The sequence below is a fragment of the Ambystoma mexicanum genome, chromosome 6p (genome assembly GCF_040938575.1).
Source record: "Ambystoma mexicanum isolate Mex_15411 chromosome 6p, UKY_AmexF1_1, whole genome shotgun sequence".
Taxonomy (NCBI): Eukaryota; Metazoa; Chordata; class Amphibia; order Caudata; family Ambystomatidae; genus Ambystoma; species Ambystoma mexicanum.
The window spans coordinates 1,222,225,192-1,222,297,280 of record NC_090935.1 but is presented as its reverse complement, the minus strand read 5'-3'; positions in this window follow the sequence as shown (position 1 = coordinate 1,222,297,280).

The following is a 72,089-nucleotide window of genomic DNA, read 5'->3' as shown; positions in this document are numbered from 1 at the left end:
CCATAGACACCATCGAAGATGCATTAGAAACATATCAAATGCATCAAGCCAAAGAGTCTCCAGCAAGCATATGAGAGAATGGTGTAGACGCATAGTCTTTTCCTCTACTCTTTATGAAATTATTCTGAAGACCCTGGATTCAAAGTGTAGAAATCACATTTCCCACCTCCTTTTTGAAAGTGAACTAGCAACTCTATGTTGTGGAGTTACACACACATTAAAACATGCTCTCATTTTTTCAACATGTCTCCTACCCAACTGTTTCAAAAGATAAAAGACAGAGATGAAGTTTTGCAGTCAAGTATCACAAATCTCTTGCCAAACATTCATGGTCCAAAAGAATACTGGTTCTGGAATCACACTGATGTACATTGCATGCTAAGGACCCTAGCCCCAGCCACATGGTTTATTAATTGAAGGTCTGCAGAATACACATGTGATGACTTACATGACTTCTTAGGCACTGCAAACCAAAATAAATAGGGAATAGATATAAATCTCAGTTCTCTTGACCCTGTCAATGTATTAAGGTACTTTCAACATTGCCTCATTGCCTTGCTGCCCTTCATCTCCAATAAAACTACCCCTCCACTTAGAGAAGTGGAATACTTTTTTGGGAGAAAAGAATATCAACAATCCAGAGCAGCACCACAAATAAACATGTTTGTAAGGATAAAAGATGCTCCCAAATTTGGCCATGACAGTGATGCCAATGTTTTACAGTTTACTGAAAAATACATCCCTTCAGAAACCACACATAGTGACCTACATACACAAAATATTACACTTCCAACACATAAGTGTGGCAAATACTGCTGCTGTAGACATAATAACAAAGATAAATACTATACCAGATGTCGCTTTGTCTTCCCTAGACTGGTTTGCGCAAAATGACAAATTAAATAGATGTATGTCTTCTGTTAGATACAGTATAAAAGACAAATCCCTTAAAAACACATACAACACTAAAAGGGACAAAGCATCCAAGTACATCAATGATTACAATGCAATCAGTCATTGCCCTCTTTGGAATGCAAATATAGACAAACAATACATTATGGACAGTTCCACTGCAGTTGCAAGATATGTCACAGCCTATCCCAACAAGGCTGAGAAAACAGAGCTTACAAAATACTGTCACAAAAATTGTACAGCTTCAGTATATAAATGTTCTCCCATAGAGAATGCGGGTGCTATGAAGCTGAAGACTGTTTACCAGGTGCAGCCATAAACGACAAATCTGAACACATTTTATGGCTAAACCTTGGTCCAGCTTCATCCCGGAAAAGAGTACTAAAATCCTACCAAGAGATAGAAACAACAGCCACAAATGATCCCAACAGCTAGGACATTTTTTAAAAACAATGTTATTCACATATCCTACCCAAACAGAAGTACTTCGCTATCCAGTCATTTGGTCGACAGACAAATGGTCGACGCAATTTGGTCGAAAGACAAATGGTCGAATTTTTTTTTCAATTTATATATATATTTTTCAGGTTTTCGTTTAGGAAAAAAAAGGGTTTTTTTTGCAAAAAAAGGGGTTTGGTGGGGGGACCCCCCCCCCCAAAAAAAAAAGTGAAAATACAAAAAAAAGAATTTGACCATTTGTCTTTCGACCAAATTGTGTCGACCATTTGTACTGTCGACCATTTATTTTCGACCAAATGACCTGTAACCAAGTACTTCCTTGGAAAACATGTGCCTGTACGACAAAGCCCAAAACTACTCCTAAAAAACAATGTCACACCAAATGAGACAACTGGCAAATATTCAGTCTCAGTTTGTGAAGGAAGACTAGTAAAACATATGAAACCCAAGTTATCACACCCAGGTTATCTACGCAACATAGAGAAGTTTATTACATGGGCCGACTACATTGTTTTAAACCTTGGAGAAAAGAAGAAGAATTATTAGGTGACAATGACTCATTTGAAGCTCAATAAAGCACATGAAAGCAGTATAACCCATGTACATTTATTTCAAACAATACAAATAAATGTTGGACAATGAACACCAACAAGAGGAAGAAAATGAAGTTGCACTAGATAAAGGCACTCCTGAGGTCAGTCAACCTTCATTTAAAGGAAGCCAAGAAACACTTGGAGAACCACTCATTCTAAATGAAGCAGAAATAGCCATGACCAAGATAGAAAATACTGTTTATCAATCTAAACAATCTGAAGAAGACTTGTCCGCGCTCAAATCACAGCTAAATGATAAACAACTCACCCTTTATCTAGAAGTCACTGAAGAAATTGAGCATGGATTTAAACATGAAACTAAAACTTGTTGCTTTAAAAATTATAAACCTCTGCTCCTGTTTCTAAGTGGTGAAGCTGGTTCCAGTAAAACATTCTTAATTAAAATATTCAGCAAATGTCTCTAAGATTTAACAAAGAACAACCTTTCAGCATAGGAAGTGTAACTTTACACTGACTACTGCTCCTCCCAGTAGAATACCAAAATAATTTAGAAAAATACAACTTATCAGCAGTAGCTGCTACTGAAGTATGCAGAATTCGAAATAAATGAAAGTGCTCCTGAAAGATGAAGTAAGCATGGTTTCTAACCTCATGTTGGCTTTAATTCAACTCAGAATGCAAGAAGTCCTAAAAACCGACTACCAAGAACTGTTTGGAGGAAACATGTTATTGTTTTCAGAGACCTACTACAGTTAACACCATTAAGAGTCAACCTATTTTCAAAACATTAGGAAACAAACAATGCCATGACATACTCAGCAGCATTGGAAATGTAAATATCTGGCAACATTTTTGCTACAGAGAACTGACTCAAAACATGCATCAGATGGCAGATCTCATCTATGCTAAAATTTTAAAAAGCATTAGAACTGGTCTGCTTACTAAAGATGCAAAATCCATCTTCAATACTAGACTAATCATTGAACTATTGGCAAAGCACTTCTGCGCCTGATGTCATGAAACAATTAACTCAACAAAATATAAAATGCATGTCCTTAATGCCAACCCTTGCCAGCTGTAGTCAATTCAATGATACAATGCTGAAAAAAGAAATGCAACCCATAATGCATATCAGCTCCTTAGACAAACTTTAAGTGCATGGCATGACACTCCCCATGTGTCAACAAGCAATAGCATGACTAAAATAGCTTAGAAATATGTGTCTCAAACACAGCTGGATTAGAAAAAGTATTAACTCTGTGTCTAAACTGCAGAGTAATTCTAAAACGTAACCGTGACATAGATCAAGGTTTAGACAATGGATCAATTGTTACAGTTGGCACAGTTGTTGGCTTCCACATAGGATGCACAATATCATGTTTCCTTCTTTTCAAAGATATGTATGTATGCAGAGAACAATTCTCTCTATCTCATGCATATGCTGTCACTGGTCACAAATAGCAAGGTGTAACCCTACATCACGCATTGATTGACATTGGCAGCACAGTCTTTAAAGCAGGTATCAGTTAAATAGCACTTTCACATCTGTGTACACTCAATGGTCTATTCCTAGTTTCCTTTGATGCAAACAAAGTCAACACCTACATTCTTGCATCCTAGACTACAACATTCTATGGGCACTGTACACCCCATCTAGATATGTACCATGTACATTTAAAAAGAAAACATTTGAAAAGAAAATGAATACAAACAGAACCTATAGCAGATCTACAGAAACAAAGAACAACTGCTGCTCCATCAAATAAGACAACCACAAAACAGCCCAGTCCAGAAACAACTGCACATCCATCAGAAGACAAAGAGACAAATGTCTCTTCTCATAAAACAACTGCAGGCCCATTAAAGGATACAGGGGCACACCTTTCTGGTCCATGCAAATGTAGCAATCAATCTTTTTTTCCAATTGTCAATTGTCCACAAGATTTACTTAAATGGATTGGACTAGTTGTGTTTTCAAATGATCGTCCTTCATAGAAATGCCACAAATGATCCTGGCAGCACCTACAGTGTCTCAGGTATAAGGCAAGAATTGGGCTAATGTACAGGAAAGGTAAAATTCACCATAAACACACCAGAGGATCCACAAAGATAACTTACTGTATTTACTACAAGTATTAAAAAACAAAAGCATCCCGCAGATTTCATACACATGGAAACATACATGCACTCTCTGCAACCATATTTCACAAGAGCACATCCCTATTGAACGATTTGTGTATGTATCCATATCAAATTGTGAATGCATTCCATTGCACCAGCTTCTGCAGAATGCAAATCATAGCATGCTAGGCCCTTTTTGTAATTCAGACAATCGTTCTAGCATACAAATAAACTCACATGACCAATATGTGATACTAATGCTTCTAAGGGACAATGCAGATGGTACTATAAACAAGTCTAAGCATACTAGCTTCACACAGAGCCAAGTATCTCTTGGCAAAGAAACTTTCACAACAGTGGGCATAATCTACCACATTGGTGCCACAACCACTTCAGGCCACTATACTGCATATGTAAAAAAAGAAGTGGTTGGTTTTAATGTAACACCACTTCCATTTCTCCGAAACATAGGTTACCAGCAAAACTAACACATGCCTACTTAATATTCCTTCAACTCAAGTTCAGTCACTAAAGTATACCACAATAAACAGTTAGACAATGCCAAGGGGTATCTAACTACAGCCATAACACTACAATAATACTTCTAAAACATACGTCAGTTAGAATACGCCAACGGGTATCTAACTACTTTAAAAACACCCTTCAGTTCAATACACTTCAAATATGCCATCACAGTTCTTGTTACTGCAATACTTCTTGTAAAATCCAATACAATTACAATATGCCCATGTTACTACCAAACCTAACAAATGCCTATTTCAAATTCCTTCACCCCAAATTTAGTCACTAATGTATAGTACAATAAACAGTTAGACTACACCAACTGGTATCTAACTACATCAGAGATACTATAATAGTACTTTCAAAATCCAAAACACTTAGAATACGCTACATTAAAAACATCATTCACGGTAATACACTACAAATATGCCATCACATTTATTCTTACTGCAAAACTTCTTGTAAAGTCCAATATAGTTAGAATACGCCAACGTGTATTGTAACTGTATTATTCTAAAGTATCTAACTACTTTAAACATTCCCTTAATTGCAACACACTTAAAACGAACATACTATCACACATACACTCAGATAATATACCGTGGATACCACACACACCTATTCTGTTACATGTACATTCTTTAAAACTATGTAAATGCCAAACACTGTATGTAATTACAGTTGTTTTTGTATCCACTACATATTTGTTTTCCCAATGACCCAATTTTTATTTCATGTCAATACAACAACAGTGTTGTACCACATATAGTACATAGAATATACTATTCATGAGAGTCAAAAAGGTAAATCTATATGTACAATTGTATGCAATTAAAGATTTTAATCTATCTGGCTTAACAAATTATACTGTTTTTGTTCACAGAAAAACGAGAGATTCCAGATTTATTACCACGTGTAACTAAGTAACCATAAGAAGTATTATCCTATTTCAAATCTTCACAAAGAAACAAATACATATTCCATAAGCACTATCCTCAATTTCACTACAATCATAAATACCATATACACTTCAATTATATAATTTCACCATATTACAAACACTGTATACTCCCCCTACAGTACCTATAATTACTATACAGGTTTTACTGTAGTGTGTGTGGGCAGTGGCAAAATTCAAATAAAAATACTTGTCCAGAACCGCCCAATCCAAATGATGTCTGCGGACAGTAAAAATGACTACGGACTCGGCTGCACCTACACACCTTTTTTTCACCCATAAAACAGCTCCATATCAACTTTATTCCACTCACCCACACTTTCCAGACCCTCTTAGGTCACTAAATAACCCCAAATGTGTTTTCCAGATTTTTCATCATCGCACTATCCATGGACACTAAAAACAACAGCGGACTCGGCGGCACCTGCACACCTTTTTTTTCACCGATAAAAATAGCTCTAAATCATCTTTAATCCACTCCACCACCTTTTCCAGGTCCTCTTTCAGCCACGAAATCCCCCAAAATGTGTTTTCTAGACTTCTTCCCGACCATGCTGTCCACGGACTATGGGCAGTGTCCACGAACCAATATGACGACTGTATAAAAAATATGATACCCCTCATGCTTTTAATTGACCAATCAGCGGGTATGTACCATGTCCTCAAACATCACGCTGCTCTCTAATTGGTCCAAAGGTGTCTGCGTACTCCAAATCAGGAAAGGATACTGTGCTAAGGACCCAGATATCACTAATTTATTTTGACCTACTTTTTGCCCATTTAAAAAAAACAAATCATGGATGGATTTACACCAAATTTGCAAAAGCACGCTTTCGGGCCCAAGCCACCACTCCCGGAGCAAGTTTGGTGAAAATGCATCCAGCGGTTTGGGCTGTAGGTTCAAGCACAATTCTTTTTGCGTTGTGTCTATGAGGATTTCTAACATTTTGGGACCCCCATATAACTTTGGCCCCACCTGCATGAAAACGCACCAAACCTCCCAAAATCATTCTGAGGGCGCCATATATGTTTTTTGTAATATTTGGTGATGATTCGTCCTGGGGGGAGGGGAAGGTTATAAGCAACCCAAAAATTGCTCTTTCTGTGAGTTGAGCAACTTTACCATAACTACAGGGCCGCTTACGCAGGCCCTGTAATATACAATGCCATGTGTTTACATGTTGTATGAATGTGTGGTTGTTTTAAATTTTGTGGCTAGGGCAAACTGGATGTCTATTTTCTAGTATGCAGGTCCTGCAATGTGGCAAGTAAAGTATGTCATGGCCACTGTTGGTTTATTATCAGTGTTTTGATTCACAAAATGGTGGGCATTATTATCTTCCACCACCAGCAGAAACCAGTGTTTTCCTGAGGTGAAAGTTTAGTATCTGACAGCTGCCCCCGGTCCCCTCTGGGAGTGACATGGTTGGTATGTGCCTGGGAGGTAAAGTGTGCATCATTTGGTGTTCAGGGGAGATCGTGAAGGGAAGAGAGAGGGTTCGGATACCCTGTGAGTGCATACCTGTCAGCACCCGTACAGGCCTGTCCACTGTGTGCAAATTGTTTCCCTCAGAGAGAACAATAGCGGAAATGGTGCAGCGTATGCACATCCAGTGGGGGTAGCAAACCGAGAGCCACAGTGTCTGTGAGTGCTCTGTTATTCCCCCGGTTCAAGGTGTTGCTGCATTAGAACCCGTTCTCCCTCTAAGTTTCTGCAGCGTAAAGGTAGGAGAGGAAGGCTATATCTTGGGACAGCTATTTGGTGAGGTTTGCCTTCAGCCCGACCTGGTGGCCGTATACCAGTACTTCAGAGTTAGGTTATGGTAAGAAGAGAGGAAAAAAAGAAAACCCTGAAGGAGAAGGACACAGTCATTCTGTTCATAGACGGCTCTGGGTTTGATTGGTGTGCAGTTTAGGCAAGGGAAAATGTCATGAGTCTGGACCTGCGCTGCAATGTATGTGGCCACTCTCTTCGGTTCATTTCTGTTTTCACAGGAAACAGAGTACTGCACTGTTTAGGTTTTCTGAGTTCTTAGCACTACTCATTTATGATGTTGGCAAGCTTTTCTCTTTCGTTTTCCCGTGGGCCCTTACTGGTAGTTCGGAGGGTTAATTTGTTTTTTTTGTTTTTTTTACTGTAGGGGTATGGGTGTATGTTTTACATCTGAAATACCTATACACTTCCTTTACTGAACTGGGATACTACGTTTCAATGGTGAGCGTTACACAAGGGACTTGAGGCTGCCTCGCAGTGAACGGATCTCCACCGTTTGCTGTGTATTCCTTGTTGTGTTCTTTCTTCTTCCCTTTCTCATAGTTCGAATGGGTTTCCCAGGTTCCCCTTTACTGGTGCATATCTCTAGGCCCTATTGAGTGAGGGGTTTTATATGTAATTGTTGCCATTGTCTTGTGTGTGATTTATTTGTGTATGTAGTAGACTGCAGCTACCAGTGGGGGAGGTGGGGTTGTTTTGATTCGCAATTAACGATCATTGGGGGCCCGATTCTCATCAAGGTGTTAAGTACCGAAAAGGACATTAAAAGGGTTAACAACCTTTTCGGTACTTAAGACCTATTCTGAAGATGGCGCATTCTTCCGAAGTCGGAAGGAATGCGCCACTTTTGGAATACATGTGGCGGCTGCTAGGATGGGTTGGAAACCAACCTAGCAACCGCCACATTTGTAAACTGGCTTTTTGGAAGTCTATTCTTGTGGCACTCCTCCAGTTTAATATGTGCGCTAAACTAGCGCACATATACGGTACCCTTTTGTTGCAGTTAAACTGGAGGAGTGCCACAAGAAGCCTTGTTTGGTGTAAATGGAAGTGTCCATATACACCCGTGTTGTATATGGACACTTTCATGTACACCAAAGCAAGCAGCTTCAACGTTGCTGCAACATTGAAGCTGCTTGCTTTGGTGTACATGTTATGTTATGTTATGTTATGTTACTTTGAATTTATATAGCGTCTTATGTACCATTGGTATGGTCTCAAGGTGCTGGTAGGTTAAACGCCCTCGGGAACGAAGTTCAAGTCAGTAGAGAGAATAGAGAGAGTTAAAGGTGCTTGTGCGCACCGGATATGTGTGCAGCTGGTGTGGCATTTATGTGATAGCTGCTTCTTAGCAGGAGGTCTGCTGGTTGGCAGATGAAGAGTATTTGTTCGTTCTGGCAGTTTTTTATTCAGACCGATTCTGGCTGTGTTAGGACTGAGGAGAACGCCTAGGCTGGAGGGTGTGTAACCAACATTGTTTAGTTAGGGTGATGGGAAGTATGAGGCAGATGATGGTATGAGAACAGCTATACCGAATGTTGTCATAGTATCGCTGTGTTCTAGTAGAGTAGTGGTGTAAAGAAAAGAGTAAGCGTGGAGATGTGATATGGTGGTTTACCTTAGGTGTTTGAGATCAGGCTCATCCAATAGTTCCATGTACTCCATCCGTTCCAGTGCTCCGACTGTTCCATGCATTATGACCGTTTCAAGCACTCAAAACTGTTCTTTTCCATGCTCTTTCAAATGTTCCATGTAAGTCACGCCGTCCCATGCACTCCAATCCGTTCCATGCACTCCAATCCATTCCATGCACTCCAATCTGTTCCATGCACTCCAACCATTTTATGCAATGCTCCTTTCATTCGTTCTACCCACGTTATCCTTTCTCCATGCATCATCCATCCACATACATCATCTTCACACTTTCCATCCATTTCACACGTTCCACCCACTTCACCGGTTCTAAACACATCACCCGTTCATCCACCTACTTCATCCGTTCTACCATTTCGCCTGTTCTATCCCCCATACTTCACCCATTCCATCCCCCATACTTCACCTGTTCCATCCCATGGTTCACCCGTTCCATCCCATGGTTCATCCATTCCATCCCATCGTTCATCCGTTCCACTCACATACTTCACTCGTCCCAGCCTCATTTTTCACCTGATCGATCCACTTCACCTGTTCCATCCACATACTTCAATCGTTCTATTCAATATATTTGACCCATTTTGTCTACATACTTCACCCGTTCCTTCCTCTCACTTTACCCATCTCATCTATATACATCACCCTTTCTTCCAGATCAATTGTCTGTTCCTACCACCCACTTCACCCATTTCTTCCCCTTACTTCACCCGTTCCTTCCAACCACTTCACCCGTTGTTCCATCCACATACATCACCCGTTTGCTCCACACGACACCCGCTCCGTTCTCTACACTCGCTCCACACTCTACACCCGATCCGCACCATACTCTACATCCGCTCAACACCCTACATTGGCTCAACACCACCGCACCCTACATCCGCTCAACACCCTACATCTGCTCAGCACCATCACGCCCTACATCCACTCAACACCCTAAATCTGCTCAACACCCTACATCCGTTCAACTCTATTATCCACTCACACAACCTACATCTGTACCACAACCTACATCCGCACCATGCTCTTATCTGTTCCACGCTCACATCCGCTCTATGTCTTCATTCATTTTGCGCTCCCATCCGCTCTAAGCACTCAACCGCTCTACACACTCATCCTCTCCACACACTCATCTGCTCCATGCTCTATGTCCTCATTCATTTTGCGCTCTCATCCACTCCACGCACTCACCCGCTCCACGCACTCTCCCGCTCTTACACACTCATCGCTCCTACACACTCATCCACTCCTACACACTCATCCGCTCTGCACACGCATCCGCTCTACACACTCATCCGCTCTACACACTCATCTGCTCTACGCGCTTCATAGGCTCTATGCCCTTCATCCATTCCACGGACTTCATCCGCTCCACTCACTTCGTTTATTCATCCTGCATTATCAGATCAGCCCATGTCACTTGTCGTACGCACTTGATCCATTCCGTGCTCTCCATCTGTCCCATGCACTACACCCGTCTCATGTACTCGAGTCGTCTATTCTGTACTTTCCGTTTATAACATGCACTCATACATTCCATGCCATCTGTCTGAGTACTCATCCGTCTCCTTTATTCATCTTTCCATCTTCTTCACTTTATTCATTTCGTCCATTTTGTTCCTTTCATCCATTGCAATAATTATATCCATTTCATTAATTTCAACCGCTTTACTGCTTTCATACAATGTATTCTTTTTATCTACTTCACTGCTTTGATCTACTTTACTCATTCTATTCTGTTTGTCCTTTTAGTTTACATTAGAGGTTATTAGTTGTTGATTTCTAGCTTGGATCTTGATGTTGTATTGTTATTTGTTTTATTGTTATTTAAGATCTAGTAGTTTGGGTTAATTGAATTGTTGTTATCCACTTTATTCCTCCCGTCCGGAATGATCCTCTTGTCCATTACATTTATTTTGTCCATTTCCTTAATTTCAGCCACTTTACTGCTTTACAAAGTATTCTTTTTATCTACTTTTCAGATTTGATCCCTTTTACTTTCTATTTTGTTTGTCTTGTTTAGCTAACCAATAGAGGTTAATTAGTTTGATTTCTCGCTTGGATCATGATGCTGCAATGCTATTTATGATCTAGTATTTGGTAAAGTCATTGAGATGCTGTTGTCCAGTTTGAGTTAGTTTGAGTTCGGGGTCGGTTTTAGGGGAAGAGCCAAGTTTTTCAGTAATTTGCGGAAAGAAATAAGGTCTTCAGTGAGTCGGATGTGGGGTGGGAGTGCGTTCCACAGCGTGGGGGCCAAGGCTGAGAATGATGATCTGCCTAACCTGACTGAGTTTGTTTTAGGTATGACTAGGAGGCCGGCTGAGCTTGATCTTAGAGTATGTGGAGGGTGATAGGGTTTTAGTTTGTCCTGAAGATATTGAGGTCCGGTTTTATGCAGTGCTCGGTGAGAAATGCATAAGGTTTTGAAGGTCACCCTTCAGGCAACCGGAAGCCAGTGCAGAGTTCTGAGGGCTGGGGAGATGTGGTCTCTCGGGCCAAGCGCTAGTAGCAGTTTGGCTGTTGCGTTCTGTGCTCTTTGTAGTTTAGTCAGTTGGTATGCCTGGACTCCGAGGTAGAGGGGGTTAGCGTAGTCAAAACATGGGTGTATATGAACCCTTTCATTTACACCAAACCGACAGCTTCAATGTTGCACCCTACAACATTGAAGCTGCTGGCTTTGGTGTAAATGAAAGTGTTCATATACACCGCACGGGTGTATATGAACACTTTCATTTACACTAAAGCCAGCAGCTTCAACGTTGCAGGATGCAACGTTGAAGCTGCTTGCTTTAAATGAAAGTGTTCATATACACCACACGGGTGTATGTGAACCCTTTCTTATACACCAAAGTAAGCAGCTTTAACATCCTGCAATGTTGAAGCTGCTCACTTTGGTGTATCGGCAGCATTTTCATTAAATTATGATTCCCTCGTTATTTAACGAAAATGCTGCTGAGATTCTGCAATCCGCCTGTTTCAGTTAGAAACAGGTGGATTACAGCGAAAGCACTGTTGTGCTTCGCAATGACGCCCAGGCCCACTTCAGAATAGCAGTGGTGCCTGGGCATCAAGAAATGGTGCAGTGAATGGTGCTATTTAGCACGTTCACTGCGCAATTTTTGAGAATCAGGCCCTGGGACAGCACAATTTGAAGGTGTGTCAGTAGTTCAAAGTGAAGCCTGGCAGACCACTGCTGCAATAATAGTGTACCAAGTTTTCCTAGCTGGGAAGTGGTTTGCTCTCAAACACTGTGTCTACTCACTGAGAAAGGAAAACTACTAAAAAAGAGGGGATAATAATAATAATAATAATAATAATAATAATAATAATAATAATAATAATAATAATACTAATAATAATAATAATAATAATAATAATAATAAAGGGAATAAAAGAAAAACAAATGTGCATGTCTGCGATAGCCACTGGAAAAAGTGTTGTGTTAGTATAAGTCCTTTGGGGCCACATGAAATGGATGTTATTTAATATAAGTGTACAATAATATGTGCAATCCCCATGTATTGTGGTTATTCATTTATCTTTGAGGGCACGATACTGAAGTGATTTTGTATGTACTGTCTGGTCATATCTATTAAGTTCCAACTTCATGTTAAGGGGGAAAATGTTTTACCCTGAATATCAATTTATTTATTTATTAAATTCCATTGAGACAGAGTGTCACACATTCTTATAGTCACTTAGTCTACCATGCTGGTGTGGGAATTTTACCAAGCAATACTATAAAGACGGGGCACACACACGTGCAGGTATATGCTAATTGTTTTTAAAGTAGTCTTCAAGTAATACAGCAACAAAACCCCCACCCATCAGCCTGCATCCGTATCTCAAACTCAAAGCATAACACCATCACATTCCAACGGAGTTGGTTTCCTTACATTCCACAGCCCTCCTCGGCATTCCAGAATAAGTCACTTCACGACAAATACGATTCCTGCTTATTATTACGGTCATGGAACACATTATATAATAATCTATTTTTTTCATAGTAGGTGGTAAACCGGTTTCTTCCTGTTGGATGTCTTGGGATCTAGCCCATTAATTACACGCATGAAGGCACTAAAGCTTGTAAGCGAATAGACACTGAGTGGGTTTTCCCGGCCTATTAATTGTGTCTTTTCCCTCCCCAGAATCTTTGACAAGCACATGCGTGTGGTCAACTGTATGGGCACATTCTCAGGTTTACCTACAGGTTGCTGTTCAGTCATACAGTCCCAAAGGTGCTTCTCATACATCACTAACTAAGGGTAGATAGACCTTACACTTGCAAGACATGAGAGAAGTAAACATTTATCTGTGCCCTCACCCCTGCTAGACAGGTGATTCATACAAATTCAGAGTATGCCCTCACTCCTGTGAGACAGAAGAGGCATTCAAATTGAGTGTGTTCCCTCACTTCTGTGAGACTGGAGAGATGTAAAAATACAGGTCACCTTGTCACCCGTGCAAGACAATAGTGATGATACCTTCAGACTTGACCCACCCCAACATCCCTCTGCCCTGCAATACATGACATTTGTAAAAATGTCATGTGTGCCCTCACCCCTGCGAGACAAGAGAGTCATACAAATTCAGGGTGTGTCCTCACTCCTGTGAGATGGAGGAGACCTAACAACTCAGGCTGTGCCCTTATCCCTGCGAAACAGAAGAGACATAGAAACAGAGGGCCTCATTACGAGGCTGGCGGTAGCGGTGCCTGCAATACAGGCATGGCTGCTGCCAGTATTCTTTTTTTTCCGGCGCACAGAAATAGGCAATTATTGGGTAATTATGGAAAAAATTCTTCCCCATTCCCATTTGAGCATGATAGGGCTCAATGGGAATGGGGAGGTCGGATGCACCGGCACCATTCAGAATGTTGCCGGTGAATCCGACATGCTCTGCTCGTGGGTGCCATTACAGCCGCCAGGTCAGACCTGCCGGCCGCAATGGCACCCGCGAGCAGAACTCATAGTTTGCCAGTCCGGTAACTACGGTATCAGCATGCTTACCAGTACCACAGTTCCCAGACCAACAAACTTATAATGAGGCCCGGAGTCTTTCCCGAAATGCCTGTTAGACAGGTGAGATGTAAAGGTTCAGCCTGTGCCCCTGTGGTACAGGAGAAATGCAGAAATGCAATGTGTACCCTCACCCATGCCAGACAGGGGAGACATACAAACTGTGCCTGTGCCCTAATGCCTGCAAGATAATGAGATATAAAAGTTCAGCCTGTGCCCTGATCCCTGAGAGAAAGGAGACAAATACAAAGTGGGTGTATGCCCTCACCATGAGGGACAGGAAAGATGTAAACATTCAGGCTGTATCCTCACCCCTGTGAGACAGGAGAGAAATAAAGCTACAGGATGTGGCCTCACTCCTGTAAGACAGGAGAGATGTAAAATATGTGTTTATCCACAAATTGAGTGTGTGCCCTCACTCCTGTCAGATGGAAGAGAACAGGCTGTGCAATCATCCCTTCGAGACAGGTGTGACATACAAACTGAGTATGTTTGGCCACAAAATCAGTAGATTCTTCCAGCCCACCTGCTGACAGCTCCAGCACTTTAAAAATACTTAATTGAATCTACATTTCATCTCCAAGTACTACAGCTGAATCGCTAGTGGGTCGACCTTGCAATCAGTTTTCCCAGCCACATCTGCTGTTGCTAATGTTACATTATCCAGTGCCTTAAGTTGCACCTAATGCATTCTTAGGCATCCTCTACACTGAACATAGGAGCCACAACCTATAGAATTCTGTGTCATAGATAAATGAGTCTAACGTTACTTATCAGGTGATTCTTCCTGCTATGGATTGGTGTATTAAGTAGCAATCATTCAAGGTAGGTACTTCTTCCTGGTCTTCCCTTTGGATAGTACTGACAATTTGTTTAGCTTAGCTATAGTCAGGTTCTGACCTGAGCTTTCCTCACTCCTCTTCAGGGCTACAAACAGTGATTCCACCCTTCCATTTGCTCCATGTTTGGTACCCATCGCCAGACCTTGTGTTTCGGTTTGTAACTTGTGCTGTATCACCTGGGTCTCTGTTAGTGCACATTATGTGAAATGAGTAAGGTAACCCTCTATTGGTCTTTCCACAGTGTCACTTTGTGAGTCCTAATTAGAAGAATCAAACCTTTCTGCACATTTCAGGATCCTGCTTGTATTAATGCTTATTAACAACCTTTTTGAATGGGTTTTGTGGTGAGCCGTGGGACAGCTACACATTTATTCCCAATGCATCAAGTAATGTTTGATCTGCTATCCGAACTTAAGGTCAGGTGAACTGGTAACTAGAAGATAACTCTCAACATTAGCAATTAACAGCCATTTAGCCACATGCTCTGTTTTAGAGAAGGCCTACTCGCCTATTTTATGCAACTAAAGCAGGACAACAGATCTCCCTCAGCCTACCTAACAGGTGGTTTGGCCAGGACAGGTGTGTGTCATTGCGTAATCCTATTAAGCTGTTGTGGGTTTGTGCCCACCACTCCAAACATAAGCTGCTGGGTATCTCTTTGCTCTTGTGACTAAATATATTGTTATCTTACCCCATTTCAGACTCTGTCTCAGGCCATGGCTTCTCTGCCAGGAAACACCCAACCAGTGAGGGAAACCCATGCAGAGTATTCTTCCACATGAGATCACCTTGGCTTGGCCATTTGCCCACAGTTTGTCATAGACCAATATCCACAAAAAATCACAACCAGAACACACCTATTTGAGCTTTTTTAGATGGTGATTGCATGCCTCTGTTCAAGATGGATAGATTGGCAAATATACCCTCTGATTACACTACCATCTGAGGTGTTGGTGTTCTCTAAGTTTTCTTATCAGGCATTATTCCTAGGGCTGGATATTGGGCATCTGCTGTTTCTTCTACTCCTATTAACTCTTCCTTTTGTGTGGTATGTGTACCTCAACTCATCCCGGGCTTGAACCCAGCACCCTTTTCATCAACATGAAATTGGCACTAAACTTCAGTGGCCAGATTGAAAACAGAACATGCCCTGAGAGTCATCCCAAGTTGCAGTGGACCCTTACATCTGGTGAAATATCTGCTAGCAGACATCCTCAGGGTATATTCTAAGCTGTATCCATACATTGACTTACGTCACCATCTTGTCCATGCTGAAAGGTGCAATAGGGTGGTGGTATTTAAGTACTTAATGTGAAATGACAGCAAGTCATACCAGCAATTGCAGCTCATAAAGAAGATCATTCGAGATACTAGGAGGGCCAATATTTAATTAATTTATTGAATTCAAAACAGAACACCTGAAAGAACACCTCTAGAGAGGGCTGCTGCACCTTGGACAATCCAACCACCTTTGGGCATGCGCCCGCAAGCCCTTGGGCAAGGTGTGCAATACAAATAGAATAAATACAAATACAAAGAAATACAACTCCTCCATATTCTTTTACCTCAGATGATTTTATCAGAATGGGGAAAGTAGGGTCACATCTGATTTAAACCTGGTATGTTTGACATGTGTGCAAGATCACACACTAGGGCATTGATATTCAAAAGTCTGTAGACCTTTAAGAATAAGACATGTGGGAGAGCACAAACAGTTTTGAAGTTTCTAAAGCTAGATATTGGAATTAAGTATTAGTAGTACATTTAGTAGGTAGTGCCTGGGGCAGTGGTAAGTGGGGCACCAGTATTACAACATACTTAGTGTGAAGTTGGTGAAGAGAGGGTTTATGCGAGTACTCTTCATTGCTCACTACAGTTGTGTTGATGAATTTCCACACTTAATTTTGAGTAAATGCACTCCATATCATATTGATAATCCTCTTTTTGTTTGCAGTAGCAACGTCTTTAGAGCACTGTGCTTGCACCAAATGAAGCTATGAGTAAACTGAGCAGATCAAGGAGACTGTGCTCTGGGGACGTCTGATAACAACATTACCTGGTAACTGGAGGGTTATGCTATGTTATGGTACTGAATCTGCAGAGCGCACGTTCACCAAAGGCATCTTGAAACTAAGTAACCAAAGGGGCTGAGTGAGGCAGCTAAAAAAGAAGAGTTTTCAATGAACGCCCAAATGCCAAGTGATTCTTCGAAGCCCTGACAGAAAATGGCAATGGGTTCCACAATTTGGAAACAGCCACAGAGAAGGCTCGGACGCCATTTCTAAACAACCTGTAACATGTAATTAGAAATAGTCAACCATTCTTGGAGCAATGAGAGCATCCTGGGATGTACGGCCTAAACTTCACTTGCAGGTATTCAGCACTTTGACTGTAGAAAACCCGATTAATGATACATAATGATTTAAAGTCAATCTGCTTTGCTACGGGAAGCCAGTGCAGATTACGCAAAATATGTGAAATATGCAATCCATATGGGGTGCCAGTGACAGCTCTAGCTGCCAAATTCTACAAAGGTTGTAGCTAAAGGATGAGATACTGAGGCTAGTCAGATAAATATAATTACAATAATCAATATGGCTCAGCACCAGTGAAGCCACAACCAGAACATGAAGTTGCAAAGGAAGTAGCGATAAAACTTTCTGAAGAACCTTCAGATGAAAGTGATCTGATTGACAGGTAACACTTACTTGAGCCTCCATAGAGAGAAACTAGGACATTTTGATGCCAACATCTTTAACAACAGACACTGGAGAACGAAAGGGTCCTAATCTGTGGTCCAGAACAGAGGTGTCCACAGAGAGGTGACAGAAGGAGGGCCAACTACAAGGACCTCCATCTTGTCCCCCTTCAATTTGAGCCAGTTGTCACCCAACCCCCACCCCACAGCCTCAAAGTAACCCCTTAGCTAAGACGAGGTATCAAGTTGCAAGAAATTAAGTCACACTAGAATATGGGTGTCATCAGCATAGTAGTAGCAATGGAGGTCATGGGTGTGGATGAGGCCAACTAAAGGCTGAATGTACACATTGAATAGAACGGTGGACAAGGCGGAGCCCTGGGGGACAACTCAATATGAGACCTAGAGCATGAGCCGAAGGTGAAAAGAGAGGATTGGTCCTTTGTCCATCAGGAATGAGTTGAGCCAACACAGGACCATTAGAGAGACCAGCTAAGTGCAGGTGGTCCAACAGGATGAAGTAGTCAACCATATCAAAGGTGGCCGAAAGGTCTAATAGGATCAGCAGACCCACTGCACCCTGATTGGGCAGCCGCACCAGAACGTCCATAGCTGAAATAAGGGTGCTCTCGGTGCCGCAGACAGGACACAAACCTGCTTGAAAAGGTGTTGTGACATGTGCGGTCTGTGTAGAGAGCCTGGGAACAATGGGAACCCACTGTTCCATGATGCAAATCATCAATCGCGTGTTTACCTTGTCAGAACTGAAAGTCAGAGAAAATAATTCCAAATCATCAGCTACTTGCCAAATGGGTTCATCGCTTCCAGCTTTTACCAACAAAGCTCTCTTACTTGCATGGATAGACCTGGGGCTGCCCAATGCCCAGATCATCGCCAATAATAATAAAATAATAATAATAATATTTAAACACTTGGTATGTGATGTCTGCAGGTCCCAACAGTAACTGCAGTTCTACAAGAAGAACCTTCAAGGCACAGAGAGGCCCATCAACCAATTCCTTTTATGAAGGAAATGAAAGGTACGTGAAAGAACAGGCACGTGATTCCATAGGAAAGTCTGACATTCCCAGGAATGTAGGCCTGAGGTGGGGGTTGAAAAGAAAGGACATGGATGGGGAAACAGAGGGGAATATGAGGGTGGGATAAAATGTGAAGCTAGAGTGTGACAATCTCTGAGAAGCTCAAAACAAGTTGGAATGGAATGAATATTACAGAGATGCAAGAGAGCATAATAGCTACGTGTCGTAAGTAGAAGGAAAGGCTGCACATTTTTTTTTCATTTTTAATTCAAGGAAGTGGTCAATAACATTTATAAGATGCAAAATATCAACTTGAGTATCAATGGGTTGAACTCAAGGTATGAATGTTTATATATGTATGTGTAAATCAAAATGTGACATTGTTTGTTTGCAGAAAACAGACATGGCATGTGCAGAATGGAGGATTTTCAAAGAAATGGGTATAGAAGTAAAGATCTGTACTTTTCAAAAATTCAGAAGAGTTGCGATTCTAATGATGAACCCCTTAATGCCCCTAACGGGAAGACAATTTGACTCATAAGGTCAAAAGTCTGAACAGGACTACAGGAACTCTGGCTGACAACAGTATTTGTGTATATTTTAGACATTCTAGAAGCAATATGCAAGGTCAATGACAAGTTGGTTCAATGCATTAATTTATTTACTTTTATTTAATGTATTTCTAAAGCGCTGGAACATGGCCCTCAGGCACAGACGCCCTAAAACAAGAACAAACTCACATGATAAAAACAAAGACGAACAACGAGCAGTAACCAACAGGGAAAATAAAATAATCTACAGTCTGTGCTTAGAACATTGGTGCCAAAGTGCTGCAACAAACAAAAAACAAAAACATTAATACATGGAAAAGATATTTCGTAGTAGATGGGTCTTTTCATTTTACTCCTTATCCCTTAATGCCCCAGAACTCTTGATATGACAGTGTTTTATGGGCCCCTAACAGCAGCCCATAGTATCAGGTGTGTGGACGGGTGCTGTGTCAAATTGTCAAAAGAGGCAAGTTATGTGAACAGCTGGACCGCATTTTGCATGGGACTCAGCTGTATTCTATGGGTGGTGGTGCTCGGGCAGAGGGCGATGTATGTTTAGGGGACGGTAAAGTCAAATAGTGTGCATGTCAAATATGTGCAGCTAGGCTTCTGTATTCATGCTAGTTTTACTCATTATTTCCTGCTGCTTGGCTGCAGCTACATATTTGGTGCAAATTATTGTCAAAGGGACCTACAACGTCTGGTGGCTCCCTCAGCATTAAGTACATTTTTGGCACTACATTTTTGTAAACGCAGTGCTTTTATTTCTACTACAGTATGGCTTAAAAAAATGGGCAACTTAAATAAGGCCCCTCAATTTCAACCAACAATACACCTAAAAGACAGAAATGTACCCTCCCACACCCAAGGATGACACCTATGACCCTGTAATACAAGCCATTTTAACAGAGATAAAAGCCCTTAAGCCTTTGCAAATGTTAGATGACAATTGGTCCAATTTAAAGTCAAGAATAGATGAAGGTGAAAGAAGGGTCAGCAATGCTGAAGAGGTAACTGGGAGAGAAGCTATGATTGAAAATATAGTTAACTCCCTGTAGAAGCAAAATGAACATTTAGAAAATAGAAACAGGAGGAATAACCTACGGATTGTTGGCCTTTTAAACAATATTGAAAATGATAATCCCATTCTTTAAAAAAAAAAATACTTTTATCAGTTTATAATAAACTTTGAAAAGAACATATATCATCACAGTCATTGATCATCAATGAACAATTCAGTTTGTCTTTTGCATATCACAATTATCATTTCATCCATTATGAGATTCACAATCAACATTGTCCAAGTGTCTTTATCCTATCAAAGGTTCAAGTCCTAATTTGTTATCTTCTGTTTTCAGAAGATTTGTGAGTCGGTCTAGGAAAGTGGTCAGTGCAAAAGTAAAAAAAATATTCTTCCGCTAAATCACAGTGTCCACCACTCCCCCTCTTCGAGTTCCTTCTTCTACAAGCTGCCCAAAAAGTTTAGTTATTAGTGACATTAACCTCTTTAGTTGCCAATAGGTTAAATCAGAATTTCATATACAGATTTCTGTGATGTTTGCTTGGAACTCTCTCCAGGTAGCTTGGCAGCTTGTACAGAGCTTTGATCTCGTTGGCAACATCTTTCATTATTCTATGTTTTTGTCTCTGCTCTATGATCACAGTCCAGTTTTGTAGCCAGAGCTTCTTTCTGACCAGTTCTGGATTCAGTATTAGAGTGCCCATTCAATTTCTGTACTATATGCTTCCTCTACTCTCGTAGCTTCCAGCCTCCGTGCAGTGCAACATTCAAAGGGCACATCAGGTTGGACCCGCGACTGCTATGTGCAACTCTCCCAGAACTCTTATTTTTGTGATACTTGACAACACTCATATCCTACTCATGATGGATAAAGTAAAGGAAAAAAGGCAGCTCTTGTGGGACGGCTCCAAAATATTTATTCCTCAAGATGTTTCTAATGCCACTGCAGCAAGAAGAAAATAACTACTAACTTTCAGACCTGCTCTCAGACAACTAAATGCCAGATATGGAATTATTCACCCAACTATACTAAAGGTCATCCTCAATGGGCATACATATGCTTTCCAAAATCGATCTGACCTGTTCATCTTTATCCAAGGCCACAGAAGAGAGGAAATGGATATATCCAGACTACCTATGTGAATTTACTTATGTTATTTGAAGCCAACATTATCAAGTAACTTTTTCACCAGAGTGGAGCCCAGATGGGCCCCTTCAGGTCTGGCTCCTCACCCCTACTCTTCTTGTTCGATTCGCCAAATGGGTTGGTGTCACTGTGTCCTGTTAGCCATTATTCCGTTCAACGTTATCCAGTTTACATGGAGGTTTAAGGAATCCATGTTGCTTTTAAATGTCAACCCCCTTCCCTTTTATGTCTGTCCCTTTTGTTTTTTATTACATAAATAGGCCTCTTTAGCATTGTTCTTTGTATGGATGCCATTCATTTTTGTCTTCTGTACTATAATGCTTCACACTCCTGTACTAAACACTCTGATATTGTTGGTTGCACGTCTTTGTATTCTACTCCTAGTTTGATATGTGGTGTTTAATATAACGTCATGGAACGTTAAGGGTTTGCATAATCCTATCAAGTGACAGAAAGTGCTGTCCCATCTCAATCAAGCCAAACCATCCATTGCATGTATAAAAGATTCTCATTTTTCCCAAGTCAAAGCGTCTTAACTGAAACAACTTTGGGTGGCCAAGTGTTCTCGAGTGCAGCAAACAGGAAAAAGAATGGGGTCATTACACTGATCAATAAACATGTTCAATGTAAGGTCCTAGATACCCAATCAGTTAATGTGGGAAGATGGGTTCCAGTTAAGTTACTTATTGATTCCATTGAATATTCCATCTTAAATGTATATGGACCTACCAATACTGAACGTTCATTCTGGGTTCAGCAAATAAATGATATCCTAAACACCAATCTCAACAACCTTATTGTATTTGGAGACTGCAATGAGGTTTTAGATCCATACCTTGGTAGGAAATCTAATTTACGGTTTAAGAAAACTAAATCCCACCTGGAATTTATCAATTTTGTTTCTGAATTAGGTCTAATTGATGCATGGCGTTTGTCCCATCCCTCTAATTTAGAATGGATGTTCTACTCTAATCCTCATGGTTGTTTCTCAGGAATTGATGATGTCTTTGATTCCAAATCTATTTCTGATTGCCTGCTATGCGCCAAGATTGAATGTATTATGTAGAGGAGGAGCCAAGTACCTCTACCGGAAGTACCACCTCCATTCTGCCTATATGTTGGCAGCTGGAAATTGTGACATGTGCAAAGCCAATAATGGTACCTATACCAGGAAGCATCCTTGAAACAAGGTATCCATTGAGAAAACCATATATATATCTGCAAAGAAATGACGATCTTCTGAAGGAAGTTCTGGAAGAAGTGTGAGGATGAGTAAAAGAGAAGACTGGTGACGTCACATGAAGCAGAAATGACGTACACAGAAGAGATGCCAATGAAGAAATAATATAGATTTTATAGAATCTGATGACAAAGTAGCGAAGTAAGCAACATTTCGAGAGAAAAATTAAGATTCAACGTGCAGAGAAGCACTGAAGAAAATACAAGAAAATGTACATACGCAGTAAGGCAAGTAGACAAAGTAATCATTAGATTGGCTATGTAGTGAATAGATTGCAGGTGATGCCGCCTATATATATATATATACATATATATATATATTCAGTGAAAAAACTTTGTTAAAGGGACGTTATGGTTAAGTTGCGCTACGAAAAACCTATGAAATTCAGTGAAAAAACTTTGTTAAAGGGGCGTTATGGTTAAGTTGCACTACTAAAAATCTATGAAATTCAGTGAAAAAACTTTGTTAAAGGGACGTTATGGTTCAAAGTAAAACCGAAAAACCCCTGAAATTCGGCAGTTATGGTAAGATAAACAACCATAACTCGCGCCACTGTGCACTGCTAACACTAACACCCAGGACATCAAAGATGACATCACAAATGAACCAAGCGTTCCAAATCAGCCAACAAAGTAGGGGCACTGACGTTGCCCAAATGGAAAGCACCATAGTGCAAAACTACCACATGCGGACTGTTCATCGTGGCCATATCCTCACAAACGTGTACAATTCCCTGTACATTGCAATCAGGCACAGTGCTCCACACCACCTCCACTCCTTTCACATCAAAGTTCTTTTCAACATGCCTGCATTGAGCGTACTGTTGTAAACCATGCACAAACATATCTCCAAGCACCAACACCCTGACTTTCTCGACTTCTGCCATCTTCACCACACACAGTCTCTTTCAACACAAATCCACAACCTCGACATCTGATTGGCTAATCCGTGCAGTCTTCTTTCCATGTTGGATTTGCTGGAAAACCCCGGATGTAGCACGCCCTGTCCACGGACAGCCGTGGTGTCCGCGGACCGCGTAACTCTTCGACACCCCTTCTACCATTTCCACTTTACTCTCTGTGCCATTCCCTCATTGCATACAGCTAAGAAGTCACACAATACGAAGAACGTCCTCAGAACACCCCCATTTTGTTTATTTTCGAACATTTCAGGACAATTATCATTTCATTATTCAACATATTAACATTACAAATATTATACTTTCATCTTGTACGCTGCACACAATGCTATGTTTCTCCATTAGTAGCTCAGTATACTAGATAGTACCCCATAATACAATGCTATTTATATCAATGCATTGTTCAAAGCACTAATTACGGTATGATATTTATTGCAATGATCCTTGACACTTTTTTCGGAACATTATAATAAAAATCCCTAGTACACAAATTTCATGAAAAGTAAATGCACATGTGATGTCATCAGTGATGTCATCAATGACATTTGCGATGTCATCTTTGATGTCCTGGGTGTTAGTCTTAGCAGTGCACGGTGGTGGCGCGAGTTATGGTTGCTTAGCTTACCATAACTGGCGAATTTCAGGGGGTTTTCGGCTTTACTTGGAACCATAACGTCCCTTAAACAAACTTGTTTTATTAGCACACAAACAATATACAAAGATGTAGTGTAAACAGCAAGTTCTCACAGCTGGCTTTACACAGAATGTTGCAAAGTAAGCATTTCTGCTTGTTCACAGTGAAGGTCAGCTGCTTCCATTTTTTTCTCATGGCCCGGAGAGGCCCACGACTCCCAGTATAAGGTTCTATTTTTTTTTTACCTTGACAGAGATTGTGCTGAAAGAAGTGTAGCAAAAACGTAAGACACAATAAAGATGACATTTCTGAAACAAAACCACTTTTGTATATTATATCACTTTGAGAAAGATCTACCGCAAAGGAACAGCGCATGGCTCAAAATAAACTTTTGCTGATCGACAGCAGAGACAATTGCAAATCGCTGAATATTCACTAAGCATTTCATGTGAAATAAATGTACTTTACCAAATGTACAATCCTGCTGTTTACTTTTAAACCACAGTTTCATATTCCAAATTGTGGCGCACTGTGTTCTAAGCTGATCTAACACCCTCTGTACCGCAAAGGAACATTGCGTGGCTCAACATGAAATTCTGCGGATTGACAACAAAGACAAATGCAAATTGCTGAATATTCTCTAAACATTTGGTGTCAAATAAATGTACTTTACAAAATTTGCAATCTTGCTGTTTGCTTTTAAATCACAGTTTCATATTCCGAATTGTGGCGCGTTGTGTTGTGACATAATGTGTGTTGTGTTCAGGGTTCTGTGTAAAGTCGCGTAGGACTGGAGACGACTGGGCGCGTTTGATGACGCACCCTGTAACGTCACGGAGAGAGGCGGGGAATATGAATGCTTTCATAATGTCAGGCTTAGCGGCGGGAGATATGATTTAGTGCCGCAAAAGCAAGTTAGCCAGGTCAATATCGCCAGTCATAGGATTATCACATAATGTCGGCGCACAACAGCCTGATTTATCGTTTCTTTAGTGGACAAAAAGTCGGGTGAGGCCCATAGGAAATTCTACTATCAGCGGACAAAATGAGGGTTCGTAGAACACTTTCAACCTGACAACGAACAATACAAACAATGTTCTCAGAACACCCCCATTTTGTGTAATTGCAACCATTTCGGGACACCGCGAGTGTTCTTAGAACAAATTCAACTTGACAGATTACAATACGGACAGCGTCCTCAGGACACCCCCAGTTTGTGTATTTACGAACATTTAAATACATCGCGAGTGTTTTTAGCTCAATTTTACCTTCCTTGCGAACAAAAAGGACACATACTCCATCCTCTGAACACCCCACCATTTAGTTTATTTACAAAATGTCAGAACAGCCATGTTCTCCGCGGACAAATCGAACACAACAAAAGCGTATAGCACATAAAAAACAAAACATTGAACCTATCTCATACTCCCCCACCCTCCCCAAACACTCTTACACACCAACACACTCCACTAAATACAATTTGTAATCCAAGTTTCACTGCGCTGTCCGCGGTCGTCCGCGAATGCAAGATGGCGGGCGCCACAGAAAATCTGACGCGCTCCATGCCCCACGCCGTCCAATCAGCGAACACGTCGCATGTCCGCGGACATGACGCAAGCCCATGCGCCAATCGGGGTGCTGTCCACGGAACGAACAGGGAAGTTGGTCCGCAAAGCGAACACAGATATCACTAATTTATTTGCCTTACATTTTGGTCATTTCTAAAAAAACTACTGGATGGATTTACACCACACTTGCAAAAGCACGTTTTCGGGACCAAGCCGCCGCCCCTGCCGCAAATTTGGTGTAAATCCGTCCAGCGGTTTGGGCTGTAGCTGTGCGCAAAGTTTTTTCCCATTATGTCTATAGGAAAAAACAAAAGTTTTGGGACCCCCACCATAACTTTGCCCCCCCGGACCAAACCTTTGCAAAGAAATTCAGACTGGGCCATATACTTTTTTCACAAAGTTTGGTGAGGATTCGTCCAGAGGGAGCGAAGTTATAAGCCACCCAAAAAGTGATCTTCCTATGGAAACACCAACTTAACCATAACTACATGGATGCTACCGTGTCCATGTAATATATATAAATATATATATATATATACATATATATAGGAATGTATAGAATCTGGATGTTTCACTACGTATTTTAGCAAACTTGGATCCCGTGAATGAAAGGGCTGGAAGTGTGGCGCAGTTGAATAAAATAGCTGACGACGAAGGAAGATTCAAGAAGTCTTGCCAGGCCTAGTGTCAAGAGTCAGGGCTGCCAAAAGCCTGGTTATCCACTGAAGAAGATACAGTGAACGTGAGATGCGAGCTGAGCTCCTGTTGAGGTGTAACAGAAAATCTCTAGAAGTGCCAAGGTTTCTTCATTTAATAGTATTAAATACAATGAAGGAGCACCAAATGTGGTCTCTAGTCACATGGTCAGATGAAAATAGACTTTGGGGCACGCTACACCAAGACCAGAAGATAAGGCCATGCCTTCACTCCCTTTTATTCTCAGGCACAGTGAGCCTTCACAAGGCCGAGTTCAAACGAAGTAATTGAATGGCAGACCGCAGCAGTGATGATGGATGTTGGGCTAATTGGGTGGGGAGGCATGACCAAAGGCAACCCCCCAGCACCTTGGGTACCAGCTTGCCTGCTGCTAGCGGGTGGAATATTCCAGAAGGGTACTAGCGTGCCAACCAATTGTAGAGGGCCATGTAGCAAGGAGCCCTATAGTTTGAGAAGCCAATAGAACATCGTGTTTTAGTCTGACACAGAAGATGACTTGCACTTGGGATGGGCTTAGTTGCCCACATGACCGAAGAGAACCAATCACAATCCTGCCCCTACAGAAAGTATACTTAGATGTTCCCTTTAAGCTTATCACATCCCCTAATAGATTTTCTTATTTTGCCACGTGGTATGACGTCACTTATGACACATTTTTTATATAAAGTAGTGCTTTTTTATGAAATGTTTGAAAGACTTGAACGAACGTCAGTTGATGGCCATTGTACTTCATGTTAATAAAACAGTTGTGATTTTTGCCAAACGTTGGCTCGATAATTTATGTATAAGTAAGATCTGCATCCCCATCCATCTCACATACTGTTACCTCGTCTTAAAGGACCCTAATGGGTTCACTTACTTTGTCAGACCATACACCTGTCCGCATTCAATCATCTGATCTATGAAATGTACATAAGCCTAACAGATGGAGATTTAATTCTGCCCTCTTGAAAGATTAACAAATTACACAATGTATTCAACAACAGCATTCCCAATTCTTCTCAGAGAATCGGAGCACTCACACCTCCATTGTTAATAATTGGGATTGTTACAAAGCTCAGAGGACACATTACGCCTCATTAAGAGCTTGACGGTCCGGATACAATGGTACCGCATGCTTGCCGGTACCGTTCTCTTCAGACCGGCAAAGTCTGAGTTGTGCTCGTGGGTGCCTTTCATTATGCCAGGTTTTACCTGGCAGAAAGAAAGGCACCTGCAAGCACAGCATTTTGGATGCACAGGCACCCTTGATAACGGTGCCTGTGCATCTGGCTTCCGCATTCCCATTGTGTCCTATAGAAGCCGATGATATTCTTAAAACAATTAAATCCCTGGAATCCAAATATCTACTTACTAATTTTGCATCTATTCTCCAAAAAATTACTAGACTCAGAATTCAGTATAATAATATGGCTACACAATATTCCTCTGCTAATCTGCTAATATACAAATCAAAAATGTATCAATTCTCCAATAAGTCTAGCAAATCTCTAGAAGCATATCTTAAATTTTAAAGGCAAAAGTCCAAAATTGTGGTCAAAAAAAGATCACAATTGTAATGGATTATTTTCTGATAATGATGTTTTAAAAGCATTTTTAAAATTTTACCGAGAATTATAAACTTCTGAAGCTTTGCCTAATAATGCTCTTGCTCAAAGTTTTCTTCAGAATATACACCATAACTCATACTCTAACATGGACTTTTAGGCATGAAATGCCCCCAGATAGTCCAATGACATTTTTAAAGCTATTAAGGACCTTAAAAATGTGAAAGCTCCCAGCCCAGGTGACTTTTCAATTGACTGCTTTGCCCATTTCAAGAATCTATTAATACCTAAATTTAATGAAATTATACTCTGTTCATCACTAATGAAAACGCCATCGAAACCTTCTCTGAAGCAATGTTAATTGTATTCCCTAAACAAAACAAGGACCCGGAACTAACCCACAATTGCAGACCAATTTCTGTAATCAATGCTGATTGTAAAATCTTTGCTAAAGTTCTAGCCAATGGATGTATACTTTTCCATCCAAATCTAATTAAAAATGACGAGGTAGGGTTTGTTAAAGGCAAATTATCATCAGCCAATATTAGACTTTTTTTTAGACATCCGCGACACCATTCAGAAATCCTCTGACCCTAATGCAGCCATAGCACGAGATGCAGAAAAGGCCTTTGATAGGGTTGAATGGAATTACATGTTCAAGTACTTAAAATGGCATGGTATCAATGACCCCTTTATACCCATGGTTGAGGTACTATATTCCAATCCTAAAACATCAGTCTTCATAAATGGGCAAATGTCATCATATTTGTCGTTGCACAGAGGCACGCGTCAAGGGTGTCCCCTTTCCCCAATTCTCTTTATTCTTGTGCTAGAGCCTTTCTTAGAAGCAATATGTCAGGATAATAATATAACTGGTATCTACTGTGGTATTCAGATTAAAACTGCTGCCTATGCTGACGATGTATAGTTACTTCTCAATATATCGGACATGGGTTTGCAAATTTTACTTAACACTATTACACAATTCTCCTTTGCATCAGGATATAAAATCAATACAGATAAGTCAGAAATTCTACCACTGAATTTACACTGTACCAAACATCACACTCAATCAGCTGGTATTTGGGTATACATATTTCATCCTCCATCAAAGATTGTATTAAGCAAAACACTGATTCTATCCTAACTAGAGTCAAGTAACTTACTAATTCATGGCCCCTCCTTTTTTTATCATGGTGGGTTAGGGTGGATTCTGTCAAAATGATGATTTTATACTCTATGTTCAATACATGCTGCCAATCTCATTTCCCCCTTCTTTCTTTAAATCACTGGATTGCTATATTCTCAAATGTCTGTGGGGGGAAAAAGAAGAAAAGAATGTCTTTATGTAAACTCAAAAAGCAACAAGCCAATGGTGGTGTGTGCCTCCCAGATAAAAAAAGAAAATATGGCTTTCGTTTTATGACAAGCACAATTATGGTTTACTCCTATGGATCCTAATGTGGCTAATTGGCTTCTTTTGGAGAGAGCTATGGTTTCCCCCCCCACCCTTGCTGATTGCCTCCATATCAAGAGAAGTAATAGATTGTTTACCAGTACTTGCATAAATATCGCTGTACAATGTCTTTGATCCTATTTATTTCCGTTCATCACTAAATCACCTCAGTTTATCTCACAATACAATTGGATGAATCCCCTGATAAAAGTCAACAAAATAATTATCTGTTTGAAACCCTAGCTCTCTCAAGGTATTAAATATGTGAAACAATTGTTTACTCAAGGCACTACACTTGATTTTGATGAAATTGTAACTAAATTCCATTTACCAATGTCATGTTTACAGCCAGCAATATTTGAGTCTGATTGATGCCATTATGGAAAAAGATGATCTCCTAATTTCTAAAGCTATTACTCCTCAGGTTGTAAGATTACAGCATCTGTCAAACTCTAGTTGTACGTATTCCATGTTTCATAAGGTAATGTCCTTGGTCTCTAAAATTGAAGAAGTATGGAAGTGTATAGTGACATGGAAACTAGAGTGCTCCTTAACTGATTCCCAACATATATGACGTCCTGTATGGAATAACATCTCTAAGGCTATTATCTCAGCTAGCCTTCTCCAAACTTTATACTTCTTCCACCATAGATCCTTTGTTACCTCGCTAATCTTGTTCAAGGGTGGGATTTAAAAAAATGACAATTGCTGGAGTTTTCGTAATACTCAAGGCTCCTTTAAAGATATGATTCCTGAGTGTACGAATGTTAAAATATTTTGGGGAAATGTGTGGAAAATTCTTCAACATATTTTCTCCCTGCAACAAGAGTTCTCCCTCACCTTTCTTTTTCTTGGTAGTGCAGCTACTCAGTCAATGATCGATAAAAACACATTTTATCTGTTTGATCTCCTAATTGCGATAGCAATTCAAGGCATAACCTCTAACTGGAAAGAGCTTAGGTGTGTACATTTTAGGAAATGGTGGAACGCTGTGTACAATATCCATAGAATGGAAACATTTTATGCTACGTACGCATCCCTACAGATAAAGCATGAACTGAAATGGCAACCCTTTGTAGAATTTTTTGAGAATGCAACTTCTACTTAGCAAACATATTATTATTCTGCTAAAGTTGCTCACTTTAGTTTAGACCCTCCCCTCTCTTCCTTTTGTTTCTGTCTGTCCTATATGTCCTATGTGTGCTTAAGGTTTGGTAACTCTTTTTTTACCATAACTATGAGTTTATTTTGAATTGCACATTTGTGCATTTGGAATGTACCATATATTATGTCATATAAGGCTGTATTTTTATGTAACTTTATCTTGCATAGTTATTTGTTTACTATGTGCTTTCTTCGTTGATTCCATTATATGTAATGCGAGCCTTATATGCTTATTGAGTTTATTAAAATATTTAAACAAAAAAAATGCAATCAAATTATTATATCATCAAATAATGGCCAATCTACATCTTCATCTTCATTTACCACTCTAGTACATTTATGTTTTTTTTTTTATCACTTACAGCTTTTCTTTTCTGGGTCATTGAGAATACATCACAGAAGTCCTAAATGCTCTTCCCCTGAATTCATATCTGTATTTCCCTCTTCTCTGTCACATCGCCCCTGTTTTTTGTTCATTTGCTGTCCAAAGTGTTAATGCCCCTCAAGGGTCTTTGGAGGGATAGAGAGACCCTTGAGGGCCATGTAGGTGATCATGGCCTGGCTCCAGCCTGACATCTTGGAGGGCTGGGGACATGAGGGGCAGGAATCATGACAATCAGTGGCAGGAAAAAAAGGAACAACGAGAAAAGTGGCATAGCTGCTGCCATAACAGCGCTGAGGACTTGTAAAATGATACATTTCTTTGGCAGGCGTTTTGCTAGGCAAAATCAGAGTATTGCAGGGACTGCATGCAAGTACAATAATTCCTTGCTCAAGCAGTAATTCAATGTCAGGATTCATACCCTCTTCCACTTCATTTGAAATGAGCTATTGTGGGATGAACACGAGTGGTATGGCTGGGTTCAGAGTAATGTGTACTGGTTCCACATTCAATATGTGCCCCACCTAATTTGTAAGCATGGACCACAGTTGAGAAAGAACTTGGCCTAATAGTCCCTGTTGCAATGAGTGAGTGCCCTTCCAAAGCTACATTTATGAATTTGGAGACACTGCGCAGCCAACAATGCCAACTCTATCTACTAGGAGAACCAGCTCAATCCCATCAGGTTATTAATAGATAGTGCAAACCATTTTTCATAACATATCTAATGCTAATAGATTCTCTGGTGGTGAAGGGTCCAAAAGGAAAGCATGGTCCTCAGAGAATTTACAGTGACAGAAAAATATCATGTAACTGGATATATTGGTCAATCCCGAATATGTACAGCATTTACCACTTGTCCCGGGAGGATAGCTCAGTGGTAATGTGCTCACCTTGGAAACAAGACGACACAAAGCAACACAGGTTCGATCCCCGGTCCACGCTTGGAAACCTCTGGTTAATAAGCACGTTATAAATACGTAACTACGACAAACATTTCTGTAACAACGCCTCGATGCCCCCGGGCTGTTTGAGCGATTTAAAAATGCAAATAAAGATCTCAACAGGGAACATGTGGAAGCTTTGAGGCTCTCAAAATGGAGTGTGGCTCTTCAGTATCAACTCTCTCCACTAATGACACAATTAACATGAGGAAGAGAATCAACAATCGGTATCAGTGGTGAAATAATATTATAATATCGTTGAGCCCTGGCTGTCCTAATTTGTATTAAACGTAGTAGGTGGTGTAAGAGGTGGAAACAACTGTGAGAATTGCAGCTGGAGTTGCGTTCTTCATGCTGATTGATGAGCTGGTTGATTAGGGCACTCAGACTTCCATTGCCCAAATGCTTTACAATAGTTACATTGCTCATTATGCACATTCATTGTCTGTCTTTCCTGGACGCTTCCTTCACACATATTACAAGTGACCCCTGCTCTCCATGGTCCTGAACTCTTCCTCTGAAAATAGTCTGTGCTCTATGGCCCACGCTGCCCTCTAATGGTTTAAGCTGCTGGATTTGTGACGCCATTACTCCAGCCTCAACAATCTCTTTATGCTTTTCCATAAACATGCTGTGCACCTAACAACACTTCAGTGAAATGACTGCCTTCCCAGCCACTCAGCACTCCCTAAATTTCATCAACACGCATGGGCTGCAGCCCCATTGCAAATGCAAAAACCATGGCTTACAATGCAGGAGCTACTGAATTTGGGATCTCAATTCCTCTAGAACATTTTCTGTATTATCTTCCTTGTTCTGCTGGTATTCGGTGCTCTTCATCAAGTTTGTCTTCTTGGGAGAAAAAAAAAACTCTAGGGTGTTGCCAAGAAGTCTGTCAATTCAATCTTTCAATGCATTCCTAGATGGTCCAAGGGACAAATGCTTTTCTGCTTTCATAGAGTGAAGGTGTCAGGAGTAAGTGGTGCTCTCTATACCCGAGTTTGGAGCAGTTGAGATTATAGTAGTCAGTGATAACATGTAATTCCTTTTGAAAGAAAAAAAAAAGGCCTTCACATATTTTAGGAAAGCTTTGCACAGTATTAAAAAGATCTGTGTAGCTCCATGGTGCATGCACAATCACTAATACATTACCGGACTCAGGTGGCTTTCTTAAGCAGTATGTTACAGTGTCAGTTTGAGGGAGAGAATTGGCGAAACCTTTGAAAGTCACAGACGCATTAAATGCATAGGTGCCAAAAATATTGGAAATCGGCCATCTATCCCAAAGCACATCTATAACTGAAAGTGATCTCGATGTAGCGCCACCCACTGATCATACAGGTGTAGATGGACTATATGCTGGTGGTTCACGTAATGATGAATCTGGGCTCTGAAATTGACTCTGATTGCCTGCTGATGGTAGCATGGCAGATGCAGATGCTTGGGGTTGTTTGGGTGCCTGATCAGGTGCACGGTTCAAAATAGCAGAATAAATCTATGCTAAATTAACCTCAGGAGTTTATTTTTAGGTGATAGACACCAAGGCGGTGGGCCAACCCTGTTGTAACTTCCCACCGCCCCCAATTTAAGGGCCTGAGGGAAGACGGTGGCCATTGTGTTTAGTTTAGTTTTCGTTTAAAAATAACTTACCTTCCTGTGTAGCCTGGCGCCACGACATGGTTTCCCAAGTCTGTTTTCAATGTTGATTACCATGACGTCATCAATAATGAAACAGTCTTTGGAAACTACACTGCAGTGCTGGGCTGCGCGGCAAGGTCCATTTGTAGTTTTACTATTTATTATTACACACTCTTAGCACCCACGTAGGAAAACACACAGATGCTAATAGATGAGGGGTGGCGGGGAGGAGAAGGGGAATCATGGAAGGAGGCACTGGATATCAGCAGCGCAGGCTAGTATGAGACAATACAGTCTGTGTTCCGAGCTTCGTGATTGGCCAATGTATTGATGGTGGGGATACCCCTTGGAGTGCTGGATAAAGCATAGTCTAAGCGATTCTGTTCTTGGTTGATAGCTACATTTGCTCAATATTCTTTCAGCTCTTTTAACTGTTCTTTGAGTTTCTATTGGACATCTTTCAAAACCCTGGTATTTGACACTGAACTCCTTTTAGTTATTTCTGCATACCAGTCACACGGATTTAGGAATACCTTTAATTCTCTGGTCTATAACGTCCTGTGCAGATAAATGATTCAAGCAAGAACAAATGTTTTCCTCTGGAAATTGCTCAATGTGGTCACTACATGTAAAACAGTGCCATCTGTCCAGAAATGAGTAAGTCTTGGGTGAATAATTTGTGTACATAAAATTGGCTGGACTTCCCTCGGGGGAAATGGCACTTCAATCTACCTGATGCTCTTCTCACAGAGGTCAGACAACAGGACAACAATGGCTTATGAGGAAATGTGTGCCACTCTTTCATAATGTCCCACTTTATATCACTAAAGGACACCAAACGGCCATGGATCATTGAATGACCGCTCAGTAACATTGCTTTATGCAATAGTGTTGCAATGCCGATCACCCCTCACAATCATACATTTTTCACTTTCTCTATTACTTCTAACCAAGTCACGTGCAGTATTGTCGTGGGAGGAAAGCTCAGGGGCAACACGCTCGTCTTGGAAGCAAGATGTCACAGAGCAACACAGGCCTGATCCCTGGGTCCGTGCTTAGAAACATTTGGGTATTACGCGTGTTTTAAATAAACAATTATAAAAAAAATATATAAATTGAGACACAATTGATTTTGTCCTTTACATTCAACATCGGTATTGGTCCAGAGACAGAGTAGGGGAGGAAATGAGGGTTACACACAGATAGGGGTGTAATTGAAAACCTGTTCACATGTTACTGCTAGAATAGAAAGAGCAGAAATGAAAGTCTTCACCAAAGCCACGCTATTTGAAGCAACGGGTCTATGGTTGCATACATGATTTCCCTTGGGGATGGGTGGATGGGCGTACAGGAATCTCTTGCACACATTCACCTTTTCTGCACCCGTACAGTATTCTATACCACTGGCCCTGGACCAACCCTTTCACGTGGTTGTATGCCTGTTTAGACTTGCAGGAGGAGCGCAGGGCTCAAAAACAAAACATTTAACTTGGGTAACAACTTAAAATGTATAGTATAACAACGATATACATTTTTTATGTAGTGCTTCATATTGGATTCTCTCACTTCTTATTGCTGTAATAATAGCAGTTATTGTTTCACAATTATGCATGGAACTTTTTTAATTTCGCATTAATTCAAGAATCATTCATACTGTCTTTCTGCCCTGATGATTTCCCTGTCTAAAAGGTTTTTTTTAAGACACGCTTTTCTTTTTAGCAGATTAAGAATATATATATATATTATTATATATTATATTATATATATATTAAGAATATATATATACAATAAACAGAACAGAGAACAGTTCAATCTTAATTATTTACCAAACCATCCTCTGAATATAAACAGCTCTCTCTCCACTTGGCAAAAAGTATCCCAGAACCACGCGCGGACCCCTCAGTCTGTGCCCTCTTAAGGCAAAGTGTCTTACTTTCCTCAAAGGGCCCAGAAGCATTGCTGAGAGGGCTTGTATATGGCTCTTACAGGGTGTACCTTCTGCCAAAGAAACCCGGCCCAGGAACCAACTCTGTCGGAAATAATTAGACACGGGAATCTATTTTAGGTTCATTAAACATTTAATAGCAGCACTGCAGCAGGAACACAGGAACAAACAACACATGCAATTCCAACAATCCCGATCCTGCGTTATTCCATCTCACCATCTACAAATTATATAGATTTTGAATGCATCTTAAACGATGTGTCCGTCAAAATAATTCATGACTTCATTTGGGAGAGTTTCACCCCTCCAATTTACACAACATGTCTTTATGTGGAAAGGGTGGAGCCTATCAGGCCGATTCATGTAATTCCTTCCAAAAGTGTCGCACGCGGCTGGCGCAAGCGTGCCCGTGCGAATGTCTGCGCCAGCCGCGTGCGATAAAATCAATTTCCGCGCACAGCGTATTCATGGATTCCCACCTCCAAAAGCAGACGTGGCGCAGAGTGGCGCAGCGACCCTGCAGCAGCGCGAGTTACGCCCCCAAGAATGCCCTCGCGCAAAAAGCCATCAAGATCGCAAAACCATCGCAAAGGGCTGCGCCAACCCTGTACCAGTGCGAGAAGTAACACAAGCGACCTGGCCTGGGGGAGCGTGTGCGTGTATTTCAGGGGTGCGCGAGAAGTTCCACACGCGATTGGCCTGGGCGCGTGTATTTCAGAGGTGCACGAGAAGTTCCACACGCGATTGGCCTGGGCGCGTGTATTTCAGGGGCTCGCGGGTGGTTTCACACGCGATCGGGCCTGGGGGAGCGTGTGCGTGTAATTCAGGGGTGCGTGAGAAGTTCCACACGCGATTGGCCTGGGCGCGTGTATTTCAGGGGCTCGCGGGTGGTTTCACACGCGATTGGGCCTGGGGGAGCGTGTGCCTGTAATACAGGGGTGAGCGAGAAGTTCCACACGTGATTGGCCTGGGCGCGTGTATTTCATGGGCTCGCGGGTGGTTAGACATGCGATCGGGCCTGGGGGAGCGTGTGCGTGTATTTCAGGGGTGCGCGAGAAGTTCCACACGCGATTGGCCTGGGCGCGTGTATTTCAGAGGTGCGCGAGAAGTTCCACACGCGATTGGCCTGGGCGCGTGCATTTCAGGGGCTCGCGGGTGGTTTCACACGCGATGGGGCCTGGGGGAGCGTGCGCGTGTAATTCAGGGGTGCGCGAGAAGTTCCACATGCGATTGGCCTGGGCGCGTGTATTTCAGGGGCTCGCGGGTGGTTTCACACACGATCGGGCCTGGGGGAGCGTGTGCATGTATTTCAGGGGTGCGCGAGAAATTCCACACGCGATTGGCCTGGGCGCGTGTATTTCAGAGGTGCGCGAGAAGTTCCACACACAATTGGCCTGGGCGCGTGTATTTCAGGGGCTCGCGGGTGGTTTCACACGCGATCGGGCATGGGGGAGCGTGTGCGTGTATTTCAGCGGTGCGCAGGAAGTTTCACACGCGATTGGACTGCGTGCGGGCATTTCAGGGGTGCGCGGGAAGTTTCACACGCGATTGGCCTGGGCGTGTGTATTTCAGAGGTGCGCGCGAAGTTCCACACGCAATTGGCCTGGGCGCGTGTATTTCAGGGGCTCGTGGGTGGTTTCACACGCGATCGGGCCTGGGGGAGCGTGTGCGTGTATTTCAGCGGTGCGCAGGAAGTTTCACACGCGATTGGACTGCGTGCGGGCATTTCAGGGGTGCGCGGGAAGTTTCACACGCGATTGGGCTGCGTGCCGGTATTCCAGGGGTGCGCGGGAAGTTTCACACGCGATTGGCCTGGGCGTGTGTATTTCAGAGGTGCGCGCGAAGTTCCACATGCAATTGGCCTGGGCGCGTGTATTTCAGGGGCTCGCGGGTGGTTTCACACGCGATCGGGCCTGGGGGAGCGTGTGCGTGTATTTCAGGGGTGCGCGAGAAGTTCCACACGCGATTGGCCTGGGCGCGTGTATTTCAGAGGTGCGCGAGAAGTTCCACAAGCAATTGGCCTGGGCGCGTGTATTTCAGGGGCTCGCGGGTGGTTTCACACGCGATCGGGCATGGGGGAGCGTGTGTGTGTATTTCAGCGGTGCGCAGGAAGTTTCACACGTGATTGGACTGCGTGCGGGCATTTCAGGGGTGCGCGGGAAGTTTCACACGCGATTGGGCTGCGTGCCGGTATTCCAGGGGTGCGCGGGAAGTTTCACACGCGATTGGCCTGGGCGTGTGTATTTCAGAGGTGCGCGCGAAGTTCCACATGCAATTGGCCTGGGCGCGTGTATTTCAGGGGCTCGCGGGTGGTTTCACACGCGATCGGGCCTGGGGGAGCGTGTGCGTGTATTTCAGGGGTGCGCGAGAAGTTCCACACGCGATTGGCCTGGGCGCGTGTATTTCAGAGGTGCGCGAGAAGTTCCACAAGCAATTGGCCTGGGCGCGTGTATTTCAGGGGCTCGCGGGTGGTTTCACACGCGATCGGGCATGGGGGAGCGTGTGTGTGTATTTCAGCGGTGCGCAGGAAGTTTCACACGTGATTGGACTGCGTGCGGGCATTTCAGGGGTGCGCGGGAAGTTTCACACGCGATTGGGCTGCGTGCCGGTATTCCAAGGGTGCGCGGGAAGTTTCACACGCGATTGGCCTGGGCGTGTGTATTTCAGAGGTGCGCGCGAAGTTCCACACGCGATTGGCCTGGGCGCGTGTATTTCAGGGGCTCACGGGTGGTTTCACACGCGATCAGGCCTGGGGGAGCGTGTGCGTGTAATTCAGGGGTGCGCGAGTAGTTCCACACGCGATTGGCCTGGGCGCGTGTATTTCAGGGGCTCGTGGGTGGTTTCACACGCGATCGGGCCTGGGGGAGCGTGTGCGTGTATTTCAGGGGTGCGCGAGAAGTTCCACACGCGATTGGCCTGGGCGCGTGTATTTCAGAGGTGCGCGAGAAGTTCCACACGCGATTGGCCTGGGCGCGTGTATTTCAGGGGCTCGTGGGTGGTTTCACACGCGATCGGGCCTGGGGGAGCATGTGCGTGTATTTCAGGGGTACGCAGGAAGTTTCACACGCGATTGGACTGCGTGCGGGCATTTCAGGGGTGCGCGGGAACTTTCACACGCGATTGGGCTGCGTGTGTGTATTCCAGGGGTGCGCAGGAAGTTTCACACGCGATTGGGCTGCGTGCGAGTATTTCAGGGGTGCGCGGGAAGTTTCACACGCGATTGGGCTGCGTGCGGGTATTCCAGGGGTGCACGGTAAGTTTCACACGCGATTGGGCTGCGTGCGGGTATTTCAGGGGTGCGCGGGAAGTTTCACACGCGATTGGGCTGCGTGCTGGTATTTCAGTGGTGCGCGCGAAGTTTTACATGCGATCTGGCCTGGGGGAGCGTGTGCATGTATACCAGGGGTGCGCGGAAAGTTTTACACGCGATTTCAGCAGGGTACGTGTATTTCAGGGGTGCCGGGGAGTCCTACATGTGATTTGCCAGTGTGGGTCCTCCCAGGTGTTCCCTGTACACCCTCCACGGCCCCTACAGGCAGCCCACACCACAGGGGACTACCCTGCATCCCTGGTCATGTCCCGCAGGCAGCCCACCCAACATGGGCATGCCCCCCAGCAAAGGCACATGTCTCCTTGCACTAATGATCACCAACTCATGTCCCCTTGCACCCCCACCCCCAGAATTGCGGGGCACCTGCCAGCAGGCCCCCACCCATGTCCAACTCATGTTCCCCACCACCCCCACCCCCCAGCACTGTGGGGCACCTGCCAGCAGGCCCCCACCCATGTCCAACTCATGTTCCCCACCACCCCCACCCCCCAGCACTGTGGGGCACCTGCCAGCAGGCTCCCACCCATGTCCAACTCATGTTCCCCACCCCCCCACCCCCCAGCACTGTGGGGCACCTGCCAGCAGGCCCCCACCCATGTCCAACTCATGTTCCCCATCCCCCTACCCCCCAGCACTGTGGGGCACCTGCCAGCAGGCCCCCACCCATGTCCAACTCATGTTCCCCACCCCCCTACCCCACAGCAGTGCAGGGGCACCCTCCACCAGGCCCTCGCCCATGTCCCATCCATGCCTCCCTACACCTGGGTCCCAACAATCCCCAATCATGTCCGTAATGGCCATCCTCCCCTGCCAAAAGGCCCAACCAACTATCACATCCACCCACATATCAAAGGCAATTACATGTTACACACCCAATGTAAATAATGCAAATGAACACATGTCTGTCACACACAATGGCTGCAAGTGAATGTTAAAACACCCAACATGACATGCATGAAAGCAATGAGATGATACGACACATTGAAGAATGAAAATAAAAATGTATTGAAAATCAACTTGAATGGAAATGAAATGAGAAAAACCACAAAGCAAAACAACCAAAAGAAGATGAATGTCCATGAAAAAAATCCAAAAAATAAAAAAAGCCATTGAAGAACTATTTACAAGATAATCCCGGGTCCATGAGCGCAACCAAATGAAACCTAACTATGACAACTAACTAAAAACTAAACTATATACAAAAATGTGGCGCATTGTCCAATCGCAACCAAATAAAAGAAAGAAATTAAAGGAAACCTAACACTAACTATATATCTATATACAAAGCAAAGCGGGCTAGTCCGACGGCTCACTGGTTGTTGTCATGGGCCAGGGCATCATCGAACTCCTGGTCAATGGCTTGGAGGCGGGCATGTTCCCCGGCCCCGAGGTCCCGCAGGGATAATGCAGTGTCCAGCTCCAACTCCCTGCGAAGACCCTCGAGGCACTCAGCCCGCCTCAGCGCCCTCCACATGGAGTCCTCCGCCCTGACCATTGTGAGCCGTTCCTCCTCTGCCCGCTGCTGCTCCGCACCTATCTGCTGGCACAACCGCTCCCACACGGAAGCCACTCCCATTCCAGGGTTCTCCTGCCCTCCGGCCGGTGCCTCCACCCCTGATGTTGATGGCCCCGAGCCATGATGCCTCCCACGTTGAGCCTGCTGCTGCCTCCGACGCAACTGCCTGTGCCAGCACAACGGCATCCAGGCTGATGGAAACCACCGACGCCGTCGTGCACGTGCCCTGCCCGATGATGCCGTCACATCCTCCATCTGCTGGGGTCCAGTTGCTGTGGTGTCCACCCCTGCTGGACCTCTGACTCCCGACTGTGGCAGGGATGGGATCCCCACCGAGCTGGCTGCATTGGTCAGGGCAGGTCCACAGGGGGCCCTGGTGGCATCTGGGCCAGAAGACGGCAAGGAGAACGACTGGCGTATAGTCTCCACAGAGGAGGAGAGGGCCGCCAGATTGGCCGACACATGCAGGAAACCCCCGAACATGGACGATCCCAATTGGGCCACGTCGGCACGGTGCTCTTCGTGATGACGTGTGTGCTCCTCCTGGGAATCACGAATCACAGCCATGCGCATCGCGACCCCAATCAGGACCTTCTCCATACGGCCAGGGGTCCCCTCGTCCGCAGGTGGAGGGGAGTCAGATGACATGGACATCCCCTCTACCTGCGGACGGGCCTGGGACGGGGCATCCCTGCTGGTGCATGGTGGTGCACCCACAGGGTCAGAGACAGCGACATGCACAGGCCCCTCCACGGTGACCTGTGCTGCCTCCTGCCCCTGCCCCTGGACTGCACCACTTGCACCAGCAGGGATGCCCCCACCAGGCCCCATGTGCGCCTCAGTGGCGGCCTCCTCCTCCTCTGTGGAAACCACCAACCTGGATGGCTCCTCACCGTCTACCGCAGTAGCAGGCCCCTGTGGGGGCTCACCCACCCCTTCTGCTGCCGCCTTGCTCCACAGCGCCGTCTCCGCCCTCTTCTTCACTAGCCGCTGCGTAGAGGGAGACATAGAACACAAGCATCAGGGTACAGTGGTCCCCTAGACAGGAAGCAATAGCAGATGAGTGCCACTGTCAAAGTACACTTCCATCATGTCACTCCACAACACATGTGTCAGTCCAGGCAAAACACACACAGTGACAGTCATGGTGCATGCCATGGACATTTCCATACATGTTCAATGGACTCTCGAATCATACAATGTAATGGTACTCACATGCATCATGGGTCATGCCTATCACATGCACACACTTCACCTCAGTCACATCCATCTGGCCCCGTACACCCCAATCACAGTGCATACAAGGATGACTAGGCTGCATCAGTGAATCTGTAAATTGTCACAGACATATGTCATGCATCCATGGCATTCACAAGTCACAGACACGCAGGTCAGGCACACAGACATGGATACCATATATGTACCTGGCATCAGCACCCATCCCTCACTCCCAACCATGTCCAGGAACAGAGACTGCCATGCTCTCATGTGTGCAATCTGCATAGGGCTCCCCATGTCGCATTTAAACACATGCAACAACCGTGCGGTTCACACATTACTGGTCGCACATGCATTACCATGATGTCCCTGCACACATACATGCGTACATGGCCTATGTCACACATGCAGGCAAGTATCAGACAACCAGCACACTGCAACATGCCCTGTCTCACACAGCAATGCTTGGCCACTTACCGCTCAACTCCAGACGGGTCTCCCTCTCAAGGACCTGGGCGTGGAGCGCTGGGTGTACGCGTTCCAGGACCCTCATCTGGATGGAACTCATGCGGCCCCGGCCCCCCTCCACGAGGCGCCGGGCCTTTATGAGGGTCCTGGACCTCAAGTCCTCCCAGCGCTTCTTGACCTTCTGGATGGTGCGGGTTGCCACCCCCCCACGTTGATGGCAGCCACACAGTCGGCCCAGATCCTCTCCCGTCCTTCCTTGTTGGCGCGGGACGATCCGAAGAGGGCATCATACTGCCCCAGGACTTGCTCCACCAGGTCACCAACTTCAGTGGCAGTGAAGCTGGTGCCCCTCTGCCCCTCTGGCCGGGGGTTGCCACTGGTGTCAGATGTTGATGTGCCCGACATGGCAACCCCAGGGGCAGGAGTGGGTGGGCAACTGGGTCCTGGGGCTGGGCTGTGGAGCGATGTTATCCGAGTCGGGAGTCTTCTGTTCCAGCAGGGGTGGACACAGCAACTGGACCCCTGCAGATGGCTGATGTGCAGGCACCAAATGGCAGGGCACGGTGGCAGCAGGCAGGCAGGCAGCAGCAGATGGCACGTGGGAGGCTGCTCGGGGCACTGGAGGGCAGTGATTCAGCCTTCTGGGCAGGAGCGTGGTCTTCCGTGTGTTTTCGCGTGGCCAGCTTGATACGGAGTGATTTGGCACGTGAAAATCCTGCACGTCAGTGTGAAATTCGAGGAAAGGGCCTTAGCGCGTAAGCACGTCAGCACGCGTACGCGATTTCATTGGACCAAAGGCCCTTACAGCGTAAGCGCGTCTGTGGAGTTTCGCGCACGGGCGTTGCCCTGGCAGGGCTTGGAGATCCCGCGTGCCTTTACACTGCTCTGTACGTGCTTTTCGTGCGGTGCGTGTGTTTTCCATCCGTTGGGGTTCACACGCTATTACTTCACAGCGGGTGTTGGCTACGCGTTCTTCTACACGCAAGGCAGACGGTGAGTGGTACCCCGCTCCCCCCCAGGCCCGATCGCGTGAAAAACTTCATGCGCACCCCTGGAATACACGCACATGCTCCCCCAGGCCCGATCGCGTGTTGAAACACCCGCGAGCCCCTGGAATACACGTACCCCGCTCCCCCAGGCCCGATCGCGTGTAAAAACACCCGCGAGCCCCTGAAATACCTGCACGCAGCCTAATCGCGTGTGGAACTTCACGCGCACCCCTGGAATACACGTACCCCGCTCCCCCAGGCCCGATCGCGTGTAAAAACACCCGCGAGCCCCTGGAATACACATACCCCGCTCCCCCAGGGCCGATCGCGTGTAAAAACACCTGCGAGCCCAAGTAATACACGTACCCCGCTCCCCCAGGCCCGATCGCGTGTAAAAACACCCGCGAGCCCCTGAAATACACGCGCCCAGGCCAATCGCGTGTGGAACTTCAAGCGCACCCCTGAAATACACGCACACGCTCCCCCAGGCCCGATCGCGTGTGTAAACACCCGCGAGCCCCTGAAATACACGTACCCAGCTCCCCCAGGCCCGATCGCGTGTAAAAACACCCACGAGCCCCTGGAATACACGTACCCCGCTCCCCCAGGCCCGATCGCGTGTGATAACACCCGCGAGCCCCTGAAATACACGCGCCCAGGCCAATCGCGTGTGGAACTTCACGCGCACCCCTGGAATACACGCACACGCTCCCCCAGGCCCGATCGCGTGTGGGCCTTCTCGCGCGTGTAGGACTTGGGCGCACATTTTTTTCCTGCGCAGGGACGCTACTGCCTGCTTTCGTGTGGCGGACATGTATGGGCCTGTGCGCATCTTTGGCCGTGTGCTGTTTTTCCCTGTTCGATTCCATGAATACGTGTTGTAGGCGAGCGTGTGGGCGTTCTGCGCACTTGCCTCCTGTACTTCCCCCGTGACGCCCACATTTTCACGAGTTGTTCCCCATTCTGCGTGTGACGCCCCGTGTTACGCCTACTTTTGTTATGTGCGCCGCGCTATGTGCGAATTCGCTGTGGCCTTATCGCACGGCGTTCGTTGACCTGTGCGCCAGCGTGCGCCAGTGTGCGCCAGCGTGCGCCGCGCACTTTCTCAGCGCACATCCCACTTTTCGCGCGTGCAAAGACTTCCATGAATTGATGTGCGATGTTTTCTGTGCGATAATCGCACTTGCACTGCGATTTTCACTGTTTCTCTGCGAATCGCACGTTTTCGCACGCGTGTGCCGTTTTTTCGGCGCACGTTCATTCCATGAATCGGGCTGCTGGTCTCTCCAGGGTTACTCACAGTGGAGTGTCTCGTTTTTGTGTATTTATCCAAACACGATCCACTTCCATTTCAAGTCATGACTCCTTGCACCTGCTGGATTTGCATTAATGATCAGGCATTTAGAACAGTTAGCGTTCACGGGTCAAAATTGATGCCATAAAATGTTCTTATAAGATATATTAATTGAAAGTTTCAGAAATGCCATTAACAGAGAAAAAAACATAAAAAATGCACTGCATGACAGTCAATAACTTTCGCAAATGTCAGTATTGCTTAGATTACTTACCAGTAATCGGCATTACTCCTAGTCCTACTCTTCCTCCTCGCAGTACTCACCAATGAGGCTCTGCCTCCAACAGAGGAACTTTTTTTTTCTTGGAGGTATATGTACTACTTACCCATAAACCCAATTACATTGAAAAGCAAACCACGGGAGGACCCGGAGGGTCAGAAGTACTGTGATGAGGAAGAGCAGAACTTGGAGTAATTAAGATTACCAGTAAGTAATCTGAGCATTACCTCCACATCTCTCTTCCTTATCCCAGTACTCACCAATGAGGCATACCCAAGCCAACAAGAGGTGGATGGGCACAACGATACCCCAAAACCAAGGGGCCAATGCAGCAACCCCACAGAATGAAAAATTGAACCAACAAAAAGGCAGAGGAGTGCCATAGAAGCCCCCGCAACCCACAAGAGCAGTCCAGCCCACCTGGAAGGTGCCAGGAACAAATGACAAGGCAGCCCGAACCACCAAATGAACCACCCAGCAAAGAACGTCCAGAAACCCCCAAGGCTGCCCAGAAGCCAGAAAAAACAGACCCACAGTAAACCAAGGAAAACATAACACCCCAGAAGGCAAACCCATGGACCACAATGGAAGACAAGCAATCAGGAGAGCCCGCACCCAAAAACAACATGGGCAAAAGGAGCAAACTGACCAACAGCAGAAGCGCAAACCAATTGGCAGACCGAAGGAGGGAAACCCACCCCGAGGAAGGCAGGAGAAAACAAAACCCCAACGAAACTGCCTATCCCAGGAGAGCGTGAAGGGGCACCCACAGGGTCACAAATCGGAGATGAGGCAAAGACAGACAGAGCCAGGAAACAACACCATAGGAAAGGTCACAAGAAAACCACCCCTGCTGCTTGCCCCCGACCAGCCACACCCCACCTGTACAAGGCCAGGAATGCTGGGAAACACCCGAGAGGCCCACCAGAAGACAAAGAACCCTCACTACAGTACCAACACTGGCACTGGGTGCATGAAAGACGGGCCATTCAACAGAGAACCTGAAAGACCCAGAAAAGACAGGAATGCCAGGCCAACCTGCACCACCAGACACTGGGGCATGGGGAAGCCGGGAAGACCACAACACAGAAAAGGCAACCTGAACACCCACGTAGACCAATCCAGAAAAAGGGCAGAACTACAGGACCAATGGAAGTACACCACCACAAGAACGACTGCCGAGCAGAAAAGGGAGGCTAAGTGACAAGGTACAAACCCACAGCCCCAGAAGGGAATCAAAGGCTCCCTGCCCCCGGGGAAGACAGCAGAGGGGAGGACTACACTCCCCTCCAACCTCCCCCACCAATGGGAAGCCGATGGAAAAATCCAGAAATCCCTGGCTGCGGAAGACAGATGCCCACCTGAAACCAAGCTCCACAGGAGGACCAACCAAATCCATGGCAGCAGGAGGGCAGGCTGGCGAACACCCAGGGGCAAGGCATGTGGGGGAAACAACCAACAAACACCCAAGGCAAAGGCAGGAATGACCAGAACAGCCAGACAGTAGGGAGGAGAGAAGAGAGGAGGATGCAGGAGAAATAGCCCATCACAGGCACAGAGACCCACAAAGGAAGGACAAGGCGGCAAGGACAGAACCGAAAGGCGGCCTCGCCAAAAGCCAAGCACGGACACTCTGGCCAGAGCCCACAACCAGCAGCAAGATGAGAGGGAAAGGCCAATCAATGGACCAGCAACAGGGCCACGAGAAAAACAGCCCACCCAAATGATGAGCAAGCCCCGCCAGAAGCCTGAGGGGGGTGCACAGCCAGCCTCCCTCAATCCTCAGAGAGAGGGATCAGGAGCCACCTCATGCAACATTCAACAGAAAGGAGGGGAGGGCTGAACCGTACCCAAGAAGAAGCCAGAGGCAAGCACCAGAGCCGCAGGAGGCACCAACAGGACAGCAAACCCCCAAACAGGATAGGGCACCACAGGCTGAGCCCACCAACGGCCCCATAGGAGCAAACCATGGAGACCCGGCAAAGGCAGGCCCAGAAAGCAAAGGGGAGGGCACAAGTCCCTCCCCCCAATTGAGAACAGGCCTGGAGAAAAAAAGGGAGAAAAAGTTGGTCATTCGAAAGGCCCAACAGAAGCCATGCCCCCAGACCGGCACCCTGCAGGGCCAAAACCAGTAGGCACCTGCCGTCACCCAGCCAGTCTGAGAGGCAGACATGCAAGGCCTGACACCTGTAGGGCTGGGGGACGCCCACAACACTGGGACACAAAAGGCTGCATCCCCCAGTGACCATCCCATAGCAATCCCTTGCCCTATGCACAGGGTCACCCGGATCCCACGCAATTCCACAGTAATATCACTGCTGTGAAGAATTTGACCATCCGCACGGTGGATGTGCGCACACATGGACCTACTTGAAATTATACATGAAAGGCAACGATGGATGAACAATCCCCAGAAAATATGTGGGACCAATCCGCACACAGGTCCCAACGCTCACTGCATGACACACACAGACCCGCACACACAGGGTGGGCACATCCCATAGACGTGGACTGCCCATCACACACAGTCGGAATGGGACACCCAAGAGCACAATCAAGGTATCTTAAAAGGGGAGGGCAAACCTTTCACCTTCCCTGGCCAGCCCAACTAAACAACAAAGGCTCCATAGATTCGGCCCATCCTGCAGTGGCCTGGCAGTGGCAGCTACGCACACTGTATAAATTTAAGCAGGCCCATTAGAGGCCGGCCACATGGCCAAAAAAAGACAGGAACACCCCAATACCTTCTGAAATGCTTCAGTGTCAACCCGAAGCCAGCTCCCACCGCTCAGCATCAAGGGCAGTGAAACGTCATGACAGGGACATGCGTCCACAGCAGGCAACCCCCACGGGGGGACCCACAATTGGACATGTGACAAACGGATGGTGAAATGACAATGAGCGCCTTGAGAGCCAGCAGAACCTGCCAAACGCCAAGCCCGACCGAGGGAATGAACTCCCACAACTTCTACAACCGAAACCGGACCAGCCACACAAAGGCGTTGAGATGCGCCAGATCCTAAAACAAGCAAAACGACCTGGGACCTGGAAAACACGAGCATAGAAGCTGAGGCCCGCTTGGTCCGCAGGTACTTGCACAAAGGCAGAGTCAGACTGGGCCATACAATTGTCACGGGCACCAATGAAAAAAGTGGCTAATAGTTGCAAATGGCAGTTCATTCCTTTTGTGAAAGACTGTTGGAATGGTACTCAAGGGGGAGATTTTTCAAAACATTTGATACAAATTGTCCATATTAAAAAATATATATCCGTAACACTGGTCAAAACTACTAGCCACATAGTGAAGTAACTCATCAAACTGGCCCACATTGGCCAAAAAAGCGTCCCACCTTCACCAAAAAACTAGCCCACACCAGCATTTTGCATTATTTGATCTGCCATTGGTCTATTGATCTATAGGCCAGTCCGAGCCTGCACAACGGCCCTCTGGACGAGAAGCTCGGAAATGGCTGATCCTACGGCAGCATGACCGACCAGATCCCTGGGCAGAGGAGGTATGATCCCGACCAGCTGAAGAGGAGGAGACACGAAGGCCATCTAGCAAACATCCCGGACCGACCGGAAAGTCCATGCATCGGAGCACCAGCGTACCCCAACTCCAGATTAGTGAAACAACCAAGTCCTTACCCTCACTGGACAAAAAAGTCCCTTCAGCCCCCCATCAGACCTGACCCCAGGAGGAGCAAACTAAAGCTGAAGAAGGTGTAGCAGAAGAAAAGGAAGATGTGGAAGAGGAAGTGAGAATACCTCACTTGCCCATGCCCTACACTCCCTCATGCCCAGTAATGAAAAACTTTATTTCTCACTGCAACAGGGAGAATACCAGCACCAAAGACATCCTGCATTGATTCCTCGCATGGTGACTCACAGGGCTAGGAGAAGCCGGAGAGAGCATATGGCTTCACTTCACCGAGTGATTGTCAATCGTGACACTCTGCACACAATAGTAGGAAAAAAACAGCAAAGCAGTCTCAAACCAGAAGAATTCCCTGCCATAATCGGGGCAACGCCCCTCCACGGCAAACCCCGGCCAAGTCCCGGGAAACAAACTGCCAGCTTCCCAATGGCTCGGAGAGCCTAGAGAGGGAGAGCCTAGAAGCTCCACCCCCACCACCAGAGGTCAAGTACCACAGGCCGAGGCGGCATCATATTAATTTCCGCACCTGAACCAACTTAGCCTGAAGCACACTCAGCCGAGCCCCATAGGATTTATAGCCATTGCTGTATCCGTCCCTGCTTGACGCTGGAGAGACCAAAAGTCTGCTCACTGCCTAGCGTCTCCCCATCTCGACACTCAGCACAGAACAACAGGCAAAACATCGGACCATATTGAAACTTGAGAACCCCCGCCCGGGCGGTCAGGTCACTAAAGAACGTGAGTCCCGCCAAGCTGAGGGGCCCTGAACCCTCAGGAAACCGCTCTGCTCAGCCTCAGCCCTTCAAGCGGGACCAAGCAGCATGAAGCCAACACCAGGACCCAAAGTCCCCACGGGATCCTGGCCCCAGCATGCTCAACTGGGCTCCAAGCCCCACAGGAGGCACGGGAGCCTTACCTCACCCGCGACACCACCACTGCCCTGCAGGAGACCGCAGCACAGGGGAACCGCAACATCGTCCTCCAGAGCCCTGCACCAGAAGTCACCAGTCCCTGTCAAAGACAGGAGAAGAATAAACTGGGGATTATGGGTAAGTAGGTGGTATCTGTACCTCCAAGAAAAAAAAATCATGTGTTGGAGATGGAGCCTCATTGGTGAGTACTGGGACGAGGACGAGGGACATGGAGGTAATGTGTTTTCCAAATCAGTGCAGTTGTGAATCAAAAATGCATGCAAATGTATTAGGATGTAAGGACATGCAAACTGTTTCAACATTGAAAATTCAATGGCACAACCTTGGAAAAAGGCAACTGCAGGAGAAGTAGGGGAGATGACGATTGGTGCGAATGAATAATTCTCCCTAATTTCATTCAGTTTAAGAACACTATAACTCATTTTTATCCGACACTTAGCAAAAAAGCAGTGCCCATTTAATCTCTGTAATCCTGGTTTTGCTGCAGCTTGATCATTTTCTGAACAAGCGGCAATCACAGAAGCTTTTTTGATTAAATGTTTAACCATAGGCCTCCACTTGAAAGAAATGACAGTTGCACTCTGGCTGCGCGCGAGCAGACGCTGCAAACTTGCAAGCCTTCTCCAGTGCAAATGAGCTCCAAATAACATTACGCTCCGTGAATTACCGGCACCACGGGCCTAATCTGCGGCGGTCTCCAGCGGGAGGCCTGTCTCCCTCTAACTAGCTGCAGTTAAATGAAAAGGGCCAGACGGAGGTTAGAGCTCTCCTGGGTACTTGTGGGAAGTCTAAAGCCACCGAGACCAAGCCTGCGCTTCGGCGCGCGCTGACACCTTATCATTTGGGAAGGCTAGAGGTTTCATTTTGCATCCTTGACAATCCCATTGTAAGCACTCCTCGTGTTAGACCATTTGTTTGAGCGCCATGGTGAGTAATGATTAATCTTCGGTTTCAAAGCAGCAGCTAGGATGTTGAATGTAAAACAGTATGATAATGCATTTTTTTCCCTTTATTCTTTCTTTCAATTGCATATTTTATGCTAACATTCCTACTGGAACCAATGTTCCTAATGCCATTTTTACTGCACAATAAAGCCTCATGACACAGTTAACACATTAAACTGCCGGCGTTTTTGAATAAGATAAAATGAAAAACAAAGCATTGAATTTGCATAACTTCTCAAATAATAGTATAACATAATATCAGGTTTATATCTAGCGGTTCATGACTGAGACTTCCACTTCTGACTGCCGCTATAACAGATGTTATTGTTACACAATGTAATGGCACCACATGCATCAATCTCAAAGATACACTTAAATCTTAGAGGGCGACTATATGATTTTAAAGCAATATGTATTCTATCTAGACCTGAATTACAAGAAACAAGCATAGACTATACAATAAAAATACATTTCTCAATTTACAGGCTATTCCTAGTAGCAGCTGCAATGACTGCCCACAGCAGGGATGAAAGCGACGACATTTATGTAGTTAAATACATAAATCAGATCCCATCCAGGAAAGCACCCGCATTTCTCTTCCTGCCACTTTAAACCACTGGATTGTCCAGCGCCGCCATAAGAAACCACAAGGCCGACCACCTCCTAAAATGGCTGCCTCTTTTACCCAGCATTCCTGCCTCTTTTACCAAAATGTGTGCCCCTGCCTAAGACCACCATCTGCCAGCATCCTGAGTTTGGATTGGCCGATGTGTTTTTTTGCACCTATCACACGCCATCAAGGCGATCGCCGTCCCACAGCACGAAGGCACGAGAACAAAGGCTTGTACCTGTCCCAAACCTGTCCAGAGAGTGCCCAGAGGCCAAAGCCGGAACCCCTGCTCAAATCCCCCTCTGATGATCTGGTAAGCACTACAACCATGTTCCTCAACCCCTTTGATGCATACTCCCCCCTTGCTTCGCTGCAATAATCCCAGGCTAACACTAAGACTAGAAAGCGACGCCTATTGCAACAACTACTGGTGTCAACAGTGGCAGCTACCTATGGCTACCTTATACCCAAGTGCCCCATTCTTAGTGATCTTACAACGTGGAGAAAAAAAAAACTGTATGCTTTCTCCAAATAACTTGTCATGCCTGCTTATGAGCGTTCTGTACCGTTAATGTCCTGCCATTCAGAGTCAATGCCAGAATCCTGCTGCCGCTTGCCTTAACTGCCTGTGATAATGCCCTGCACTCCAGCCCAATAGATTGCCTATTGTGGCTACTGCCTGTTAATTGCCAGCTGTACTGTGCCAATCACTGCCATAGTCTACACCAAGGAAACTGAACCTAGGCTTGATACAAAGTGACCTACCCCACATCTTGGTTTGTAGTCTAAACGGTACCTGGAATCTATACAACCTGTTTTGCACATTGCATCTTTAGCCGTTACTGTGAATTTTGAATCTAGGTGAACTCCTTTTGCCTCCTTGTACCTACTTTACTTGTTCTGCACATTGCCTTTTTAGCCTTTACTGTGAATTTTGAATCTAGGTGAACCCCTATTGCTACAATTGCACCTACATGTTTTGCACATTGCATTTTTAGCCTTTACTGTGAATTTTGAATCTAGGTGAAACCTATTGCCGCTACTGTACTTACCTGTTTTGCACATTGCATCTTTAGCCTTTACTGTGATTTTTTAATCTAGGTGGACCATATTGCCGCTACTGTACTTACCTGTTTTGCACATTGTATCTTTAGCCTTTACTGTGATTTTTTAATCTAGGTGAACCCTATTGCCGCTACTGTACTTACCTGTTTTGCAGATTGCATCTTTAGCCTTTACTGTGATTTTTTAATCTTGGTTATGTTGGGTGTCCTGACCCACGTTTGAGCTATCATGCTGCAACATTTGGTGCTGTGGGCTTAGAAAATCCAAGATGGCCAAAAAGCCCACATGTACGCCAGAATAGGAAAACTGTGCAGTACTGGCATGGAAAACATCATGATGGCCAGAACTTCCCAGAAAATGCACAGGGAAATGCATGAAGAATAGGCTGCCACCCATTTTTGCCTAGGTTGTGAGCACAGGAGGGCACTGCCTAAAACCACCATTGGGCTACCCACACGGTAGCCTGAAACCATTGGGAATGGCAATGCTGATTGCCAAAAGCAACCTAGAACTGTGGGGAATTCATTTTCTTAAATCCCAAAAATGGTTGCATTACCAGTACTCACCACTATCAGAAAGCCGGCGTTTTAAAACAACACCAGACATTTGTGTAAAACTGAATAAATGAACCCAAAGCAGGCCAAAGAAAGACTTACTGAGAGGTGGATACAATGTAAAGTTATATTCTGAAGTGACTTGAAGGTTTATAACAAGACTGGCTGAGCTCTGCAGGTCTGCAGCGGCTTAAACTGAAACTGGATTTAAAATTACCAAAAATCGAAATGTGTAAATAAACTGAGGGACAGACTTGTGACTGCCACATAGTTTGTCTCTGTTAAAATGTCATCGTTTTGAACTTAGAATCAGCATTCTAGCTGCATGTGTAAAAATTGTTAGTTTTATTTGAATGCAGAAAACTGGGTAATTAAAAGTGACATTAGCTGGGGCCTGGCTTAAGGAACTGGATTCTGCCTGACAACTTCCCCCCAATTGGAGTGAAACTGGATCCACAGCAGTTCTCAGGCCTGGCTGCATTCGGAGGGGAGGTTACCCCTCTCTGATAGAATTACCAAGGGACTGCTAGAGACTAAACAAAGGACCCAGGCAGAGGGTTTATTGGTGGGGAGGTCATAAATGGCTTCCTCTTGAACAATGGGCCTTCCAGGGCCCAGGTAGATGGTTTATTGGGGGGGCCGTAAAATAGCTTCCTCTTGGCAGAAGCTGGGAGGGGCAGGGTCTCTGAGCTTGGCAGAAACTGGATAAACTGGTTTCTACACCATGTGACCTGGGAAGGCACACCCCTGTTGGCCAGAATATGATTTTAAGAAAGATGTATAACTCATGGTGCGGACTTGTCAAAATTATCTAAATGATACCATAATTCTTGTGATTTTTCTGCCCACATTTTAAGAGGTTTTAGGACCTGTTGGTATGATCTGGGGGGTTGCTAGCGGAAAATAGGGTTTCACTCCAAATGTATGCATGTTAAAAATCTGACACTTCCTTATATAAATGCATATATGCCTTGCGCACATTTGTATAAATTTTAATGACAAACCAATGTCGCATAGCCCACTAAAATCGAAAATATGTTGCCATTTTTTAATGCAAGCCTCCAGGAAGAGCAGAGTTTGATCAGAGTATACCTCATGTGATATGTGATGGGTGCATGTAATTTTAAACAAATGTGTACCTGTGCAAATATGTATTTGGGTCAAATATAGATTTGTGTGCAATTTGACAGGGGAGTATCCTTTCTGCAGACCATAAAACAGCATCACCATGACACACATTTCCTTCCCCCAATCAAAGCAGTGCGGAAAGCTTGACCAATGGGCAGTTGAGAGAGGGGCTGGCTAGTGATGCTGCACACACACCCACTTTCAAAAGACATAAAAAGAGCCACTGGAAGCTAGAGAGGAGATTCAAATCCAGTTGCTGCAAAGCGCTCTGCCGGACCACACAACATCCAGAAGATACCAGATCCAACACTTAGACTTTAAAACTCCAAAGAACTTGATTCAGAACTCAAAGCAAGGGCCTAAACCCACAAACTGAGAACTCTTCTCAGCAGGCCTCAGCATCCAGCAAACCTAACAGCGGTAGCAGCATCCAGGAGCCGTGCAGATCAGCGCTGTGTCCAGAGAAAGCTGTGCAGAAAGATCCAGGAGCTGTGTACAGACGCTGTACCCAGAGATCCAGGAGCCGGGCCAGGAGCAGTGTCAGACCAGACCAGCAGAGCAGAGACCAGACGCTGTGCGCAGAGACCATCCGGGGCGAAACCAGAACCGAAGCAATCTTGACCCGATCCGTGAGACCTAGACCTTCCAAATACATTGTGAGTACAGCTAGGACGGTGTGAAACCAAATCTCTTCGTTTCCAGTGATATAATTCAATCTATTTAATCTAAGTAGAACTGCCTCCTAACTGTCACTTGTCAATTCTGCAGCCGCATAGCTGTCACCTGTCATTTTTAAAAGCTGTCACCTGTCAATTTGAGTTACTTTAAATTCGAAAAACGACCTTTACAAAATCGTTCATATCTTTGGAACCGTTTGGGCTAGAAAGCTTAGAATCTTAGCCTTTCAACGAACCTAGAACCGACTTGCTATTCTTTATACTTTTGCTGTAATCGTGATTCACGCATTCGCGAATTTTCCCGCGATTCGCGATTTGGTTAAAAATCCAGCCACGTGTGAAAACAGCAGCTTCCTTGCTTTCCTTTGCCAAAAATTCGTTTAACCTGCTAGTTACTCCTAGAGAATTGTTAAAGGGAGCATGAGCTCATCCCAAGTACCCTTCACTCACCCTGAACCTCCTAAAGGGAATTAAGGCATTAGAGAAGGTCCAATCTGACCTGGTCTCTTCTGAGCAGAGGCTGCAGAGGAGCCAGGAGTTAGAAAATGATAGTAGGCAGTATATCATTAAAATAAAAGAGGATATGGACGTCCTGCAACAGGAAAAGGCTGACCAGGATACCAGATTTCTGGCCTTGCAAAAGGAGTACCAAGAAGGTTTGGACTCCCTACTACAGAGCCAGAAAAAGCTGGAGCAACAATAAGATTTCAATAGGGTATGTGCTGAGCAGGTAGTCACCCTGCAAAGCCACCTAGATAGGGAAAAGGCAGAAAGCAATAAATTGATTCTGAAAGACCTGGAAACCCAGGCAGAGTTTGATCAGGAGCACCAGAGAGCTGGTGCCTTCCAAAGGCAAAGGGATGACCTGGCGGCACAGATGCAGGCTCTTAGTCAGGAAAGGGACACCTTAGGCCAGGAAGTCTGCCATTTAAAAAGGAAAATGGAAGAAAATCACCTGGCCCTCCAGGGACTGGGTGACCTCTAAAAAGAACACCAGAACTTGTTAGAGCACACCAGGAGGGTGGAGGAGGCTCTGGCAAGAAAGGAGCAGGCCAGTAGGGAAGGAACTCAGGAGGTAACCCTCCTGCAGCAAAGACTGGCCCAGTACTCCAGGACCAATCAGGAGGCACAGAGAGAAAATGAGGCTCTCTGTCAGCACAATGATAGGCTCCAACAACAGGTAGCGATGCAGGAGAGACTGATAGAGTCGAGTAAGGCCTTAACTGAGGAACTGAAAGCGCAGGCTCTTGCATTGCAACAGGGAGCAGGGGCGGATAGAGACCAGGTTCGCTGGGAGAGGGAGACTCCTGAGCATAACCTCAGGACCCCTAGTACCAGAGGCCTTCATATCTCTCAGTCCCTGGACTCTGCCACCCCCATGTCCCCTCGCGCACATGAGCCCAGGGCCACGGGGTTGGCAGATTACTATCCAACCAGAAGTATGGGGCTCATAGGCCAGTACCTCCCAGGAATGGATGGGCGGGCATCCGGGTATGGGCACCCAAGCACAGTGCAATTTAGTGGGGAACCCCAGGAGAATAGGCCCATTAAGGGCATCCTGAAAACTTCTGCCCAGTTAGGTCAGTGGGGGGGTACCCATCAAATCCTGGCAGCAAGGAGGAATCTGAAGACTCCTCTGAACGGCGCAGGACACAGGAGACCAGGTCCCCACATTCTGCCAGCCATTCCCAGGCTCGCAGAATCCGGGAAAACCTGAAAGAGCAGACAGGAACCTCTGGGAGCAGTGCCTCTGAGTCAGAGGATGAATGAACCAGGGTTACCCGAACCAAAAAGGCCATTAAGGCAAAAAGGGCCTTGCTTAAGGACCCATTGAAGCAAATAAAGGCAATAAGGAATGTCATCATGCCTTATCATAAGAACGCCAAGAATTCCGTTTGGGAACACTTGGAGCTCTATGAGCAAATGATGGAGACTTTCCATTTCAAGGACAGCAGTAGCTGCATCCGGTACGTCAAATGGACATTCTCCCCAGAATACTCCAGTTTCTTTGCGGGGCTGGAGGACCAAAATCATTTAAGATGGTCCACCTATAAGGCGGCCATCTTGAAACATTTTTCTGTTCACAGAAATCCTCAAGAGGCTCGCAAGGCGGCCTACAGTTTGCAATGTGGGGAGGATCAGGCCCCACAAGAGTTTGTGCAAGAATTAAAGCTTTCTTTTTTGCGCAGACCACCAGAAGGGTGCGCACAGACAGCAAAGAGTTTGTCAATACATTTTTCCATGCTCTCCCTAAATATATAATGACCCAGCTCATGAGAGATTTTCATGAGAAAAGATCTTTAGACTGGGTCATTGAACAGGATACCCGGATCTATGAGGTGCAGAAGCCTATCCAAAATAAAAATAACTCGCCGAAAAACCCCAAAACCAACAGCACCGCTGCTGCTGCCAAGGTGGCAGAGGTAAAGGTTGCCCCCGTTTTAGATTTGGAGATGGGGGGGCCTAAAAACCTGCCTGTACCAAATAATTCACAGCCCAGAAGGCCCTCGGGCCAGTCACTGACAGGGAGTCGAGGAGGTAGTCCCACAAATGGGGTCCCCCGCTCCCCTGACTATGTAAGTCCCCGCTACAAGGGAAACCAACCAATCCTGGGTTATGTGTGGACTCCTCCAGCCCAAGGGGGGGAATCCAGCCAAGCACCTGACCCGGGGAACTTCCCTCCTAACTTCCCACAGGAGGGCAGAAATTCTCCAAATCCTGGGCAGAACTTTTTCCCCAGGTATCCACCCAATTTCCAGCGCCAAAATCATCCATCCTTCTTTCCCCAATTCCCTGAGCCCAGACAACCTAATCCGGGAGAGGGGAGGCCAAGGGTGGAGGGGTACCAAAATCTTACCAACCAGGGGTACTACCAGAGAAGGGATAGCTACCCTTCCCGGGATCAGCCCAGGGGAGAAAATAGAGCCCCGTATCAGCCTGAGCGGGTTTCACAACTTGAGCGCCAGGTCCAAAATATGGCACGAGATCTGGGTCACATACTGAGGGCTCAACAGAACCCTCAGATGTGCATGCCACCGCTGAATGCCCCAAACTCTGGACCTGGTGCTCCAGAACAATGACAGGGGCATCACCCCGATAACCCACCGGTTCCCAGGGAGGAGGCACAAGGGGAAGGGGGGTGTAAAGCCTTGGAGGAAGCTTCCTTCCCAACTTGTAAACAGCCCCTGGAAAACCAGGAACCGGAAACAAAATCTCCTACCCCTGAAAGTCTGCCACCCAAGGAGCAGAGAGGAGGTAGGAGAAACAAAGGACCCAAACAGACCCACTTTGTGGAGGAGGTTCAGGTCTTCCAATTTGAGGGAGAGGGATCCTCAGAAGATCCTGGGAAAAGGATCTTCTCCTTCAGAGATGGGGGAACTCCTCCCAAAGAAAAATGGGTCCCAAGGGATTCCAATCCAGACTGGGGAGATGTGGAGACTGAGCTACCGCCGCCCATCATCTCATCCCAGAACCGACAATACCAAAATCCCCTGGTTCAAACCCATCCTGGTGACTGCCTCCAAAAAGGGGGGGGCGGCCCAGAACCGGAACCAGGGGAACCCACAATGGCTCTGATCTCCAGATGCCAACTTTTTCTTTCAGATTCCCAAGACTCTCCACAGAATTCTGCCCAAATCTCTTCTCTAGCAATGTCCAAAACCAGAAAGTTAGCCCACCAGTTGTCCAAATATGTGCATTATCTGTGCCACCTTGAGGAGAAGGAGGGAAGATACTATGCCCCGGTACAAGTACAGGGGCAGGGTACAATTTTGGCACTGGTGGACACTGGAACCCAAGCCACCCTTCTGTCCAAAAGGGCCTTTGAGGAACTAAATGCAGGAAGGGGGGAGAATTACCGTATTCCTCTCACCTCTCTTCCTGGACAACTGCAGAACTTTGACGGGAAGGAAATTCCTGTTGAGGGGACTGCAGATTTGGACATCAAAATTGGGCGACACAAGGTGAAACACCCGGTCATAGTAGTGACTCCAGAGGGCACCCCTTGTTTACTAGGGAATGACCCCCTGAGAAGGTTGTCCCCCTAATAGATTGTGTAAACAAGGTCCTCTGGACCCAGATTAGTCGACCAATAAAATTAAAACAGAGTGTCAACCATGTTAGTTTAAACGGCACCTGCCACATGGTTGAACAAAAATCTGACCAAGTAGAATTTCACTTCCAGAACAACCAAACTCCAGACGTGACAGTAATAGCAGTAGGACAACAGACTGGTGATGGGGGGTCCTCTCTATTTCTGAAAATCAACCTTCCTTCCAGTTTAAGGTGGTATTCCACACTGGAAGGAAACACCCTGAAGTTCTTTACTAATCCACAATCAGAAACTCCCACTCCTATCGTCCAGAAAGATATGAAATCAGCTCAGAGCCTGGCTGATATTCAGCAAATTGGAGAGAAGTTGTTCATCCCTGTCCAGTTAAATGATGGGAAGGACTCTGTTCTCACTCGAGTGTGTGTGAACAAGGGTAAGAGCTTCATCAGCGAAGCCATGTTCCACCAACTCCCAAAAGCTCCAGCCATTCCCACATTCAAACTGATAGACAAATGGGAAATGGACTTGGAAGCACCTAATTCCAAACATCTCCTACCAAGCAGGTGTATGCTCAAAATCTCCATTGGCAACAAGAGCATAGTCCATAATTGTTGGGTCGTGCGAGACGTCACTGCCGCCTTTTACTTAGGCAGTGACATTCTCAATTGCTTTGCCATTAGTTTGGACCTAATAAACTTCAAAGCTTGGTCCCGATTAGCGGATAATCCCATGGGCTTCGATGATCCAGAAAAAGCATTTAGGTCAGCTCAATTGCTACCTTATGCAGTTGAAATTCAGATCAAAGAGGAAGTCACCATCCCAGAAAGGACCCGACAATTCTCCCTGGAAGTGAAAATTAAAAGAGGACAAAAATTGCAAAACCCTGATGCTTACATACATCTAAATGCTTCTCTCCAACAGCATGGGATGGGGGTAAACCCAACTCCATTAGTCAACATAGAACATGACACCATTCCAATAGAGGTGGATAACAGCGACTTAAAGAGTATTACTCTAGCCGCTGGCACCATTATTGGAATGGCGGTTGATGACCGACATTTCTCCATTGATTTAGGAAATGAACTGTTCGGACCGATCCCCAAGGACTGTTTTGACAGTGACAGTGATGACAATACAACACCAGACAGGATCTTCACCCGGCATGGGGGGAACTTCCTGGTGTACACTTCCTGCCCTTATGGTAAGGAGGATGTGACTTGTGACTTCAGAAGGGATGAGGTGATTTTCCAGGTTCATGAAGGCTGCCTTTCCCACCTGGGGCCTCCAGTCCAAATCAGCACTCTGACCAGGGACTTCTCCACCCAGCTGGAGGAGGCCGCTGAGATAGCCAAACCAGAAGTCTTTCCAGGCTTCAGGCAGATGGTGGAAGAGAGAGTCAACCTAGCTGATGCCTGTGTGACTCTGGAACAAAAGAAAAAGTTGAAACAAGTTTTCTTGGATTTCCAAGATCTCTTTGCGGTAGACTCATATGACTGTGGCCGCACCGACATCCACACAACAACAATCCCCACGGACCCTGGCATGACTCCAGTGTTTGTGAAGCAATATTGTTTGCCTCTCGCATCCATGGAGTCCCTTACTGAAATAATTAAGAACCTTGAGTCCCGGGGAATAATTTGTCCAATACACAGCACCTTCAATAATCCGGTGCTGGGAATATTGAAGCCAAACGGCCAGTGGAGACAATGTGCCGACCTCAGGGAGCTCAACAAACGGGTCCATACTTCCTGATGGCCTCTGCCCTACATTGACCAAGGGCTGGCCCAGATCCAGGGGTCACAGGTATTCACTGCAATAGACCTGACCAATGGATACTGGACTGTGCCTGTCAGTAGGGAGGACCAATACAAGCTGGCTTTTACCTTTGGGGGCCAGCAGTACACATGGACCTGGACTCCCTTCGGATACCTCAACTCCGGCAATGAATTCAACATTTTCCTACATAAGGCCATGCCCGACCTGGGTGCAAGGGGTAACCTGGCTTATGTAGATGATGTCCTCATCAAAAGTTCATCTGTGGAGGAACACGTAGCGGAAATCCGTTATGTTCTGACCCAGTTGAGGGCCGCCGGAGCAAAACTTTCCTTTCAGAAAGCACAGTGGTGTAGAACCCGTGTTAATTTCTTGGGGCATGAGAGTACTCCTCAGGGTCTCTGTCCCCACGAAAAGAAAGTGGAAGCACTTCAGAAACTGAAAGACCCCACAACTCTGCGGGAACTAAGGCGCCTCCTTGGACTGACTAATTACAGCAGAAAGTTCATTGAGGGCTACGCAGAGATCACCAGACCCCTGATTCATCTCCTGAAGGGGGGGGTCAAGTGGGAATGGGGTCCAGAACAAGCCGAGGCGGTAAGACAACTCAAAAGAAGCCTCTCACAAGCGCCCTGCCTAGCTTACCCTGTCAGAAACAAGGAGTTCTTCCTGGAGACAGGGTTCTCTAATACGTGCTTGATGGCAGTATTATACCAAAAGCATGACAAGGTCAATAAAGTAATCTCCTATGCGAGCAAAACTTTATCCTCTGTGGAGGAAAAATTCAACGATTGTGAGAAGGCACTCCTGGCAACGGTGTGGGCATTGAAGAATTACTGCCCGGTCATCCATGGGGAACACATCATAGTGGAGACTCCACACCAGCCCCTGCAATATCTCCAAAGTGACAGAATCCGGGCCGGAAATGTGAGTAATTCCCGAATTACTTCCTGCATTCTGTCAATGCAAGGCTTTCCTGTGGAGGTCAGATATGGCCAAAACAAGAAGAGTCCCCTCGTGCAAGGTCTGGCTGACTTGCATGATTATGCCAGAGAAAACTGTCTCGAGGACGAAAGTCTAAAAATCAAGGACAACATGGAGGCATACCTTAATTCCCCACACAAAGTCTTTGAAGAAGACAAGTGTGAGGGAATGCCCACTGTCTATGTGGATGGATGCTCTTACCATGTTGACAACAACGGGGAGAAAGAACTGGTGGCCGGCGTAGGGAATGCATGGGTGAATGAGTCCCCAGAACCCTCCGCTGGATACAAAATTGGTCCCCGAAGTAGTCAGGTGGCAGAATTGATGGCTGTGCATCAAGCCATCCTCACTGCTGTCCAACATCAACTCCACAAACTGGTCATAATCACAGATTCTGATTATGTACGGAACGGGTTTGTGGAGCACCTGGTTAATTGGAAAACCAGAGGCATGTTATGTGCTAACAACAAACCCTTGAAACATGGGAAGTTGATCTGAAACATTGATGATCTGGTCACCTCGAATGAGATGACCATCTATTGGAAACAGATGAAGGGTCATTCCAAAGTAGAGGGACCAGACAAAACTGGAAATGACTTAGCTGATCAGCTGGCCAAAACCGGGGCCATCCAAGGGGATCTAATTGAGATTGAGTCCCTGTTGGGGGAAATCCAGGTCACTGCTATCACTAGGTCCCAGACAAATGCTCACAATGATCTTTCAATTGCACAATGGAGTAAGGAGACCCCTGATGCTGATTTGATTACCGCTCAGAAGGGGCATCCAATAATTGGTAAATTTTACCAAAACGTTGAGGACCCTGAGAACTTTCCCCTGACGGATACCGATTACAATGGGAAACAGGACCTTAGAGTGTTGATGAAATGTCCAAAAATGTTCCGGATCCAAGACGGTTTGTTGGTAAGGAAATCCCAAGCTGGCCATGATCAGTGGGTGGTTCCTACCTCCTTCCGAAGCCTGATGTTAAGTCACGCCCATGATGCGGCTACCGCCGGTCATAGGGGGTTTCATACAACACTTGAGATCTTAAGAGAGGTTGCCTACTGGCCGCACATGGGCCAGGACCTCAACCAATATTTGAAGGGTTGTCTTGTGTGTGCACAATTTCAGCCAACATCCCTCACACAACGGGCGCCTCTCCAAAAGAGGGGAATGACACTCCCATGGTCAGATTTACAAATCGACTTTGTAGGCCCTGTGATTCATTCCACTAGGGGGAATAAGTACATGTTGACTGTGACATGCTTGTTTACCAAGTGGGTGGAATGTCTCCCAGCCCCAAACTGCAAGGCAGAAACGGCAGCTGCCTTGATGATTAACCACATCTTTTTCCCGTTTTGGTCTACCTCAAAGGATTGAGTCAGACAGAGGTAGCCACTTCACCAGTGAAGTGATGACAAAGATGTGGGAGATACTGGGGGTCAAGAGAAAGCTACACATTGCTTACAGGCCAGCTTCTTCTGGAGCAGTGGAACGCTACAACCGGACAATTGTGAGCATCTTAAAAAAGTTTGTGGCAGATTCTGGGCCAAGTTGGGATATCCGATTACCTCTGGTCTTAATGGCCATCAGATCTACCCCTTCATCTGCAACCAAAATGTCACCATTTGAGTTGATGACTGGACGCAAGATGGTGCTTCCTCAGCATTTGCTCTACAGAACCCAAAAGCAAATGTTGATAAATGCCTCCACAACTCATGAGTATGTGGAGAATTTAAGGAAACACCTTCAACATGCTTTTGCCTATGCTCAGCGGAATCTAGAAAGATCAGCCGAGAGTATGAAGACCCACTATGACCTGAAAACTTCCAGGAAGGAATATCAGGTGGGGGACCGGGTCTATCTATACAATTTCCAAAGGAACCAGGCCAAACAGCGCACATTTTTGCCTACTTTGAGATTATAGACAAGATCTCCCCTGTGGCCTACAAGATCCGCATCCCCAAAGGCGGTTTGGCAGAGGGGGAAGACAAGTGGGTCCACATTAACCAGTTGAAGTGTTGCCATCCCAGGCACACTCTGCAAAAACTGGAGGAATCCTCTGGAATCCTAGAGTGTACTGTCTCAGATTAATTCAGTTCTAACTTCAAATATCCTACATATCGCCTATCAAATTCTGAGTTTCTCAATGTGGGTGTTTTCGTTTTTGAATGCAAAAAGAAATGTGCATGTTCATATGTTTTGACTTTAAATTTATATGCCACCCCACTTTATCAATGGTGGGGGAAAAATGTCTATGAATAGGTATTGCCGCTCTTCCTTTGTCGTCCTAGGAGAAAGAAAACCTTGAGACTGGCCAGGGAGGACGATCCGGAGACCGGGAGCAAAGATCCGAGGGGCCCGGGGTACCGCCCAATATTCCCATCAGGACCGACGAGGAGAACCGATCGATCAGTACCGGATGGAGAAGAAGATGCTGAACTGTGCCATTTGCAGAATTGGAAGAAGATTATGCTGACATACCAGTGCGTGGGTCAAAACCCTTGTGCACCCGACTCCCCATCGACTCAAATTCAAAGTGCAGTCGCGTGGGGGGGCTTTGTTGGGTGTCCTGACCCACGTTTGAGCTATCATGCTGCAACATTTGGTGCTGCGGGCTTAGAAAATCCAAGATGGCCAAAAAGCCCACATGTACGCCAGAATAGGAAAACTGTGCAGTACTGGCATGGAAAACATCATGATGGCCAGAACTTCCCAGAAAATGCACAGGGAAATGCATGAAGAATAGGCTGCCACCCATTTTTGCCTAGGTTGTGAGCACAGGAGGGCACTGCCTAAAACCACCATTGGGCTACCCACACGGTAGCCTGAAACCATTGGGAATGGCAATGCTGATTGCCAAAAGCAACCTAGAACTGTGGGGAATTCATTTTCTTAAATCCCAAAAATGGTTGCATTACCAGTACTCACCACTATCAGAAAGCCGGCGTTTTAAAACAACACCAGACATTTGTGTAAAACTGAATAAATGAACCCAAAGAAGGCCAAAGAAACACTTACTGAGAGGTGGATACAATGTAAAGTTATATTCTGAAGTGACTTGAAGGTTTATAACAAGACTGGCTGAGCTCTGCAGGTCTGTAGGGGCTTAAACTGAAACTGGATTTAAAATTACCAAAAATCGAAATGTGTAAATAAACTGAGGGACAGACTTGTGACTGCCACATAGTTTGTCACTGTTAAAATGTCATAGTTTTGAACTTAGAATCAGCATTCTAGCTGCATGTGTAAAAATTGTTAGTTTTATTTGAATGCAGAAAACTGGGTAACTAAAAGTGACATTAGCTGGGGCCTGGCGTAAGGAACTGGATTCTGCCTGACAACTTCCCCCCAATTGGAGTGAAACTGGATCCACAGCAGTTCTCAGGCCTGGCTGCATTCTGAGGGGAGGTTACCCCTCTCTGATTGAATTACCAAGGGACTGCTAGAGACTAAACAAAGGACCCAGGCAGAGGGTTTATTGGGGGGAGGTCATAAATGGCTTCCTCTTGAACAATGGGCCTTCCAGGGCCCAGGCAGATTCTTTATTAGGGGGGCCGTAAAGTAGCTTCCTCTTGGCAGAAGCTGGGAGGGGCAGGGTCTCTGAGCTTGGCAGAAACTGGATAAACTGGTTTCTACACCATGTGACCTGGGAAGGCACACCCCTGTTGGCCAGAATATGATTTTAAGAAAGATGTATAACTCATGGTGCGGACTTGTCAAAATTATCTAAATGATACCATAATTCTTGTGATTTTTCTGCCCACATTTTAAGAGGTTTTAGGACCTGGTGGTATGATCTAGGGGGTTGCTAGCGGAAAATAGGGTTTCACTCCAAATGTATGCATGTTAAAAATCTGACACTTCCTTATATAAATGCATACATGCCTTGCGCACATTTGTATACATTTTAATGACAAACCAATGTCGCACAGCCCACTAAAATCGAAAATATGTTGCCATTTATGAATGCAAGCCTCCAGGAAGAGCAGAGTTTGATCAGAGTATACCTCATGTGATATGTGATGGGTGCATGTAATTGTAAACAAATGTGTACCTGTGCAAATATGTATTTGGGTCAAATATAGATTTGTGTGCAATTTGACAGGGGAGTATCCTTTCTGCAGACCATAAAACAGCATCACCATGACACACATTTCCTTCCCCCAATCAAAGCAGTGCGGAAAGCTTGACCAATGGGCAGTTGAGAGAGGGGCTGGCTAGTGATGCTGCACACACACCCACTTTCAAAAGACATAAAAAAAAGCCACTGGAAGCTAGAGAGGAGATTCAAATCCAGTTGCTGCAACGCGCTCTGCCGGACCACACAACATCCAGAAGACACCAGATCCAACACTTAGACTTTAAAACTCCAAAGAACTTGATTCAGAACTCAAAGCAAGGGCCTAAACCCACAAACTGAGAACTCTTCTCAGCAGGCCTCAGCATCCAGCAAACCTAACAGCGTAGCAGCATCCAGGAGCCGTGCAGATCAGCGCTGTGTCCAGAGAAAGCTGTGCAGAAAGATCCAGGAGCTGTGCACAGACGCTGTACCCAGAGATCCAGGAGCCGGGCCAGGAGCAGTGTCAGACCAGACCAGCAGAGCAGAGACCAGACACTGTGCACAGAGACCGTCCGGGGCGAAACCAGAACCAAAGCCATCTTGACCCGATCCGTGAGACCTAGACCTTCCAAATACATTGTGAGTACAGCTACGACGGTGTGAAACCAAATCTCTTAGTTTCCAGTGATATAATTCAATCTATTTAATCTAAGTAGAACTGCCTCCTAACTGTCACTTGTCAATTCTGCAGCCGCATAGCTGTCACCTGTCATTTTTAAAAGCTGTCACCTGTCAATTTGAGTTACTTTAAATTCGAAAAACGACCTTTACAAAATCGTTCATATCTTTGGAACCGTTTGGGCTAGAAACTTGGTTTAACTTTCCTCTGAAAGCTTAGAATCTTAGCTTTTCAAGGAACCTAGAACCTACTTCTTATACTTTTGTTGTAACCGTGATTCAAGCATTCGCGAATTTTGCCACGATTCGCAATTTGGTTAAAAATCCAGCCACATGTGAAAACAGCAGCTTCCTTGCTTTCCTTTGCCAAAAATTTGTTTAACCTGCTAGTTACTCCTAGAGCATTGTTAAAGGGAGCCTGAGTTCATCCCAAGTATCTTTCACTCACCCTGAACCTCCTAAAGGGAATTAAAACCATTTTCAGCATATTCCTCACTTCATTGCCAGCACATATAAAAGCATTTTGGGCCTGTGTTTCAACTTCTATCCGTAGTCTAAGCTTGCTGGGGTGAACTGAATTACATTTGATTGCATGTCTGAGAACTGTGTGCTACTCTTCATTTCCTTACATTGCATAAGGGGGGGGAGTGGATTGCCAGAGAAAAGTGATTACATTGTTTTGTTGAAATCATATTGAGTATTTTCTGTACTGCATTTTCATTCAACATTGCATCCATCTGAACTTATATAAAGCATTCTCTACCACCTTATTCTTCTGTTCCTATTCACAAGTGTGCTACCTCATCCTTATACTACTCCTGGGTAACCAAACCAAATCAGTTTACTAGTACGACATTATTCACTGTTGATTACTGCTCAGATTAAGTGTGATATTCAATTATTCATTTATTATAAAGTGTGATATATGTATTGTTTACATTCTCAAATAAACCTTTTAAACTTGCAAAACAGAACTACTTCTTGGCTCAGTGGGGTCAGGGGGATTCTAAGAGAGGGGTGTTATATAGGGGTAGTCATCCAGAACTCATGAACTGGACATAAAGATATATCAATAAGGGTTTCCATTCAGTATCCCAGACTAGGCATTGACTTAGCTGTAGTGTTGAATTGAATCTTCTTACAGTTAACCTCCTATTGCTACAACCATTTGTATCTCGCTTTCTCTCAGACTGTATAGAGACCTTGAACCTAGGCATTGCCCCTTATGGACTCCCATTGCCAACCATAACTAACTGATAGCGCTAGCGTAGTACTCACTGCCTATTATTACCCTGCCTACCATGAGTAAAAACTCAAATACCCAGACCGTCCTACTTACGATTGGACTCTTCACCATCATGGCCTCTGCTACCTTGAACATAAGCCCACTCATAGATAGAAACATGAGACTTAGAGCAAGGCTACCCTGCATCTATGAGCCCAAAGGAAATAATATGAATAGTACCACTGGACCCTTCTCTACCCATGACTACCGGGCTAAGCGTGCACAGGCAACCAAAATAGATATCCCAATCCCAGTGCCTTCCCAACCCCACACAAAGAAGCACCCGAGTCAAAATAGACACCTAATCAAACCTTCACACAATCATAACCCTAAGAGTACCTGACATTAACCGGGTCACTCATCAACGCCAGATCTATGGTAGCCCATGCCACTGAAATCTCTGACATTCTAAGCAACGGCAGCCTGGACCTACTTGCCATAACAGAGACCTGGCTTCACGAGGCGGCAGGACATACCCTGATGCTAGCTGTACCTGACAGCTACCATATCCTCAGAGTCGATAGACCTAATGCTAAAGGCGGTGGCCTAGCCATCATCTCTAAAACTACCTTGCCTATTAGGCTTACCACCGCACCTCCTTGTTAATCCTGTGAAATACTCACAGCTAAATTGCTGTTATCCAATAACCGCACGCTGACCATCCATTTGATTTACAGGCCCCAGGATCATTAGGAACCTTTGAAGATGACCTTACAAGCCTCATAGCAAATAACACGAAAAAGCATTCCCAAACCTTGCTGATGGGCAATTTCAACATCGGCCTTAATGACCCAGACAACAAGAATGCCCACTCAATAACAGCCCTACTTAATGACCACGGGCTCACCCAAAAATTCCTCTGACCTACCCACATCAAAGGTAGAATCCTCGACTGGGTATCCAAACTTAACTGTAACATTGCCAACACCGACATCATCCCACAACCTTGGACGGACCATTACTTAGTTAACTTCACCACCACACTCAATCTTCTCAGTCCCAAAATTATCAGTATGATACCCCCCATCCCTACTAGAAGTGAAAAAGATATTACTGCTGAAAAACTTATCCCACTCCTCCTCCCTGCTATCAAGGATCTGGAGAATAACACCCACCCAGACACTTTAGTGAACACCTTTAACAAAGCTATGACCACGGCACTAGACACCATCGCATCAACTAAACTGTGCAAAGGGAAACAGGAGGCACACTTGAATGCCTGGTTCACACCCCAACTTAATGAGCTAAGAAAGCAGAAAAGAAAGCTTCAAGCTATCTGGCGCAACTCGCCTGCCGACAATAACAAAGCCAAATTAGCCCAATTATTCAAATGCTATAAGAAAGAAATTATTAACACAAAAAGAAATCTATTCGACGACAGAATTACAAAAGCCAAATCAAACATGAAGGAACTCTTCTCCCTCCTTTGGGAAATGGAATCCCCCTTACAACCAGTAGACACTGTCCCAAAGGACAACATATGGTGTACTAGCATACAAAATGCCCTATCAAATAAAATATCCACCCTTCAACTCAAAATAACCAAAAAGAAAGACTCTCTGGCCCTCTCTGAGCAACAAACGCCACCGCCCATTGAGCACAATACTATTCCACCCTTCAGTTTCAAAACAATCTCAATCATTGATACTGAAAAGGTCATTCTCCCTGAAACCCTACAACTGCAAGGGTGACAGCTGCCCAGTGCAAATAATAAAGGATGCTGCCAGAGACTTAGCCCCCTTTATCTCGAAGCTCATAAACTCCTCCTTTAAATCAAACACAGTACCTACCAACCTAAAAGAATCCTGAGTCCTCACCTTACTTAAAAATCTTGGTCCTGACATCCCCACTAACTATAGACCCATCACTACCGTACCATTCCTACTGAAAATTATTGACAGAGTAGCCCACTTACCTGGAAGCTAATCATCTGTTAGGCTCTCGGCATTCGGGTTCCGCCCTCTCCATGGTACCGAAACAGCCTTGCTAGACCTTAAGACAAAAATTGAGGAGTTAAAGGATACTGGCAAAACAGCCTTGCTACTGCTACTGGACTAGTCAGCAGCCTTTGACTTGGTGGACCATGCAATCTTATGCAGCCACCGCAGGCTCGCTGCTAACTTCACAGGAGAAGCTATAGCCTGGGCCAAACCTTTCTAACCAACCTGGACTCAGAGAGTTTTCTCTACTTCACCCTGTGCTGATCCTATCCAAATAACATGCAGAGTCCCACAAGGATCCATGTATAACATTTTCACCAAGCCACTATTCGACAAGTTGGACAGACAGGGCGTCACCTACACTAACTATGCAGATGACATCCAGATCCTCATACTCCTTTCGGGCAACTATGAAGTGGACCTGGCTTTGGTGAATAAGATATACATCCTCATTCAGGCATGGATGGCGACCCATGGCCTCTGCCTGAAAGACGATAAAACTGAGATTCTGCTCCTCGGATATGACTCTAACCTAAAAAACTAACCTCAAACTATGCATCCTTTAACATTGACAACAGTATCATTAAGGTAAAAACTCTAGGATTCTATTTGGACTCTTCTCTCACCCTGAAGAAGCAAGTCAACTCCTTCTCCTCCTCAACAGCTTACACCTGTAAATTAATCTGAGCTGCCAGACCCTTCCTCTCCAGTGCCAGTTGTATCACCTTGGCCAATGCTCTTATCATGTCTAGACTAGACTATTGCCACGCCCTGTACTCAAGAACCAACAAGTATGTCACTGACAAACTCCAAAGATTGCAAAACAACGCCCTAAAAGCAGCGCTGTACAGAGAGCACATCTCTAAATTCCAGAAAGAGGCCCATTGGCTAAAAATAAAGGACAGAATCCTCCTCAAAACGATATCTATTAACTCCAAATGTCTAAACAATCTAGCACCTCCCTACTTATCTGAAAAAATCTCTTGGAAATCCACAACCCGACATTTGAGATCTGCCAACACATTCCTGCTTGAAATCCCTAGATTTAAACTAACCACAGCTGGAGGAACAAGCTTCCCAGTCAAAGCTGCGCAATCATGGAATACACTCCCAATAGACCTTCGAAGTCCCTACCCTACGCCAGATTTAGAATCAATGCTCTCAAATGGCTTCGCTCTAATGACCCATAACCACTCTACCTGACAACACTGCACCTAACATTATTACTGCGACTTACCTGTCATGTATCTGTTCAGTCATATCGTCTATGCTTTATGAATGGCAAATGTCTATACTGTTTCATTTATTGTACTCACATTGTATTCACCTGTATCCACAAATGGCAAATGTCTGTACCGCTAATTTACTGTATTACACACTGTACTCACATGTATGTACCAGCCTGTGACAGTCACTGTAACTAAGCTTTGAGACTTCTTGTACTGCTGCGCCCAGCTGCCCAAGGGCTTGGAGCGCATTATCAAATTAATAAACAAACAGACAAACCATTCATTACATATATGAATATATATATTGACCTCTGTATCCACCTATACCAAATGTATTACACCGAAAGGAGAGAAAAGGGAAAAAAAGGGAAAAGGCCTGTTTTTTTTACAGCTTTAAAAAGAGAGAAGTACTTTATATGTTTTCAAGAATTTCCACCCACTTGAAGATTTTGTGCAGGAGGAGATGCAGCTTAATGTTTAATGATTGAAATGCAATGAAAATGGTGCGGTTAATAGGTTAGGGGAAAGGTGCGGGTTCCACCCATGAACTACTTACTCTCAGTACTTTTTCTTTCACCAAACTGACAATTAGCCTCATGGAAGAAAACAAATGCAGCCTTGCCAAGCAAACTATTAAAGAAACACCAAAAAATAATGGGATGTATAAATCCTGAGTTTCTTTTGATTTTTACAAGCCGAGAGGTAATAGGGCATCAATGAGCAGGAAATCTCTGCACTATTTTTGGTAAGATCTAGTACTGAATGTGTTGTGAATTTGAAGCGCTCAGTCTTATTAAGGTACACCCAAGCTCTAGTTTGTGAGCAGCTGTCAGGATCCTATCCACCTGCCACCCAGCACCACTACATGCACGCATCCAGAGACTCTGTTTATGGCATAATTGTGCAATTTAACACCTACAAACTGCCTCTACATTCATTTATTTGTTTTGCTGCTGCAGTTTTGGACCAATCTAACTTTGTGTTCCATTCCGGGTTTTGGCTTAAACCAGCAGATGCATTCTGATACATGTATGCTGTCCAAGAGTGCATTTGTTTGCAACAAGCTACTAAGAGCTGGAGAGGCCCTGATTGCATTCACCTCTTCCAAGCCACTGCAGGCTAGGCTGCGCAGAGCTAAAGAGACTTTAAATACAATCCACTGCTGCTGAAGTTGGGGCTTGACTTAATTGAACACAGCTGCTTGAGACTCCCATCAGCTGAACCCTGTTAGGCTGTTGGCTGGAAGGACCTTTATAAGCTCACTTTGACCAGAAGCAATTGTTCAGTCAACTGCTTCCACTGGGAGTGTGTGCTTCTCTGCTCCTGTGTCCAGTGTCCCTTTCATGAATATCCTGATTTTGGCTTTTGGATCCTGTTTATTCTTGCTACTTTGCAGCACCCTTTTCAGTCTGCTTTTGCAGTCTTCCTGTTTTTGAACCTTTTCTCTGATTTTTAGCTTTTGACTTCGGAATCCCATTCTGTTTTGCTGTTAAAGACATTCAGTTCTTAGCTGATCATATTTATGCTTTTCTGACTTTCTGTAAACACCCTGTTTTCGGTATGTTTTTCTGCTTCACAGACTTGTCCTGTTTCTGCATGGCTTTTCTCTCTTGCTCTCTGCAATCCCAGTCTCTTGAAGTTTTCCTGTTTGTTCCTTGTATGCAATGTTACCTGACTTCAGACCATAGTTCTGGTGCCTGTTCTTAAGTACCTCATATCCGATGTGCTGGCAGCGACCTATCTTGTCTTTTGTCTTGTGTATTCCTATGTTTCAGTCTCTGCTTTGTACTTTGTTTCTTTATCCTGTCCTGTACCTGGTTACTTCTTTCAACACTGCTTTCCACCTGTATTACATCTTGGTCCACTGTTGTGCCTCTGCTCTGTATCCGTTTACGGTGTAACCCCTAGGTTGTTCTCCATTCAGATCAGATAAGTGAAAGATTTCTGTTTGCTTAGCCTAGTCCGTTGGAGTCTTACCTGCCTCATTATATGGTGTCCAGT